The sequence below is a fragment of the Impatiens glandulifera genome, chromosome 1, assembly GCF_907164915.1.
Source record: "Impatiens glandulifera chromosome 1, dImpGla2.1, whole genome shotgun sequence".
Classification (NCBI taxonomy): domain Eukaryota; kingdom Viridiplantae; phylum Streptophyta; class Magnoliopsida; order Ericales; family Balsaminaceae; genus Impatiens; species Impatiens glandulifera.
The window spans coordinates 160,471,250-160,543,338 of NC_061862.1; the positions used below are offsets into that span (position 1 = coordinate 160,471,250).

Below are 72,089 nucleotides of genomic sequence, written 5' to 3' on the forward strand. Positions count from 1 at the left end.
TTAAGGAGGTTTGTACATTCGAGATTTTGTTTCCTTTAATAAGTCTCTTATATCAAAATCATGTAGTAGATTTACAACATAGTCAAATAGTCTTTGGGTATCGATGATCAAATGTAAGTATGGTCATGATTTGTCTGATTGGTTCATCAAAATGTTTAATTATCCAACATAGTGTAGCATTTGGAGGGGAATTTATTATATATATATAATTTTTTTTGTGAACAGTCTAGATTCAATGTGGGGGACGATTATTCGATCAATTTTTGGGACGACATTTGGTGTAGTGTCAAAAATCAAGTTACAATGTATTTTGAGATTACTTCTATTGCTATATGTAAAAATGCCACAATTAAGAACATATTTGATCATCGGTCTAGTGGTTTCGCTAGCTGAATTAGATATAGAAAGATATTAAACATTAGAGAGAGTTTGTCTCATAATAGATTACTTTTGATATGACGCAAATAAGTATCCCTGTTTGAACAAAACGTTATGCATTGACAATATATGAATTGTTTTCATGTGATACATTGCTATAATTTGTTCGCTAAAATGATTGAATATATTTTTGTTGGGAGAAATTTTGAAAGTCAAATTTTTTATTCAAGATCACGTTTTTTGGATGAAGATTTATTCACAGTGAAATTCTTACAAATAATATGTGCATTAAATGTAAATTAGTCATTGTCGTATGTGTCACGAGTAAGTTGAATCAACACTCACTTACTTTTGCATTATCAATGTGTGACTAGTATTTAGATTTTTTGCGGCGTATTAATGGAATTAATTGGGTGATACTCAAGTCTTTGTATAGTTGTTGAGAAATTTGAATTGATGCGACTAATATGAGAGACCTACATATTTTGGTTACCATTCCAATTATTTTTTGATGCACTATCTTATTGGAGAGAAATTATTGAACTTTCAATGAATATAGTCGTCCGATGCGTATTATTTATAATGGTATTATTATGACATTTTTTAATATTCGTTCCAAAAAGCCGACAGAGACGCGGAGAGTTAATCGTTCATGATTTTTTGATGCAATATGTTTTTTAATATTACTTTCAATGAATTACGAGCTCAACAATCTATTGAGTAACATTTTTCTTTACATGTCATAATTTTTCGTCGTGTTTAAACTATTATTATCTTTTATAATATACATTGACCATTTAAAAAAATAATAATAAATTGACCATGATGGCCAAATTATGAAATTTTAATAATGTATTTTTGAGTTAACATGTATTTAGTTCCTTTTTTATTCTTTTGAATATGTTTAATTCATAGTAAGACATACTATTATTTGTATTAACTTTTTTTTTTAATAATCATTTGATCTATGAAAATATGTGTTTTAAAATTAATTTAAAAGAAATTATTACTTTCAAAGTCCAAGAAAAAGTGGAAAAGAAAAGAAAAGAAAAGAAAAGAAGGGTGGGAGACTTTTATTCAACACTAACTGTCTGTTTAGTTATTATTATATATATATATATAGTTAATCTATTAGCAAAATATTTATATATTTTTGTTAATCTATTTTTCTAAAATAAATGTATATTTTGTTTTTATAAAAATAAAACAATAAATATATAATTAATTAACTTGATTATGCAACCAAGAAAATGTAAAGTAGTTAGAATAATCTCTCTCTGCACTTGTCATTAATTAATGTATCTTGCTGTTTTTATTTTCATCTTCTAAACAAATGGATTTCACTGGTTATGTATTTGTCCTTTTCTCCCATATATTTATATATCAATTGGATTTTACTGGTTATGAATTTGTCCTTTTCTCCCATATAAATACATACCAAACAAGTAACATGGCCTAGTTTGATTATATTATTATTTATGATTATGTTAAACATCACTCAAATAAATATAAAACTTTATTCTGATCAAATTAACTGATTAATTAAGCGGATGAAGACATTAAATCAGTTTGACTTCTTTTGTGTGATTTGTAAATTTGTAATTAAATCCTACGTATGAACCAAAAAAATGGACTCGTTAATTTGATCAATATCGTATTCTTTGCGAGGCCAATTGATTGCTGGTTTGGATGAGGTAAATTCGATTTTAATTTTTTTTCTAGCTTAAAATCGATTATCCAACATTAATATTTAGTTTATATAAAATATTTAATACTTTATTTATTTAATTTTATAAATACTTATCTCACACGTCTCTCTTACTCACTACCATGTACATCTAGATCTAAACTAAAACAAAGTCAATTTATTGATTTTATATAATATAACGAGTAATACATCAACATTAATGTAAGTACATACTTTCACATATTTGATTAAACAATGAGCTTGGGCCGGAGGAAGTCAAGTACCATATATATAAATATTTTTAAAAAAAGGAATATTAGAAGACAAAAACCAATTAATTTATATTATAGTTAAATGTAATAGTTATCCCAAATGTAAGAGGCGAAGAATGTATGAAACTAGAAGAATTAGCCAACGGTTTTCGCTTGGCCGGGTCTGATGAGGGGTTAGCCAACGGTTTTCGCTTGGCCGGGTCTAATATGGGGTTAGCCAACGGTTTTCGCTTGGCTGGGTCTGAAAAAGATAATTTGGTTGCAAAAAAATTGGGTCTAACAAGGGTGGATAACATGAATATTCAAGTCATTGATCCTGAACACGCCGGTCCTGGATACACTAAAACTACTCATGGCATTGGTCATATCTCTTCAAATGCCGGTCCTAGGTCTTCAAACGTCGGTCATAGCTCTTCAAATGCTGGTCCTAGCTCTTCTAATGCCAGTCCTAGATCTTCTAATGTCAGTCCTAACTCTTCTAATGCCGGTCCTATCTCTTTAAATGCCGGTCCTGACATCACATATCCACCTTCTACCGGTCCTAATCGCCAAGATAATAAATCTACTAACAAAGCTATGAGCCACCGGTCGAATCAAAAGAACCAAAGCATAGATGTTGATTTGGAATCAGACGATAGCACTGACTATGATGAAACAATAATATGCGACCTCGAATATCATAAATCCATGAAGAAGATATCGGCAACAAAGATCAAACCAAAAGCAAAGAGGCATAATTCTTCCAAAACAAGTGCTGAAATTGAAAAGATCGATCAAGAAACTAGATCGAATAATTCTAAAACAGCTAAGAAGGGTAAGAATGAATCGAAAATCAAAGAAAGGAAAAACATGAAGGCAAATAACTCAAGTTCTAAGAAGAATGCTGAAATAAATCTCAAGGAAACTGTGACACCCGAGGCTAACCCTGAGATATTGAACTTGGGTGCGTTTTCTCCACTTGTTAATCTAGATCCTGAAATGCCAATTGATAGTATTCAAAAGAGGAAAACTGATACACAAGAGAAGAGCATTAAAGGGGATATTCTAAAGAAGATCGGAACAATTGAAGGCAACGGTTTTGTGGGAAATATAAGGGTTAGATGGGCCGAAAAGAACAAACAAGTCAGAAAAGATAGCATCCCTGAAACAGTCACCTCCTCAGCTCCTCCTACTGCTGCAATTCCTGGCAAAGAAAATACTCAGGCTGATAACAAGGATCTTACTGCTGGTCCAACGTGGTCAATGAGGAAAAACGAAATAGCAAATTTGGCAGGACTGAGAAACCAGATGAAGAAGCTATTTTTCCAAATTAATAAACAAGAGATTACGATGCCCCAAGAAAGAAATGATGAGTTGAATGCTCAGTTCAAAACTCACTATCTAAAGAATTGGAATCTCTTCAACAAAGACCAATATGATGAAGTGATCAAGTGGACGGTTGACGCCATGAAGGAAATTTCGAAATGTAATAAAACAAAGGTGTACACTATTATGAGCAACCCAAATAAAACTTGGCAAGAAGGAAAGGTGTGGAATGGAAATGTCATGAGCGATCCAGAAAAGGGAAAATTCCAGATAGACACCTTATTCCCAAAGGTAATTACACTTGATCATCCTCACCGATTTGAGCTCCCACCCGAAATTGAAGAAAAATGTGTCAAGGCATGGGAGTTTGTCATAGTTGGTCATTTTATGGGCAACATGAAAGCACCATTTGCTGAGGTTAAAAGAACGTTGATGGGTCAGTGGGAATCCTCTGGTCTAGAGAGGATCACAATCAATGATCACGGATTCTACTTTCTATCCTTCAGGAATGGAAGCGAAATAAAGTCGATCATAGAGAGCGAATATACTTTTATCAGGGGAAAAAGATTCAAGTTGTACAAGTGGAGCGAGGAACTTAATACTAATCATAGACCGCCTGAACTTGAACAAATCTGGGTAAATCTCAAGAATGTTCCACCACACATGTGCAACCCGATGGGCCTGGCCTATATTTCAAGCATTATAGGCAAACCACTTATGTTTGACCCAGCAATGGAAGGTTATGAGCGTGCATCTGTGGCCAGAGTTAGTGTCGAAATCCATCCAAGTAGCTCTCTTCCAATCAAGCTTGAACTTAAAGATAGACTGGGAAATTTATTTAACATTGGAGTACAATACGAATGGAAACCAAATCGATGTATATGGTGTAGCACTTTCACACACGCTACGAATAAATGTCCAGTCAATAATAATCTAAAATCGAAGGCCAATAACAACACTCAAGTAAGCGATAGCAATGACTCTAACCAGGCTCAGGTTGAGAGAAATGTGAACAGGTCTGAACTTAACAGCAATGAACGCACTAAGGATGATAAGATGGGCAACCAAAAGCAAGAACAAATAAGGGTAAGGAAGAAGATAGGAAAAAGAATGAAGTGGGTAAGGGTACAAGCTGGCCCTACTAACGTTGATCATATTGGTCATGTTCAGGGCACCGGTCCTAGGGATTCTGTTTTCTCAAGAATATGTCCTATTCAAAATGTCAGTCCTGGTCAGGATATCGGTCTTGATAAAGCTGGACATAGACACACCGGTCCTAGAGTTTTTCATAAAGCTACTATTCCTAGCCATATTGACCATATTAAGTCTGGTCTTGGACTTGTTGATCATGAAACTACTCAAGCTACCGGACTTGCTACTACAGGTCCTGATGAAAAATGTGCAACCATTGCTGATCCCAGCTATATTGGTCCTAATACTGGCACAAGTCCTATTATTGTGGATGATACTATTGTTGGTCCTAACTCCACCGATCCCAATACTGATCAAAGAACTGGTCTTGATGTAACTACATGTCCTAGTTCCAAAGTTTCTGAAATTCAAAGATCTATGGGACGGGGAATACTTGGCCCATATGAAACAAGCAAAATTGGATCTGAAGGCACTCCAATAGGTCGTGAGTCTACTCTTCACAGTTCTAGGAATGCAAGCAAGAACCTAAAAAACAATGTCATCAAAGTTCGAAATGACCTGACCCTTGGGCTTAGAGCCAACTTCGAGATGATGAACAGGAGAATCTTGGAATAAGTAATAAAGAAGCTCTTGAAAATGGACTGGGAAATCTTGGCTTTTGTGAAATCAAAAGATCAAGTGCAGAAGAAGACAATTTGGTCTTGAATAAGGCAGTGAGCCTTAATTCTGAAGTAGGGCGAATAAAAACCGATAACAAACATGAATCTAGTAGTGAAGAGGTTCAAAGTCAGAAAAGATCTACTAAAGCAGAACAAGATGAAAATCGAAGACAAAGCAGAAAGATCCTGGATCTAGAAGCTACTAAATCTATCACGGGAGAAGATGAGATCTACATGAGGCAACCCTCAGTCAATGGCAATAGTATTCCATGTAATCAAACTGTAGCCATTGAGGATAGTGAGGCAAGTGATGCTTATGATTTCTCTGATGAAGAGGTCTAGGACAGTCTGGAAAGTCAGGAACCCAACACTTATATTCATTCATGAATATAGTGACATGGAACATAAGGGGACTCAATGACCCTCTAAAATGTAAAGAAATCAGGAGGATCATTGAGAATCAGAAGATCACTATTATGGGTATTCTTGAGACAAAAGTCAAAAGTCGGAACGTTGAGAAGGTTAGCAAACTGTGTATTGATAGTAGCTGGGAAATCATTCATAACTCAAATGACAAAACGGGCAGAATCTGAGTTATTTGGGATAACAAAGTTGTTGAGGTGATGACTCTTTTTTCGAATGATCAAGCAATCCTGGTGGAGGTCAAAGACAGAATCACAAGAATCGTGTTTAATCTTGCTATTATCTATGATAGCAACTCAAGCACGGAAAGAAGACTTCTCTGGAATTGTCTCAGAAACTGGATCGGTATTGATAAATCTTGGGCTGTCCTCGGTGATTACAACGTAACTAGAAACGAATCTGATCGTAGCCCAGAATCTGAAATTACTCGGGATATGATTGAATTTAATGACTGCATCAGAGATATGGGTTGTATCGAGCCTACCAATTTTGGGAACTTCTTCACTTGGTCTTCTACGAGAGGGAATGAACAAATTAGAAAAAGTAGAATTGACAGATGTCTGGTAAATGAGAACTGGATTAACCAATTTCCGAGAAGTCAACTTCATGTTTTGAATCCGGGTATATCTGATCACTGCCCGATTAAATTGTTTTGGGAAAAGGAAGAAAGGTTCAAAAGGCCCTTTAAATTTTTCAATTTTTGGATGGATAACGATAAATTCAAGGGTTTCCTCGAAAGTGTATGGTCAACAGATGTCAGAGGTTCCAACATGTACAGGGTTTCTGAGAAGCTTAAGCTCCTGAAGAATCATCTCCAAAGCTTTGACAAGAAGAAGTTCAGTAATATCTCCAATAGAGTTCTGGCTGCTAGAGAAGAACTGGAAGAGGTTCAGAAAAAGTTATTAAGGGATGATAGTGATGAACAACTCAATGAAACAGAAAGATATGCGCTTGAAAACTTCAGGAAGCTGAGTCTGCTTGAAGAGAATTTTGTTAGACAGAAATCAAGACAGAGCTGGCTTTCGTTGGGTGACAAAAACACAGCTTTCTTATACAGAAAATGCAAGGTTAGAAACATGAGAAACAATGTGTACAGGCTGAAGAATGATGATGGTGAATATGTTCAGGGTCAAAAGGGTGTCCAAGATCTGGCTATTGATTTCTATAAGCAGCTTATGGGTACAAGAAAGCAGCATCAAAGTCACCTGAATACCTTGTATCAAATTATTGATAGGAAAATCTCTTCAGAAGATAGTCGCGAGTTGATAAGGGTGGTCACGAAGGTTGAGGTTAAAGAAGCTCTGTTTAGTATTGATGGGAATAAAAGTCCGGGTCCTGATGGGTTTAATGCACAGTTCTTCAAAGATAATTGGTCGGTTGTGGGTAAAGATGTTACTGATGGGGTTCTGGAGTTTTTCAAAAACAGGAAGATGTTAAAGCAATGGAATACAGCGGTCCTAACCTTGATCCCCAAAACTGCGGTACCTGAGAAAGTACAAGATTTCAGACCAATTTCCTGCTGCAATGTGATTTATAAAATAATTTCCAAAATCATTTCTAAACGTTTTAAAAATGTTATAGGAAAAATAATAAATCTTAATCAATCTGCATTCATCCCCGGTAGGACAATCTCTCATAATATTCTTCTCATGCAGAGCCTATTAAAAGGCTACGGGAAAAAGAAAATATCCCCGAGAGTGGCTTTCAAAATAGATATCAAGAAAGCTTTTGACTCTGTTAGATGGGAAGCCATTCGAGACTTTCTGGTTATTTCTGCTTTTCCTATGATTTTTATCGATTGGATTATGCAATGCGTTTCATCATCCTGCTTTGTTGTTAGCGTCAATGGAGTCCACAGAGGCTATTTCAAGGGTGAAAACGGGGTAAGGCAAGGGGACCCCCTCTCTTCTTACCTTTTCGTAGCTATCATGGCGATCTTTGAGAGCATCTTCGCGTTGTTCCGAAAGAATCGTCCATACATCTTTCACCCATTCTGTGAGGTAGAGGAGGTAACACATTTATGCTTTGCTGACGATTTGTTCATTCTAGCGCACGCGGACGTTGATTCCATTAAAACTATTAGGGCTGCACTAACGTTCTTTTCTGAGGTAACAGGTTTAACTATTAATGAAAGCAAAAGTGTGGCATTTTATGGAGGCATAAAGGACGAAACAAAACAGGACATCTTCAACATCATGGGCATCAAGGAAGGAAGATTTCTCATAAGGTACTTAGGAATTCCGTTAACTGCAAAGCAGATCGAGATCTCACACTACAAGCCGCTGATTGAAAAGGTAAAAAACACGATATCTGGCTGGGCAGCGAAAAAACTTTCTTATGCAGGGAGGATCGAACTTATCAAAACCGTGGTTATGGGCATAGTTGGCTATTGGGCGCAGCAAATGGTCATTCCGAAGAAGGTAATGAAGGAACTCGACACACTAATGAGAAACTTTATCTGGGGTAATAGTGGAAGAGGAGGAAAGAAAGTCAAATGAACCGCTCTATGCAAACCGAAGGACGAGGGAGGCATCGACTTGAAGAACTGTATCGAGTGGAACAAGGCTCTAACCTTCAAGCATCTGTGGGCTTTGGAGCGCAATCAGGAGTCACTATGGATCAAATGGGTGCATACGAGATTTATGAAACACGAAACCAGCATCTGGACCTGCAAAATTCACGAAGGTATGAGCTGGTCTCTAAAAAAGATTCTTAAACTAAGAAGCGATATTGCAGATCTTTATGACATCCGACTAGGGGACGGGAAAGGCACTCTATTCTGGCACGACCCTTGGTTTGAAAACCAGCCCATCATCGACAAGAAGCAGTTTCAAAATACTCGTATCAGAAGGGACTGCGCAAAAGCGAAAATCAGAGACATCAAATACGGGAATTGGAACTTGCTCTTGAGAAGAATTCCAGAAGGAAAGAGGATACTTGATCATATAAGTAACATACAACTACACGACAGACCGAATATTCATGAATGGAAAGCTGAGGACAATGGGAAGCTGGTATTGAAGAAAATATGGGAGGTAATCCGAGAAAAAGCGCAGAAAGTAGAATGGGCTCCTCTTGTATGGTCAACGAAGATTATCCCTCGACACCAGTTCATCCTATGGCTCGCCTTCTGGGAAAGACTCAACACACGTGATCGTATCAGTAAGTATATGAGCATCCCGGACGCGAGCTGTCTTCTATGCATAGGAAATGAAGAAACCATAGATCACATATTCGGGAGCTGTTGTATTGCTTCGGAGCTTTAGGACAGATTCTATAAAAGCCTGGAGCTGATCAGTTTCCCGAGCGAATGGAATGAAATCAAAGAAGCGGCACTACTAAAAAATCCAAGGGAAATAGATTTGCAACAAGCGTGTTCAAGTGCGGCTTTGGAGCAGTGGTGTATAACATTTGGCAAGAACGGAATGCAAGGGTATATGACAGAACCCGCAGGAGCATTGATGAGTTATGGAAAGATATTGTATCGGATTGCAGCGCCCTCGCGGGAACGTGGAGAGGAATTCCAAGCACGAAGCAGAACTGGAATATCTGCAGGAACTGGAATTTACCGTTTTTTAAACTCACTAGAATTGAAAACATTGTAAACAGATAATTCATTTACGTTTTTAGCTTTTATTCAGAATGTTACGACTTCAAAATCATTCTAGGCCTGTCTAGAATGATCTCTTAAACTCGTGGTTTTTTTTCCCGTTTTTGGGAATTTTTAATGAAATGACGCTAAGTCGTTTTCCCAAAAAAAATAGTTAAATGCAATCTCTTACTTATATGAGAGTTTTTATTTATTTCTTAAATATTTTAAGGAAAAATTCGAATCCATGATCCTAAATTCATACCTAAAATTTTATTGATTTTTAAATTTTAAATTACTAGGGTGAGAAAATAGAATTTTAGTGAAATAAATTGTGAGGCATAAACTTTGTATTCCTTCTTCTTCATTGTGAAATTTGGTAGCGACTGAAGTGTACGTAGCTCATTTGAGTGAACCACTATAAATTTGTGTTTTCTTGTGTTTTTCTATCTTGCGTTATTATAGATCGTTTTAAGCAGATCAGATTTGAGGGATTCAAATCCTAACACTAATTATTACGCTTCTAAGCGTACTAATTTAAAACATGTATAGGCTAATCTCAAAATTATGTGATATAGAACTCCACTTTGGTTCTTCATCTTAAAAAGTTAGGACAACATCATACATGTATAGTCTTCTTATATACTTTTTGTGAGATTCGATAGTAAGGTAAGTCAAGGGGTTCTAAAACATAACTTCTGTAGAAAAAATCTTTTAAAAAATAAGTGCACGAGTTGTGTTTACCATTGAAATTCTTCGTTGTGTCCCACTCCATAAGAGGAGCACACAAACGGATAAGTAATGCATGAGACCAATCAATTTTGAATCGCACAGATCGTCCTTAAAGACATGACATTTGAATGGACAAATAAACATAGTCATGGGAAACAAATTTTACATCTTTCCGAAAAATGAATACACGCGAATAAGCGAAAAGAAAAATATTTTTTCTCCCAAGAATAAAAAGAGGTTATGCATGACCGAAAACAGCGTACAAGAATGATTTCAGGTTTTGGTCACATTTAGTTCTCTCACTAACATGTTTGCTCTTATACAATTTTCTATCATACTTTTTAGTCTTTTTAGTCATATACTATAAAATATAGAAAAATAATTAGGAATAGAATTAGAAATGACCCTTAGAACTAGACTAGGAATGTATTTTATTTCAAAGCATATTTAAGATAGGTTTTTTTAATAAAATGGTGTAAAAGGTGGTCATGTCTAAAACTAATAATTTCGTAATAGAGACCCTCCATTAGGAGACGTGTGGGTCACCATGTCGAGTCCCTTTCCTGCATGTAGTAGACACTCGTTTTACCCCGATTTATAATTATAAAATAATTTCGAGCCATTAAATTTAACTTTAAAAATCTTTATACGGGCTGGCTCATTGTACGAGATTAAAAATAAATAATTGAATTTAAAACAATGTTTGTATCTATAAGGTTTTAATTTAATTAAATTTTGGATATTTTAAATGAAGCCTAAAAGAATAAATAAATAAATATATTGTAATAAATAAATAAATAAAAACATAATAAAAAATAATATGTTTTGTGTTTGATGATTTCTTTTACTTTCAAAATTAAAATTTTAAATTTATTTAATTTCACTTCAAGTTATTATTTTCTAGGTATTTTTATTTACTAATATTAATGACTTGTACAACCTCTTCTTCATTTTATGCCTGTAACATTTTTTAAATAAATAAAACTATCAACTTGTTTCTTACACACATATATATAGGCCCACCCTAGGTAAGTAGGTAAGTCTATAACTAGTGCAGCTCACTTGTTAAAAAAATATTATGTTGTGTTTGGTAACCCTGAAATTGACATTGGAATTAGAATTGAAATTGGAGGGTTCAATTCCAATTTTTATGTTTGTTAGACACTTTAATATTAAGAATTGAAATTAAAATTCTAATGAAATTCAATATAGTGTAATTTTATAGTTCTCAATTCCAATCTTTTTAGGTCGGAATTATAATTTCATTTTTTTTACTTATTCAACACATTTTAAACTCATTTAACAAATATTTTATTCATTTAACATGTTTTGACTCGCTTAAACGTTTTTAGTTATAATAAATATGTAACTCGTTTTAATTTATTTTACTCGTTTTAACACGCTTAACACGTTTATGCACGTTTATGCACGTTTTGACATGTTTTAACACGTTTTAACATGCTTAACACGTTTTAAGCACATTTAACACGTTTTAAGCACGTTTAACACGTTTTTGACATGTTTAACACGTTTATGGCACGTTTAATACGTTTTTCACACGTTTAATATATTTTTGGTAAATTTAACATGTTTCACGTTTTACACATTTTCACACGTTTTTCACGTTTTTATCACATTTAACACGTTTTTGGTATGTTTTGACACATTAAACATGTTTTTCACATTCTGACACGTTTAACCTGTTTTTCACGTTTTTAGCATATTTAACACGTTTTCACATTTTGGCACGTTTTTCACGTTTTTTACATGTTTAACACGTTTTTCACACATTAAACACGTTTATGTCACGTTTAACATGTTTTAACACGCTTAACACGTTTTCACGTTTTTGGCACGTTTAACATATTTTTTACACTTTTAGAACATTTAACACGTGTAATACGTTTTCTATGTTTTTGATACACTTAACACGTTTAACACATTTTCATGTTTTTGACACGTTTAACACGTTTTTGACACGCTTAACACATTTTTCACGTTTTGGTACGTTTTTCACGTTTTTGACATGTTTCACATGTTTTTCACGTTTTGACATATTTTTGGCATGTTTAACACGTTTTCCACATATTTGGCATTTTAACACGTTTTTAACACTTTTAACACGTTTTCATGTTTTCGACACGTTTAACACATTTTTCACACATTAAATACGTTTATCATGTTTTTAGCATGTTTAACACGTTTAATATTTTTCACGTTTTTTGCACATTTAATACGTTTTTACATATTTAACACGTATTGACATATTTAACATGTTTTTCACATTTTTAGCAAGTTTAACACATTTTGGCATGTTTAACACGTTTTTGGCACGTTTAACACATTTGTGACACATTTAATATTTTCGGTCCATATAATGAATTCATTTATTTTGAAAAATTAACAGGATTTACCATATTCAAGACTTTATTTAGTATGAATGATTTAAATATTATTTAAATAATTCATATTAATCTCACATATTATTTTTTCAACTAATTTAGTAATTAAAATAATATCAAAAAATCAAAATTATGTTAAACGATTCAAAAAAGCGTATAATAATGTCAAAGAAAAATTAGACGGAGCAAAAAATAAATTAAACGGACCGAAAATTTTAAATGTTTCACAAGTATGTTAAACGAGCCAAAACGTGTTATAAATGTCAAAAGGGTATAAAACGTGTTATAAATGTCAAAAAGGTATAAAACGTGCTGAAATGTGTCAAAAGTGCTAAGACGTGTTAAATATGCCATTAAACATGTCAAATGTGCCAAAACGTGTTAAATGTTCCCAAAATGTGTTAAACGTACCAAAAACATGTTAAAACTTGTCAAATGTGTTAAACGTGCCAAAAACGTATTAAATGTGCCAAAACGTGTTAAACGTGTTAAAATGTCAAAAACATGAAAAATGTGTTAAACGTGTCAAAAACGTGGAAAACGTATTAAACTTGCCAAAAACGTAAAAAAATCGTGTTAAATGTACCAAAATGTGTTTAATATGCTAAAAATATGTTAAACGTGCCAAAAATATGTTGAACTTGTCAAAAACGTGTTATATATCTTAAAAACGTGTTAAACGTGCCAAAAATATGTAAAACTTATGAAAAACATGTTAAACATGCCAAAACGAGTTAAACGTACCAAAAACGTGAAAACAATGTTAAACGTGTAAAAAACATGTTAAACGTGTTACACTTGTCAAAACGTGTGAAAAACATGTTAAACGTATTAAAAATGTCAAAAACATGTTAGACGTGTCAAAATGTGTTAAACGTGGCAAAACGTGAAATACATGTTAAACGTGTAAAATGTGTTTTAAATTTGAAAACGTGTTAAACATGTCAAAAACGTGTAAAAAAATATGTTAAACGTGTTAAACATGTCAAAAATATGTTAAACGTGCCAAAAACAGAAAAACATATTTAAGAAGTTAACATTTTGAATTTATATTTTGTTTTTAAATTTAGGAAATTAAAATGTCGATAAGTTAACATATTGAACTGATATATTTTTAATAAAATTGAAACTTAAAAAAATATTTTGTGATTGAGCTATCTTAATTAATTTTGTCAAACTAATATTTTAATAAAATATATAATATATATTAAAATTATTTGTATTATATTCTATTTTACAAATATAAAAATTAGGATTGAATTATAATTTTATAATTTTCTCAAGCACAGTAATTGTGATTGAATTACAATTCTATAATTTTTCCAAACATAAGAATTGAATTGAATTGTAATTCAATGTCAATTCTCATAGAATTGGAATTGGAACGAAGATTTCAATTCCAATTCCACTAATCCAAACATACCTTAAAGTATTTAGTTAAATTTATTGTAATTTTAAATATAAAATAATGTAGTTTAGTGGTTCAAGATAAAAAATATAAAGATTTTATATGATTATGGATTCAAATCTAATCAAAATAATTATTTTCTTATCAATTTATTAAACTAGACTTAAAAAAACAAACATATATATATATATATATATATATATATATATATATATATATATATATATATATATATATATATATATATATATATTTTAAAGAGAATGGGCTGGCCTGTATATACTAGAGTTGTTATGAATTCTCTAAAGTATTGTTTTTTTAACTTAATAATTTAAAAAATAATAATTAGTAATGACTTTTAAGATGCGAAGATTTTATAATAAAATAATTTAAAAGGTATTAATTAATATATAATTATAAAATAAAAAATAATAATTTAAATTAAAAAATTATAATTTAATTTATAAATTAAGTGATACGATGAAAGAACAAGAAAATTATATATTATATTTTGAATTAAGTTATTTAAATAATTTAAATCAAATTAATTCTTGAGATAATATGTCTTAAAATAAAAGTAAAAATATATGTTTGAGGTGTTAATTAAATAATTAAAAAGAAAAACAGTTTTATTAAAAATAAATCCAGTACCAATACATATATAGCTTATAACAAAAGGAAAAACAATACGTTTTTATTAGAAACAAATTATATTATAACACAAATGCAACAATGACACTTGTTAATTTATTACACAAAATCAAATAGACTGGAAAGCACAATTGCACTAATAATATATATTAGTGTTATTTATTGTTGGGTCAGCGATTTCTCCAACATTTATTGAAGTTGAAACTTAATTCATTCGGTAATTCCATAATAACGATATCTCCTTTACGTCCACCATCCACGCATGCAGTGTTTTCCTTTAATAATAATTATAGGATTAATTAATGCATATCATCTTGAAATTGTATTATACAAATTAATTAATGGATCTTGATCACTAACAATATATATTTAATTTAAGTGATGAAAATAATTACCTGCTGCTATGTTGTGGGTCAATGAAATATTCCTTGCAAAATAAGATCCAAGATAATGATCGACAAGGGTAATTGCGGTCTCTGTCTTTAGTAACTAGTTATAACGAAATCTTTAACCAAAACACATACAAAATGTCTAAACATAATACAAACAGAAAAAAATCTAAACAAGTAGCCGCGCTTTAACTTATCAGAAAAGTGGATTTCATCTCAAAGTTCTAAGCAAAGGATAACAACCGATTTCCTAGCATTTCTTTTTGCTTTTTTTAGCACCACCAGACTTTGATGGGTTCACAATCAGATATACAAATAAACCGAAAAAATAGATCAACGAAATCAAAGACCCATACTTAACCAACAATCTCTGCAAGATTAGCCAAGTGAAACAATGTTAAGAAAGTTAAATGACCTCACAGTGCGAAATTGCATTTTTCGCAGGCGATAAAATATATATATATATATATATATATTTTTTTTTTTCGCAGACAAAAAATACATTTACGCCTGCGAAAATTGCATTTGTCGCATGCTTAAAATGCATTTACGCCTGCGAAAATGCATATGTCGTCTACGGAAAATGTATCATCGCATGCGAAAATGCATCATCCACCGTAAAACTCTTTCAGCCACCCTAAACCCTAAACCTAAACTCTAAAACGCTAAAACCCTAAACGCTATAACACATTTAAGAGGAAAACGACAGAAAAACAGGAGAAACTCACCTGAAATGATGAAGGCGTTCCGGCGTTGCCTCGGGGAGTTGATCGACCTGCTTTGCGCTTCGTTGGTTCGTTTGGTTATCGGGAAGAAGAGAGAAAGGGGAAGGGACAGTCGTCGAGGGAAGAAAGAAGAGAAATGGTGAAATGAGGAGAGAGAGAAAAAAGGGGAAATAATATCATATTTTATTGGGGGGTATAATTGTCTTTTGCCAATGACAAAATGTTATGTTTGCAAAACTTACTTCCCCTATGTTATTTTTGGAAATATCATACTATCAGGGTTATTTCGTCAATTTTCTCATTTGTGAGAGAAAATAGGGAAGGATATGACGTGTCACCACATCACTATTTAAAAAAAAGGAGAAAAGGTGAGGATAGAAAAGAAAAAAAAATTGTTATTTTTTCAGTAAATGAGATTGCATTCTCTCAAATTTTTTGCCCCAATCATTTATAAAAAAATATATATTCTATTATTTTCGTCTAATAAGGAAAATTAAAATTGTTTGAGTGACAAAAACTTATTTTTTTTAATTTTTTTTAAATTTATTACTTGTTTCTTTAATTCTAAAAAAGAGGTATATTATTTAAATTGTTTCATTAATAATTTTTTTCCTTATTTTCTTTTAAGTTCATTTTCGTAAATCTACCCTATCTCTATTTTTTTTATCTGTTTTTGATGAAGTGAATATTCGAAGTAATCTGAGCTTACAATTGCTATAAAGTTGGATTGGATCAATTCTCACAGGATTTTTTATTTATTTATTAGTCATTATTATTTCATCTTGGATTTTACTTTTAAATTAGTATTAAACTAAATTTAATTAGACATCATGATCATATAATATTTTTTTTTTCTTTTTGGAAAAAAGACATCATATTTAATTATTAGCTAATTGAGACCACTTGATTGATTAGCTACTAAAAAAAATGATAACTTTTTGGCCTAATCTAAACCCTACTTACCATTTTTAAAATGAGAAATTGTTATTATATATTGTTTTGAAGAGGACATTTTTTTTTTCTTCTTCTTCATTATTTCACAATTTTAAGCTAATGTCACATGACCCATGTTAAAATATTAAGATTTTGTTTTGTAACCGTCAATATGTCGTGTGATGATACGAGTTAATAATAATAATAATAATAATAATAATAATAATAATGATACCCGGGCTGCCCGGAGGTACTCATCATCTTTATAATAATATATTATATAATATATAATTACATAATTCCTAATCTATTCATTTCTATACATTCAGCCCGGAGGCCCCCACCTGCTATATTAATTAATATATGCTATACTAAACTATTTTATATAATATATTTATTCATTACTAAGCTAAGTTAGATTAATTTATTAATTTTTATTATTTCTAACATTAATAGCACTATACTATATTTATTCATAATTAAATAACATCTTAATTTATTAATTTCTAATAAATAATCATACTCAATAATATATAATATACCTTTTCCTAATTAAAGAGACTCTAATTTATTCATTCCTAATTAAATTCAATTACTTAACATTAAATTATATATAATTTATTCAACTTAATTAAAAATTTATGTCCCTAACAATAATAGTCACAGTCATAATTTGAAAAATCTATTTTTTTTTCTCAATAGACATTAGGCTCTATAATTTTGTAAGATTAGAACGGAGGATCGCATTCTGACGGCTTAAATTGAAATTAATTCAATCACTAGGTTTGTATAATTTAAATTTTATAGTAATTTATGTCTATGTGAATCGTTTTTACATTTTCATGTTCCGATGATAATTTCCTTATCTAATGTATTTACATGTTGAGAATCTTAAAATTCAACAACTTTTTTATTGTTTAATTTAGAGAAAGAGAAAAATAACATTTTATCTTTTTTTAAGCCAAAAGTTGATAATCCTTCATTATCGGAGTCAATTCAACCAAATACAGTAATTTCCGATTGAGAATCTAGAATTTCCTTCTAAATCTCAAAGAGTGAAACTACCCTTTAACGACATCCTAGATTACGTAATTTTATGTGGCGACATTCTGTAAATCATTGATTATTTAAAAAAAACGATGTCATGATTTGTTTCGTTGTGTTTAAATGATTTATATTTTATAATATATGATGGACTATTTTAAAAAAAAATGTGTTATATTAGTTTTTGTAAAAATATTTTTAACCCGGTTAGATTTGAAATCCTGGCTCCGCCCTTGTATATAGCAGACATACATATTTGTGTGAAAATATCATTTTTTGGTGGACTATCTGATTGGAGAGAAATTGTCGAACTTTAATGATTGTACTCCTCCGATGCATATCAATTATAATACTATTATTATTATGTTTTCCGAGTTTCGTTCAGGAAAACTAGTAGAGTCTGTCGGAGAATTAATTGTTCTTTTAAAAAATTTACGAGTTCAATAACTTTTAAAGTATTATTTTTTTTTATTTGTTATTTAATGTCATTCTTTGTCGTTGTGCTTAAAAGATTTTTTTTTTATTATTTTTAATATAAATAAACCTTTTAAAAAAAATATGTATTAATTTTCTGTTTAGGTTAATATAGTCGCATGTGAATTTGTCATTATGTTTGTCTTGTTGAGAAATGACATTTTGTGGGATCCAACATGTTGCCAAGTGAAGAGAGCTGGGAAATATTGATTGTGCGCCTTAAATTGTTATGCAGGGAGACCATCTTTCTCTTTTAATTTTTATTTATTAATTTTATTATATTTAAAATCTTATTAAATATATATATTATAATTATTTTTTTTTATTAAAATATTAAAATTATTTTTTTTATAAATTAGATTTTAATGTACATATTTACATGATTATTTAAAATTTAATATATATATATTTATATTTAAAATATTATTTCTATAATATAATAAATATTCACTTCATCGTACTCATAAATAATTGATAAATATTAATAAATTTAAAATATTTTAACCATAATAATATATAATAATTTATAAAAATAATATAATCATTTTTCTCTAAATTATTAATGATTTAATTAATACATTTTTGACTACGTTATAACCTTCCTGACACACTTCACATAAAATTATGATATTTCGTGAGTTATCCATCTCAAATAGTTAATCTCGTTATTTTCCACTTTATTTGGTGACACTTTGAACGATCGTGTTTTAAAAAAAATATATTTTTGTTATTAAATTAAACAATTCTTATTTATATAATATTGGATTAAACTTTTTAAAATAAAAATAAAAAATTATGTAAAATAATAATTAAAATATAAATAATCAAATTTATAAAATAATAATTTACAATATTAATTTAAATATATATATTAAAATATAAATAATTAAATTTATAAAAAAAATAATAATTTAAATTTTTGAATAAAAATAATAATTTAATAATAAGATTAAATATAAATAATTTAAAAAAAAAATTGTGTTTAAATAATAAATAAATTTGATTAAAAATAAATGAAATAGGTTAGTTTGAGAGATTGAACCACAATCAAAAATTAGTTTGAGAATTGAGGAAAGATAAAAGAGGTTTAACTATTTGATTTTGGAAACTGCGCGGTAAAGAAACTAGAAACTGAATAGTGTATTATTATAATTTTTCTTTATTTGTGTTACTCAAGATACTCATCAATATGTGTCTTATTGTAGGTAGACACGCACAGAGTCACTCATGGGGTACAGCCCGGGGCCCGGAGGACTCATCTCCCTATTATTAATAGTTATATAATATATATTATATAACTTCATAATTTATTAATTTTTATATATTAATCCCCGGAGGCCCCTCATACTCCTAGATCTAATTAATTAGATTATATAACTAATATATATTTATTCTATCTAATATATTTATTCTATTAAAATATCTTACTCCTACTCTACTCCTACTCTATTAAAATACCTAAATTTAATATATCTAGATCTAATTAATTAGATTATATAACTAATATATATTTATTCTATCTAATATATTTATTCTATTAAAATACCTAGATTTAATATATTTATATAACTAATATATAATTCTAATTAACATATTTATATAACTAGTATAAAGTTCTAATTAATATATTATATAATATATTTATTTTATTAAATCACCTAGATTTAATTTTCTTAAATTAATAGAAAAAAAAAAATCTAACCACACAATACTAATATATTATATATTATTTTTTATCATAAATAATCTCTTAACTTATTCATTCCTAAATAAATAACTTACTCAATAATATATAATTTATTATTTTCTAATTAAAAAACTTATAACTTATTCATTCTTAATTAAATCTAGTTACATACCATTAAACTATATAATTTATTCAGTTTAATTAAAAAAAAAATATATCCCTAAAAATAATAGTCACAGTCATAATATGAAAATTAAAATCTTTTCTCACTATCCCTTAGGTCTCTATAATTTGTAATGCTAAAATGGAAGAATACATTATGCCGACTTAAATTGAAATTCATTCTTTTATTATGTTGGTATAATTTCAATTTTATAGTAATTTGTGTTTATGTGAATCGTTTTTACATTATTCATATTTCGATGATAACTTTCTTAGTATCTAATATATTATATTTTAAAATATCGTAAATCCCAACTTCGATAGTAAATATCATGTTTTTTTTTTTTTGTATTTTTGGTATAAGATATTTTTTTTTCTTTGTTTTATTTTTTTAATATCATGATTTGTTTCGTTGTACTAACTAATTGATTCATATTTTTTTAATATATTAAAGACTATTTAAAAAAATATTGTGTTATATTAATTTTTGTGAAAATATTTTTAATCCGGGTAGATTTGAAATTCTAACCCGCCCTTGCAGGTAGATGAAGTGATTTTTGAAACTGCTGTATTGGTCAGTTTTGTGTATTTTTGCAAAGTATATATTGTAAGCATCTATATATATCTAATAACGCTTAATTTGAAATGTTGAGGGTGTACTTCACGCTCTCTCCAAAATAATTCTCATATCACAAGGTATTTTTTCATATTTCTCTCTCTTCATTTATGAATTGTTTTTGCTGTAAGTATATTAATTAATTTTAATTTGTATATATATATATTAATGTTATAATTATTATTAAAATATATTAAAATTTAATATTTTACATATACACATTAAACCTAGGGGTGTTCAATATTTGGTCTGAACCGAATATCCGACCGAATTCGAATTCACCGAATTCGAATAAACCGAATTCGAATTTCATTTTCGGTTTTCGAATCGAATTTCAAACCAATTCGAATTCAAATACGGTTTTCGAATTGGTTTTCGAGTTTGGGTTTCAACTCGAAAACCAAACCGAAAACCGAATTCATTTTTTATTATTTATTTTTCCAAACTTAACTTAAGAATAAGTTCAAAATAATCAAACTAAAATATTTTGAATTAAGATTTATAATAAAAGAAAAAATGAAACAAAAACACTAGTGTTCTAGTGGTAGAGTAGTACCCTACCATGGTATAGATCTCGGGTTCAATTCTTGGTTGGTACATTTTATTTTGAGTTTAAAATATAAAAAAATTGAATTCGGTTTGAATTCGAATTATTCGAAGTTCAAACCGAATATAAAATTCGAATTCGGTTCGGTTTAATTAGAATTTATTCGAATTCGGTTCGGTTTTCGAATTGACAAAAAAAAACAAAAAATTCGAAGAAACCGAATTGAGGAACTCGAATAACCCGAAACCGAACCGATGAACACTCCTAATTAAACCAAATATTTATCTATATTAATTGAGTTTAGCATTAAATACTAATTATAAAACATTAAAATCTGCAATAAAATCAAGAATTTCAAATATATATTATATTAATTATAAAATGTAACTTTCAGTTATTCCATTATATTAATTATAAAATAGAAAAAAAAGTTATCATGTTTAACATTAAATACTAACTACAAAATATTAAAACCTACAATAAAATTAATAATTTCAATTATATATTATATTAATTATAAAATTTAACTTTCAGTTATCATATTATATTAATTATAATATAAAACTTAACCTACAATAAAATCAAGAATTTCAAATATATATTATATTAATTATAAAATGTAACTTTCCGTTATCCCATTATATTAATTATAAAAAAAAAAAAAAATGTAGTTATCATGTTTAGCATTAAATACTAATTATAACATTAAAACCTACAATAAAATTAAAAATTTCAATTATATATTATATTAATTATAAAATTTAACTTTCAGCTATTATATTATATTAATTATAATATAAAACTTAACTTTCAGTTATCATATTATAATAATTATAAAATTTAACACAAAAACAATAATTATGAAAAACATAAACAGTGTAATTGCAATTAAATCAATATAATAAATCAACCTAACTTTTCATCTTCTTTTCCATCTAAATATTTGTTTTCCTATAAATAATTTTACATCAACAAGGTTCAATTTAAGAGAGAAGAGTGATATTCTACCTATTCGGTCTCCTTTTGCGGCTTTCACTGTTTTGCTTTTTTTTTCTCAGGAATTTTATCATTTTAGGCAACTACAACAACATTCTATCTTTTGAATTCAATCTTGGTTAAAGTGAGTAATAATTAAATTATATTAACATCAATTTCTCTATCAACACCATTATTTCATTTCAATAATTAAATTGGTAATATGTTATGTTTCACCAATCTATTGTTCATTGTTTTTTTTTCCAGGAATTTGATCATTTCAGGCCGCTGCAACAACGTCCTATCTTTTGAATTCCATCTTAGTTAAAGTGAGTAATAATTAAATTATATTAACATCAATTTCTCTATCAACATCATTATTTCATTCAATAATTAAATTTGTAATATGTTATGTTTCACCAATCTATTGTTCATTGTTTTTTTTCCAGGATTTTGATCATTTCAGGCTGCAACAACGTCCTATCTTTTGAATTCCATATTGGTTAAAGTGAGTAATAATTAAATTATATTAACATAAATTTCTCTATCAACATCATTATTTCATTCAATAATTAAATTGGTAATATGTTATGTTTCACCAATCTATTGTTCATTGTTTTTTTTCCAGGAATTTGATCATTTCAGACCGCAGCAACAACGTCCTATCTTTTGATTAAATTTTATGACTAATTAATAAAATAAAAAATTTAAATACATATAATCTCTTTATTCTTAGTATAATATTTTTTTTCTATTCTCCAATTTTTTTTTAAAATATTATTATTACTTATTATAACGTTTAATTAATTAATTTATTATTCATATTATTTTATAATATTTGTCATATTTAATATATTTATATTATATTAATAATCTTTTTATTATTATTCAATCTAAATATTTTTAAAATTACTTTAGTTGAAGTTATCCAATATAATATTCATCCTTCTATTGAGTCAAAGTAGAAGTAATGACTATATTTTATGATTTAATAAAATAAAAATAATTTTTTAGGTTAAATATATTTAATTTTTTTAAATACATATAGTTTTATTAGTTGAAAAAAGATGATCTCTATCTTTTGAGTATATGATTTTTTTTCTATTCCAAACAATTTCACATGATAAAGTTTAATGTATTTAACAAAATTTATTTTTAATCACAAAAGAAATAAATATTTATTTTTTGAAATATTATTATAACATTCAATTAATTATTTATTATTTCTTATTATTTTTCAATATTTATCTTTATTCTCATTTTTAATATATTCATATTATATTAATAATTTATTATTATTATTAACATATGATATATAAATACTTTTTTTTACAATAAATGTGTTTGTTATGTCCATAACATCTAATTTTTAAATATTTGGTCATTTTTTCACAAATTTTATCATTTTAGGCAAATACAACAACATTCTATCTTTTGAATTCCATCTTGGTTAAAGTAAGTAATAATTAAATTATATTAACATCAATTTCTCTATCAACATCATTATTTCATTCAATAATTAAATTGGTAATATGTTATGTTTCACCAATCTATTGTTCATTGTTTTTTTCCAGGAATTTGATCATTTCAGGCCGCTGCAACAACGTTCTATCTTTTGATTAAACTTTATGACTAATTAATAAAATAAAAAATTTAAATACATATAATCTCTTTATTCTTAGAATAATATTTTTTTTTCTATTCTCCAATTTTTTTTTAAATATTATTATTACTTATTATAACGTTTAATTAATTAATTTATTATTCATATTATTTTATAATATTTGTCATATTTAATATATTTATATTATATTAATAATCTTTTTATTATTATTCAATCTAAATATTTTTAAAATTACTTTAGTTAAAGTTATCCAATATAATATTCATCCTTCTTTTGAGTCAAAGTAGGAGTAATGACTATATTTTATGATTTAATAAAATAAAAATAATTTTTTAGGTTAAATATATTTAATTTTTTTAAATACATATAGTTTTATTAGTTGAAAAAAGATGATCTCTATCTTTTGAGTATAAGATTTTTTTTCTATTCCAAACAATTTCACATGATAAAGTTTAATGTATTTAATAATATTTATTTTTAATCACAAAAGAAATAAATAATTGTTTTTGAAATATTATTATAACATTCAATTAATTATTTATTATTTCCCATTATTTTTCAATATTTATCTTTATTCTCATTTTTAATATATTCATATTATATTAATAATTTATTATTATTATTAACATATGATATATAAATACTTTTTTTTATAATAAATGTGTTTGTTATGTCCATAACATCTAATTTTTAAATATTTGATCATTTTTTCACATATATTTTCGTTAATTATAACAATCCAATTATTCACTTAAATATTCTTAATGTTTTTATATAAAAAATGTTTTGCATAATATATTAAATTTTCATAAAAATAAATAACTATTTTTATAGAAGATGGTGAATCTATTAAAAGCTAATACACGATATTTATTTTTAATCATAAAACAATTTTTTTAAATATATTATATTTATTATTTATCATTATTTTATAATATTTGTCTTTATTCTCATATTTAATATATTATATTATTTAATTTTTTATTATTATTCAATCTATATTTACATATAAATATTTTTAAAGTTTTTTTATTTTTACTTTTTTTATTTTAAATTTTATTTTTATGTTTATATTTTATACTAACTATTATAATGTCAATTCATATCAAAATATCAGAAAATGGACACACAAGCCTCCATTGGATTGGAATTCTAGATTTGACTACGGATGGCAACTACAAACATTTAGTTGCAAGAGTTATGTACATGTGGGATGCAATAAATACTAAAAAAAAATAATGAATTGCTAAGTGTTGATTTCTTATTAATAGACAAGGAGGTAAGTGTGTTTAATATTTTGTTATATATTAATGTATGTTAGTGCAAACTAACATGTAATTTATAGGGTGCGGTTATTCACGTCAGCATCGATCGTCAATTTGTTCCAAGACATTGAAACTTATTAAAGGAGGGTAACATGTACATATTTCAAAATTTTCGAGTTGTCAAGTCAAACGCTCAGTACAAACCAGTTCCAAACTCTTTGAAAATTTTGTGTAGCTACTTTATGAGATTCTAAATATTCCGAGATATAAATTTAATTTTTCTGATTACAAGGAGGTTATTTCTAGAAGTGACAATTGCTCACAACTAACAGGTAGTGTTTTGATTAACTATTGTCTTTCATTTAATTTTTAACATACATTTTCCTTTTTTATGTTATAGTTATTATAGCTCGTCTTATAAGTTTGGGCTCTAAGACTTTTAGCAAAACTGGATATAATACAGTTGCAAAACGTGGTTTAAACCTTCAATTTGATAGGTTGGTCATTTATAAATCTATAAGTTAAATGAGTTCTTTTGTTTTTTTACTCTATGAAATATTTTAATTTATTAAATATTTTAATTTTTACCTTTTCTATGTGTTATTTTATAGTGGAGAAGATATTAATCTAACTTTATGGGGAAACATAGCCGAAAAATTTGAATTTGTTGAAGGATCTAACAACCAAGATCCTATCGTAATAGTTGTGACCGACTTTCTTGTCAAGTTATACCAAGGTATGAATTGTAAAAAAAATATGTTTATGTCTTAATATGTTTGTGTTAACCATTTTTATGTGCTTTCAATAGGTCATCATGTCCTTTCTTCAACAACGGCCACACAAGTTTTTCAAAATCTAATGATTCCAGAGGTGGTGACTATGCGAGAAAGGTTGATATTGTCTTTCTTTAAACAATACTCTTTGTTTAAATATTTGTTGTTTTAATGACTATTATTTTTGTGCCACCTTTACTCAACTAATTATAGATTTGCTGTTCATCCATCTCAAGTATGTTTGTTGGATGATACTGTTGAAAGTTCGATGTCTTTACAAGATGAGATGATGAAAGATCGACACACAATTGAGGAATTATACAACCTATTGTCAAATGAGGAAAGCAAGGTTGGTAAATTGGTATTTCAATATTTTTATAGTTATCTTACTGGTTTATTGGTTAACAGGAATGTATACGTACCGTTGAAACGACAATCAATAATGTATGCAACTACAATGGTTGGTTTTCCTACTCTTGTGATGATTTTCACAGAAAAGTAACGCTCGAGGGCGATGTTTTTTTTTGCAACTCATGTGTTAAAGTTACAAAAAAATCCTACTCCAAGGTGTTTATTTTTGTCTCTTTAATCATAAACAAACTATATTCATATATTTAATTATAACTATTTTGTTTTTTCATTGATTATTTTGTATCTATTTTAGATATAAATTAGAGATTGAGGTTGGTGACGAGTCAAGAGCTGCACTATTTGTGCTTTTTGATAGAGTTGTAAATAAGTTAGTTAATCTAACTGTTTCAGATTTGTTACAATTACATCCGAGTTGTGACAAAGATTTACCATTGCCGTTATCATCAATGTCATCGCGAAAATTTGTGTTCCAAGTTAAAATTACTGATTACAACCTCAAGAAAAAATCACACAATTTTACAATTATAAAAGTGTTTGATCCAAGTCAATCACTCATTACTCAACAGGTAAACATATTTTGGATATCTTTATGCTCAACTTTGAAACGTGTTTTATATATTAAATTAAATTTTGTTAAGGGAGGAGCATCAATTTCAGACAAAATTGTTAAAGAGGTACTTTTTCAATTTTTTTATCAAATAAATTGTTTTTTTAATATATTTTAATGTCTTATTTAGATATTTGAAAAGTTTATATATATTTGATTAAATTTTATTAGGGAGGATCATCAATTTCAAACAAAGCTGTTAAAGAGGTACTTTTTCAATTTTTTGTGATCAAATAAATTGTTTTTTTATTATCTATTTTAATGTCTTATTTAAGTTTTTGAAATGTGTTTTATATGTTAATTAAATTTTATTAGTGAGGAGCAACAGACAAAGTTGTTGAAGAGATAGGACAAAAAAGACAAAAAATTTAGTTTTTATTTTTTATTTTAGAATTTTTTAATTTCATTTTATGGAAGTTGTTTTTTTATTAGTATACATTATTAACTATTATTATAATATAGGATATCTTAAATTATACTAGAGTTATACATTTATTTTTTTTGATGAATTTTGTTTAATATTGTGTTAACTTAAATTTTTATTTTGCTTTCAATAGTTTAAATTAAATCAACCCTTTTGTTTGTATATTATTATTATTATTATTTTCAGTTTTAATCAATCATTCTTTTTTCTCACATCATGTATATATTTCATAATTAATTTTATATAAATATATTTTTCCTTACATAATTTTTCCACAATTATTTATATATTATTTGTTTATTATTTATTTTTATACAATTTACTTATATTATGAAACAAATAATAATAATTATTTTTTCTATTTTTTTCTCTAATTATATATATATATATATTATATTTTCTCTTCATATAAATATATTCTCTTTTATTAAATTAAATATTTTTATAAAAATTTCGTTTATATTTTTCCCGTACAACGTAGGGTTTCATACTAGTTATACTATATAACTCTAGTTCAGCCTTTTGCATAAGTCTAGGGTTGGGCTCCACGACCAACAATGTCCAAGCTCCATTAATGTGTTGAATTATACTTAAAATTAGATATATATTTTTTCAGATTAGTTTATATTAATCTCACTTATTTATACTTAATTTTCTGTGTTCAAATTTTAGCAATTAATTTTCAATTTCAATAAAGAATCTTGTTTCTTGCTGTGCATAAGGAAATGTATTTCTGAAACACTTTTTAGTAGTATCATGATATTTGTAAGGTATTAGATTCAACTAGGGATGACAATGGAGTGGTTCAGAATGAGGAATGCATTTACCTTTCCCGTTCCGTTTTTAATTTGGGGATTTTTTTAATACTATCTTCGCCCCGTTCGGTTTTGTTCAGTTTTGGGGAATCCCCGCGGGGAACCGTTAATAAAATATTTTTTAAAAAATTAAAAAAAAGTATAAAATAATATTATATAAACGAATTTTTAAATATAATATATATTGTAATATATTAAAATTTTATATTATTATAAAAAAATAAAATTAAACTCCTAGAAAATACAGTGAACAAATAAATATATTAATGATTTAATATATTTAATTATGTTTTATAGTATTCGGGGCATAATTGGGATGAGATTAGGGCGGGTCGGAGGACACAAATATCATTCCCACCTTATTCCCGTTTGGTTTTGAAAAAAAAAGTCATAAACGGAATAATTCGATTCGATTTTCGCGGAACGATTTCAGATTGTCATCCTTAGCTTCAACATTCAAATTTACTTTCTATACTTCTAACTATTTTCTTTGATCTAAGAATCTGTTCAAAGAGTACACGATGACACAGTTGGTTGCGCTTTTCCAGGGATGTTCCCAAATTGTCGTGGATATCTGGCATATGGTCAATTGGAAGTTGAAAAAAATTGTATTTAGGTAATTTATTGTTTCTGGTTCATATATACTAACTACATTGAATCAAGGCAAACATACGAGATTGCTCTACATCTCTTAATGCTTTAACATGCATGATGCTTTGTGTTAGAGGTAATTTTTTGTTCTTCTTATTTAACAACATTGAATAAGGGCAACAAACATAAGATCGAGGTTGCTTTTCCTATTTCAACATTGATGAAATTATCAATGTTCAAGTGCTGACCATTTGGCTAACAAATTTAGAAGCATAAATTCAATTCCATATCGACAAAAAACAGCACTATTGCGTGTCACCACACAAGACACAAGTATAACCTAGTTGGTGTAACAATGCATCTAGAAGGTAGGAAAGTTGATGTTGCAAAAAATGTGATCCAAAATGTTCGAAATTAATTTTGTTTTTCTCTGACATGAATTATATTTCATACAAAACATAAAAATTTGAATTCAGAATGTTAACAATGTCTCTAATAAGTAACAAGACTACTCGCCCAACAATGAGAAAGTGTTTTGGTGATAGATTTGTTTGCGATGGAATTGGCCAACATATGAGCACAATGTTTGTCTTCATTATAAGCATCCTTGAATTCTAAATTGGTCCTACAAGGTCTGTTGCACGGTCTAAGTTGGATTATGTTTTCATAGACTTTGTTAATTTGCCTCCTCTCCTGATCCTAATAAGATTGGTCTAAAGGGAGAAGAATTGAGTCTCCATTCTTTAAGTGGAAGTTCCTCTTCCGCTGAGTGGGTGATGGGCTCTATGGTGACACAACGTCGAAGCCCCTAACCTGGTATAAGGTAAGTAGGTGACCGAGGAGCTTCAATTGCATGATGTTTACTTTATGGGATGGGATTTCATGAGTAGCTGAAAGTGTGATCCGACTACTTTTCAGGTTACTTTCAGTGCTCCAGATGGTGAGGAGCCTTTGACATTGGACATGAGTACAATGGGCAAAGGTCAAGTATGGATAAATGGGGAAAGCATTGGACGATACTGGCCTGCATACAAAGCATCAAGAAATTATTTCTTTCTTTGGTAACAGAAGATGTACGTGGGGATTTTGATTCTGATCAGGTACCATGTTCCTCAATCTTGGTTGAAGCCAAGTGGGAATCTGTTGGTTGTGTTTGAGGAATGGGGTGGAGATCTGTTTGGTATTTGTTTGGTGAAAAGAGAGGTAGGTAGTGTATGTGCAAATATATTTGAGCGGCAACCCACTCTAGTGAACTAGCAGCTTCTGGCCTCTGAAAAAATGGAGAAACCTTTGAGACCGAAAGCTCACCTATCATGTGCCCCCCCGGTCAGCACATTTCCTCAATCAAATTTGCTAGCTTTGGAACTCCGCAAGGCTCTTGTGGAACCTTCACTCAGGGTGTCTGTCATGATGTTCATTCCTACTATGCCTTTGAAAGGGTAACAAACAACCAACAAATCTTCTTATTTTTCTTCTAAGTTTTATTATAATTGTAAAGACTCGATGGTGGGTTTTTGCTTAGAAAGTGAAGTGTATTGCAATTTGCAGGTTTGCATTAGGGTGGCACCTGAGATGTTTGGAGGAGATCCATGTCCATCTGTCATGATCGAAAAGGGTCTCAGTTGAAACCATTTGCAGCTAAAAGGCGCTAAAGCTTTTCCACTAAATAGAGAAAGAAAGCAAACGATTTCGTCTTAGAGGTTGGTTGGACACTTACAAATTCTTGATAACACTTACAAATGTTTTGGCTCTCTGCCCGGATTAACTTGTCCAAAACACATACATGATATGATGGCCACTCTTAATAATTAAAAGTTAAGAAACTGATGTATGTCTTAATTATTTCTAAGCTTTCAATTATTTTTGTTTCGTTCATATTGATCATGTATTCTTTCTTTCGCGGGAAGATGTTGTTTATAGAAAGTGAAGTAAAAATATATGTTTGGGGGTGTTAATTAAATAATCAAAAAGAAAAAACAGTTTTATTAAAAATAAATCCAATACCAATAAATATATTGCTTATAACAAAAGGAAAAATAGTTTGTTTTTATTAGAAACAAATTATATTGTAAAACCATCCTTTGGCTATTTAAACATCTCTAATTCTATCTCAAAATACTATTCATCAAAAACACTTAAACAAAATGCATGGCAATCTCTCTAAAAAAACCTTCTAGCCGATTTTGAATGCGAGGATAATGAAGTCCAATGCATCTTTCGATCTATCGAACACTCCGGCTTAAGGAAATTCCTTGAAAACCGGTACGCCATTGACTACGAGGTAGTCAATGAATTCTTTCAAACAACAAGGGTGATACATAAAGACATCATCTTTGCTCAAATCCACGGTAAGTCATTTCTCTTCAGTGAGACAGACTTCGCAACAGCTTGCGGGTTGCCCACTGAAAGGTTCACCGATCTCACCTACTCTCCAGTGTTCATCGATGAGATGAGACACCACTTTTCCGGCTCTATGACTCCAGTTAACACCTGGGGACCCAAGAGCCTGCTGGCAAATGAATACCAGGTATTGTGCGAGATCTTGGGAAAGGCCATCCTGGCCAGGGAAAAGGTTCAATCATACACCCAATAGATCTTTGAGACGATGGTTTCCATCTTCTAAGGTACTCTAGTGAACTGGTCTCGGATTATCTTCGATAATCAGAAGGAGATGATCATCTCCGAAAAAGGGCAAACCGGTTACGCTCCGCAGCTAAGTGGCTTGTTCAATCACTTTACCAATTATCACGGCTCAGGTATCGCTCTCCATCCAAACCAGCTGTTAACAAAGGAGAGGAAACAAGAACAGATCGACAGATGGGATAAAGCCAAGGCCAAAAAGACTCCAGCCGTCGACCCCTCTCATTATTAATCTTAGGATATATCTATCTTTATCCACATAACCAATTAATCTTGTCTTTCTATCAGTTATTTTCTAATCAACCGTTGAACCGATAATTTTGGTGTACTATCGGTTCAACATCATACTTCAATGATAATCATCTCTTCTTTCGGCTTGAGCCTAAAAAGATTTAAAACTTAAAAAAATTTATGTAGAAACCAACATCCTGTCAGGGAGAAGCTACCGCTTCTCACAAAATCAAGCCAAAAATTGTCTAAAACCGAATATTTTGAAATCAACATTGGGAACATGCATGCTCATTCCTCAAAAGGCGTGACTAGTCCGAATAAGCGTGACTAGTCTATGCTGTACCGTTTCAAAAATATTCCCTTTAAAAGGTAACAAGCATTTAATGTGAAAATATGGACAATACGTAACGGTTGGATCTTTTTGAAACATTCTCATTAAATGCCTTGTAACCGCTCTCCTATATAAAGCACCTACTCACTCACAAATCAACTCACAACATCTTGCCCACTCTCTCTCTAAACCCAACAATTGTATCTCGCTCAAATCTTCAAAGATGAATGCTCAAATCAAAAACTCCCTGATGGTCCACTTTGATCATATTCAAGATCCAAGAACGAAAATGATGATCTGCAGTCTGCTAACTCAAACCGGGCTGAAGAACTTTCTCAAAAGAACATATTACATTCTCGATGAGGAGGTTACCGAGTTCTTTAACAATGCGGAAGTAAGAAACGATGGAAGTATAACAACTTACATCGATTCCGACTTCTATCGAATCACTGAGGACTCATTCGCAGACTTCTTTGAACTTCTATCCGAAAGGTTTTCGGATTTTCCATCCCTTTCCAACCAAATAATCGGGAGTTTCGGCTACATCTTTTTTAGGTCTTCCTCCTATTCGGTCGATAGTCACGGCCTAAAGGATAATCTGGATCCCCATATCCAAATCCTCCAAGACATCATTTAACGGTTCGTCCTGGGACACATGCCGAACCAGAACTACACTTGGCAAGTGTTCGAAATCATGGCCGCAATATTCCAACCCATGCCCATCAATTGGGCATCTATTATCTTCAGTCATCTGAAGGCATGCATTTCAACCGGCAGAAGAAGAATCAGATTCGCTCCTCAGATCAGCCGATATCTTCGTTCTGTCCTTCCGGAATACGAACCTAGAACCCCGATCAGCTCGGCTAACATTCTGACAGATGAAACACTGGGAAGATGGATTCAACAGATCGAAGCAAGGATGGCACAACAATAACTGAGATTGGAAAATCTAGACTAGTTTTTCTTTGTCTCTAAATGAATAAATCATCTTTTCTTATTTAAAAAAACCGATCAATTTAAATAAAATGCATGTCTTTAACCTAAGTTATCTGCTTATCCTAATGATTCCGGCTTAAAATCAGAATTTCGGTATCCTCTAAAAATCGGTCAAACATTTCGGTTAAAGCCCAAATTTCGGCTTCACATCAAATTTTGGCTAAACAAAATTCAGCAAAACAAAATCCGGCTCAATTAATAGTTTATCGCCCATAGTTTACTTCCCCTAGTTTACCGCTCTATTTTACCGCCCACCATTTACTGCCAACAGTTACCGTAGTAACTTTTGGAGAGAAATTTGGCGCCTCTTTCTAGGACGCCGTGACGGTTCAGTTACATATAAAGAAATCGGATCACTCATAATCCCCACGCTTACTCTCTCTCTTAAAAACTGCCCTTGTTCTTAAGAATTTTTAAAGATCTCTCAATATGCAAAACTCTCTTCACTCATAATGGGACGTGATAATGCACTTTTCGTCTACATCTTGCAGGTCGATTTCGAAGACATTATGGAGAAAGAAATTGAAGATATCAAACTGATGATAGCATCCTTGAAGGACTCTGGGCTGGAAAAGTTTATGGGCGGTTCGTTCACTCTCCATCAAGATGAAGTTACGGCGTTCTTCTAAAATGCAAGTCTGAAGAAGAAGGTGATCTCTTCCACGGTGGAAGGACAAACCTTCGATCTGACGGAGGAAACGTTCGCGACGGCTCTTCAACTGCCCTCAGAAGGGCGAGATTTCTCAACCGAACTAGCCGAAGCCGGAGCGGTGGAGGTGAAAAAGATCATATTTAATTCGGATAAACTGATTAAGCACACCAGGAAAAAGAGCGAATTGGAATTCCAATTCCGGTGGCTTCTTGACATTATTTCCAAATCCCTTCAAGGAAAAGGAGGTAACTTCGAAAATCTAACTCGGTCAAAGTTTGAGATGATGGCCAACATCGTTCGAGGAGATAAAGTAGACTGGACCGACGTGCTGTTTGAAAACTTATGTTCAATGGTAGCCAGAACGAAGAACTAATCCCTAGGATACGCCATGCAAATCGACATGATTTTGCAGCATCTTGGGATCCAAACCGGACCAGGTACCCCTCTTTCCATGTCCAAAATTGTCAACTCAGAAAATATCGATAAAAGTTATCACCGAGCCGAAAAACCTCCACGTGAGAAAGCGCCAAAGGAAACCGAACCAAAAGCGAAAAAGGCGAAAGCAACTGAAGCTGAACCAAAGGCTAAGAAACCTTCGATCAAGAAGATGGCCAAGAAGGGAAAAAAACCGGTAGTTGAAAAATTGGAGAGTCCATCAACCGACTCTAAGAAAACTATGTCTCCCAAACCAGCCGACTCGGAGAACCGCACAGCTTCCTCTACTCCTATTCCACTCAATGTGGAGTTCCCCACGGCTACACTAGGCGCTGAGCAAAGCGAAGCCGAACAAATCCCTCCACCAAATCCGGCAGAATCATCGGCAAGCAAAGCCAGAAACTCTACATCACAAAGGGCCTCGATGCATGAGGTAAGTACCCTTGTCCGATCTCACCACTAAAATCCCCAAAAATCCCACATTCAGCCTGCGGGGGTTGCGGTTGACGAAGTTCCTCTGGAAACTTCGGATCAAATCAATAAAGTCGTGGAAACTGTCACTCAGACTATGGAAGCTGAGGTGACGAGCAAGATTATCGAAACCGGTCAGACAAATAAAGATGACCGGATAAATGACGCAGATAAGGCCAAAGAAACGGCCGAAAATGAAGAAGAAATGGTAATGGAAGACCCTCTGGTGCAAGGAGGTAATCCCTCTGAAAAGAGTCCCACCGATTCGGCTGATGAGGAATTTCCATCAACTGGACATGATGAAAATACGCCTCATGAGGAGGCGGACAATCACGACATTACACCGGATTCTAATAATCCGGTTTCTCAACAAGAAGTCGAAAACTGGTGTAGAATTAGAAATGAAGTTAAATTCATGCATATGCTCCCCAACTACACCGACAATGAGCACTGGCCGAAACTGGTGGCCTTGGAGGACGAAGTATTTGATCTTGCGAAAAAAAAAATCATCTCGCTAGTCTTGGATAGAGGGAAACTAGTCGACGCTCACGCAAAATTAAAAGCGCTGACCAGAATGGTGGAGGACGCTCAAAAGGAACCAACCGAGGTAGAAAAAAGAGGGCACAGGAAACTGACCTCACAATCATAGAAGGCCTTAAATCTGAGATTGCAAGGTTGGAAGAAAAATCGGTGGAAGATTTTAAAGACTATTATCTGGATAACGGAGAGTCTACAAATTGCAATGCCTACCCCGGTTGGTCAATTTTTGATGTCGGTCAGTCATCCAGACCGACGGGGCACCAGCAAGAAGACAACCATCCGAAATCCATTAAGGACAAAGACGGTCGCTCTGCTTCTCCATCGGCCAAATCTGCAAGTAAGTCCTTTATTAATGTTAACTCTGCAGAAACAAATCTAGCTGATAAAGGAGGACCGAAAATGGCTCTATCGGTTCACTCCCCCCTCCTTGTACAAAGTCACGAAGTTGCCCATCTTTCGGACGATATGAGGGGACTCATTCACGAAGCTGTCCAAAGCTCAATGGACAAGTGGCAGGCTGCCGCGGAAGCTAGAGCCTCCACGATCAATTCGAAACTGATTGAGACAGTTAAATCGACAGTTCAGTCGACCACCTCTCAACTCCTTGAGATGATGCAAGCCATGTCCGCTTAAATTGAGGAGCTTGTAAGAGTTAAGGTTGTGGATACCGAAGAGCAGATCCGAGCCAATGCGAAAAGAAAGAAATGGAACAAGAACAAGAACGGAAAAGAAAGGAACTTGAAACAACTGATGAACGGTTAGCCCGAAAAATTCATGAAGAAGAAATGGCTGTTGGCCCAGGAAGAGAATCACTCACAAAACTTTGAGAAATTTCTATAAAATCTTAAAAAAACGATTACAAGAGTTGTTATCTCTCTCTTATTTTTTCTTGCTCTAATAAGAATAACATACACTTTATTTATACTAAAATAAAAAAAAACTCTTAATTTTCTAATTTAATGAAATTTGTTGAAAATATTCTATTTTCCTCATTATTGCAAATATTTTGTTTTCTTCATCATTGCAAATCTGCTGTTTTCCTCATTAATGCAGATCTTCCATTTATTTGTAAACGTTGTAACATCCAGGAGTAATACAACATTCTCCCCCTTAGTCCTGGCGTGGTTCGAGATCACGAACACCAATCAGGTGTCGCATCATCACCCGTTTTGATGCTGGCAAAGCTTTCGTAAGTATGTCGGCCTTCTGTTCATCCGTTCGAACAAATTCTACTTTGATTTGACTTCCTTTAACACACTCTCGAATGAAATGATATTTCGTGTCGATGTGTTTGCTACGACCATGAAAAACTGGGTTTTTCATGAGTGCAAGTGCAGACTTGTTGTCAACGTAGAGCTTCACTGCCTTAGGTTTCGAACCACTTAGTTCAAACAACAATGATTTCAACCAAAGTGCTTGACACGCTGCCGCTGCTGCAGCCATGAACTCTGCTTCACATGAGAATAATGCCACTGTTTTCTGTTTCTGAGAGTTCCACGAAACAAGACTATCGTTAATGTAGAACGCCATGCCCCCCGTACTTTTCCGGTCATCTAGATCACCTGCGAGATCACTATCAGAGTAACCCACTATTTCCTCGTCACCGCCTCCTTTTTGAAACACTAGACCTAAGTGTATAGTGCCTTGAAGGTATCGAAGCACCTGCTTCACTGCCTTGTGATGTATCTCAGTTGGCCTCTCCATAAATCTACTGACAACACCAACAGCATAAGAAAGATCTGGCCTTGTATGAAGGAGATATCGCAGACAACCAATGACTCTTCGATATTCAGTTGCATCAATTGGTTGTCCTTCGGGATCCTTATAGAGTTGAGCCTTATGCTCCATTGGTGCCTTTGTTGAGTTACAATCAAGCATTCCAAATTGGTTCAGCACCTTTTTGGCATATGTTGTCTGCTTGATCGATACACCTCCTTCGAACTGATCTACCTCGATTCCAAGGTAGTATGAAAGCAATCCGAGATCACTCATCTCGAACTCCCCCATTATCTGCTTTTTGAAAAGTTTGACACCCTTTGGATCTCCACCTGTTAAAATAAGATCATCCACGTAAATACCAACAATAATTCGGGTATTACCGTTGCCTCTTGTGTACACCGCTTGCTCTTGTGTACACTTTTCGAAGCCCATTTTCTTCAAACTTTTGTCCAACTTTAGATTCCACGCACGAGGAGCTTGCCTTAGGCCATACAATGCCTTTTTTAATTTAAGCACCATATTCTCCTTCCCTGTTGCCTTGAATCCTTCCAGTTGAGTTACGTACACTTCCTCTTCCAGTTCTCCATTGAGAAAAGCTGACTTTACATCGAGATGATAAATTTTCTAACCACAATTGGCTGCCAAGGCAAGAATGACTCTAATTGTGTCCATTCGAGCAACTGGAGCGAAGGTTTCTTCGAAGTCAATACCTTGTCGTTGCACATATTCCTTTGCAACTAAACGAGCTTTGTGTTGGATCACCTCACTATCTGAGTTTTTCTTGAGCTTAAATACCCATTTGAGTCCAATTACCTTGTGTCCGACTGGCAATGGGACGAGAGACCACGTCTCATTCTTCTCGATGGCTTCAATTTCTTTAGTCATTGCTTCTTCCCATTGTGGTTGTCCAACCGCTTCATTGTAGCAAGAAGGTTCCTCCGTCCGTGCTAACATCAAGTCTTCAAAATCAAGTGTCACTCGAGGTGTTTCTTCTAAGATATCGGTCATGTTCTTGTATCGAACAGGTCCTTCATCACTCCCAATGTGTCCACCTGACCATGGAGTGGGTAAACCATCGCCTTGGTCTATTTGTTCAAACACTTGCTCGAGCTGTGGAGGATTCGAGACAGTCTCTTGGAACATTTCTGAAGTATAATGTCCTCTTGTCGATCCACTCTCAAATGGGATCGTTCGAACTCCAACATGCTCGTGATTAACCTCTTCGTAAACTTTGAAGGGTTGATCACTCTTTTCATTTTCCCAATCCCATGCTGCACTTTCTTCGAACACAACGTCACGACTCACATGGATCTTGTCATTTTGTGGTTCGAGCAACCTGTGTGCCTTACTTCTCTCTTCGACACATAAATAGACAAACGTCTGACTTCTGTCGTCTAACTTTTTTAGATGGGGAGTGGTCACCTTGGCATGCGCAGTACACCCAAAAACACGAAGGTGTGCTAGGTGTGGCTTCATTCCAGTCCACATCTCAAATGGAGTTTTGTCTCGAACAGCTTTGGTTGGAACCCGATTTAGAAGATAGACTGCATGACGAACTGCCTCCCCCCAATACTTGCTCGGGACTGCCATGCTTTTGAGCAACGACCTAGCCATGGCCATCACTGTTCGATTACGCCTCTCCACCACACCATTTTGTTGAGGAGAGTATGGTGCTATGAATTGTCGCTCTATCCCTGCTTCTTCACACATCTCTCTAAATTCCCTCGAGAAGAATTCACCTCCTCTATCTGAACGAAGGACTTTGATTCGAAGTCCGGTCACATTCTCGACCAATTGCTTCGTCTTCTTAAATGAAGAGCATGCTTCGTCCTTTGTTTTCAACATATGGAGCCACGTCCACCTGGAATTATAATCAACAATCAGCATGAAGTATCAATTTCCTCCTTGGGTTGATGGCGTGATTGGCCCACATAAGTCAATGTGCAACAATTCGAGTGGCTTTTTCGCTCGAAACTTGGCTTCTAACGCAAACGGCTGTCTCGTTTGTTTTGCAACTAGGCATGTTCGACAAAGTTGTTTTGGAGGAGAAATTTTTAGAACACCAGCAGCCATTCCCTTATTTATGAGGGACTTTAGTGCTTGGAAGTTAACATGACCGAGACGAGCGTGCCATAACCATGCTGGATCTTCAAGATTAGCTAAAAGACAAACCGTTTTTGCTAATTTCAAGCAAATTTGATATAGTCGATTATGCGTTGGTCTCACTTTCATGATAAGGCATGAAGGGTTCTTAACGAAGACTTTAAGCTCTTCTCCATCCCTCACCACCCTGTGACCTGTCTCGGTAAGTTGCCCGAGACTCACTAGATTACTTTTTAAAGAAGGAATGAAAAAAACTCCCTCGAGAAGCCACTGGTCGCCATTTTTGCATTCGAACATGATAGAACCTTTACCACAAATTTGTACCGTGGAACCATCTCCGAACTTCACCTTTTTAGTGACTGCCTCGTCTAGTTCAAAGAACTTCTCTTTATCGCCAGTCATGTGATTGCTAGCGCCATTGTCCAAGAACCAAGCATCTCTTGATGTCTCATCGTTCTTAGCTTCTAGAATTTCTGGAGTCAGCTTCATTTCATTCAGCATGACAACATTGATTGGAGGAATCTCCTCCGAGATTGCCATAAGTAATGCTAGTTCGACGTTGTCTGCGTGGGTAAGGTGTGATACCTCGTTCTTCTTTGTTCGACATTGTGTTGAGTAATGTCCCATCTCGTTGAAATTAAAACAACGAATGTGACTCTTGTCTCGAGGAGATCCTCGACCACCTGAACCACCTTCTTTGTCTTTCCGAGATGGTGCTCCTCGGCCTCCTCTCCCTTGGCCTCTACCTCGGGTTCTACCTCCTTGACCACGGGTCCCACTATCTGTGGAATCCTTTTTCCACTGGTTCAATGAGTCTTCCTCGTCCTTTTTCAACCGTGCCTTCCACTCCTCCTGAGTGAGTAACACTTGTCCTTCGTTTCCTCCAAAGTTTGTGTTTTTCTTGCGCGTACGCTCCTCGAAGACCTTCAGCCTTCCAACAACTTCCTCAAATGTTAACGTCTCGAGGTTGTAAAACTACCGATGCCGGCTACCACACTAATGAACCTTTCTGGCACGGTGTCGAAGAGCTTCTTTACTATCGCAATATCATTTAGTGTTTCTCCAAGGCTTGAGTACCTGACTGATATGGATGTGAGTCGACCAACATATTGATCGAGCGATTAACTGTCGTTCATATGCATCCTATCAAACTCACTCTTCAATGTCTGCAATCGTGCATTCTTCACTCCGTCTGCGCCGACGAACCTCGTCTTGAGACAATCCCACACTTCCTTCGCCGTCTTCTTATTTGCCACCTGCATTAGAAGATCCTCCGGAAGTGCTTGTAGAAGATGTGATCTTGCCTTCTTCTCAAGTCGGACATCAATCTCTGTGCCTTCTACTGACTCGACTGCCTCCCATACTCCTTGGTCCTCCATCATAGCCTGTACACGAATCACCCAACTGATGTAGTTCGTGTGTGTTAGCTGCGGATAGTGGAATATGCCATTGTTTTGCTGCGCTCCTGATGATCCTGCACCCTTCGACATTTGATCCCACCGGATGATTTTGGGCATTCACCTGATGCTCTGATACCAAATGTTGGCCCAGGAAGAGAATCACTCACAAAACTTTGAGAAATTTCTATAAAATCTTAAAAAAACGATTACAAGAGTTGTTATCTCTCTCTTATTTTTTCTTGCTCTAATAAGAGTAACATACACTTTATTTATACTAAAATAAAATAAAAACTCTTAATTTTCTAATTTAATGAAATTTATTAAAAATATTCTATTTTCCTCATTATTGCAAATATTTTGTTCTCTTCATCATTGCAAATCTGCCGTTTTCCTCATTAATGCAGATCTTCCATTCATTTGTAAACGTTGTAACAGCCAGGAGTAATACAACAATGGCGAAACAGAAAGCAGCTGAAACGGGAGATGTCGAAATGGCTAAAGATCCTCAACAAACTGAGCAGCCGATTAGTATGATAACAAGGGCACAGACAAATAAAAGAAAAAGGAAAGAAATAACCGAACTGCTATCTCGGGTGGAACAAAGTGATACTCAAACGGCTGTAAATCCTAATGTTTCACTCGCCGATAAAAAAGAAGAGGATGATACTCCTCTAAACACAAGGAAACACAAAGCCGCATCGACCCCTTATGTTCCTCCAACCATTCAGCCTAATCAGGGTACGAACAATGAAATAATTGCCAACTACATACGAGGTGGAACATCTCCATCAACCATAACTTAGACTCGACCAACCAGATCGGAAGGCGATTTCTTCAATTTCAACCGCAACCCTTCCTCAAGACCAAATTTCATAACCGTTTGGAGCTTCAACGCGGATAGGAGGACGAGAGAATGAAATGAGGAGCAAAAGGTAAAGACAAAGGAAAAAGAACAAAGGGATAACCGAATCCTTGAACTTACAGTCTATTATCTTTTCTTGCTTTCTTATTACAACTTATTATATATATAATATCTTTGAAATTTCGGTTTAAATACTTTATTTTACAAATATTTTTCCACCACGGTTGGGCCGATATACTGGTTTTGATACTTTTCGGCTAAAAACATCAAAAAGGGAGAAATTGATGAGAAATTTCTAAAAACAAAACTTCCTACAAATCTCTTTAAATTTTTCAAAAACTCTTTGAAAACCGACCAACAATCACAAATTTTGAATATTTATTCTAAATAATCAAAAAGAGAGAAATTGTTAGAAAAATTAAGATAGTTAATTTATTGATTATCCAAAGAATCTAATCCATCCTTAATCTTATGTGCAGGAACACCTTCAATCGAGTCGGGTAAACCAGATCAAACTGGCCAAAACAAAAAGTCCAACCCGACTTAACCCCAGTTAAACTAAATCGGCTACAAAGTTGAACCGATTTGGCTCAGCTTCAGGCCCGGCCAGAACGGCTAAATCGAAAATGTTCGGTTGCTGCAATGCGTTGAAGATCTTAAAAGAAACGGGAAGATTATTACAAATAATGAATAATCTGAAGATGACGTATTGAATATATCTTGGGAACATGCAGAAGAAGGATCTAAAAGAAGGCATGCGGAAATCTAATGATTGCAGATTTTATCTAAGATCACAAGCAACCTTCACGGTGCAGACGACCGCCTCATGCATGACTGCCATGTGTACAAAAAGTAAAGCTACCTACTCTGACCGGCTCGGCTACTTGTGACCAATCAGCTCAAGAAAGAGAAATATGACCGTTGGCATATTTCCCATATAAAAGGAAGCCAAAACACTACTGAAGAAGGAACTTTTTCACAAGATTCTCAGAAGTTTTTCACGATCAAAAGAATCACAGCATCTACTTTGAAAAAGCAATCTGAATAAAACTAAACTCATACAGTTCTTTTGATCAAAGTGAAACAGTTGTAAAAGTGTATTACATCACTGTGTAAGTGATTGTAAAGTGAACGACGAGCAGTAAATAAGACTCGATCGTAGTGTATTGATTGAATATTCCTTAGTGAATATCTTTCTCACTATTTGAGAAGAAGGGGTGACGTAAGAGAGTTTACTCCGAACATCCATAACAAATATGTCTTGTGTTCTTCATTTTTTGTCTATCTAATCGAACCAGCTTTACCCTCATTCCAACCAAACCAAACTTACCTTACCTAAAACCGATTTCTCTATTTCACCTTCCTTGACCGAATTGTGCGTAGTTGCTTCAGGTTGAAACAGACATTTCCGCCCTTGAACCTGGTTCAAAAGTATGTGACAACCTGCGTAGTGTTAAGAACGTTCTAATCTCTAACCGGATTAGTGCCAATTTGCGTGTGTGTTGTAAGCGATTACCTTTAGCCGGACCCCGGTCCTATATCGGCTATCCCGATCCTAACAAGTATATTGAAATAAATAAAAAATAATGTATAATTATTTTATAAATATAGTTTTAAAATAAATAATATTATTATATGATTTACATTATTTTATATATAATTTTTTATACTTTATTTATATAAATAAATCTTATTTATATATTAATTAATATTTATGTATTATTATAAATATTTGTATATTAGAAAATATTGTTAGTATAAAATAAAATATTTTAATAAAATTATATTTTAAATTAAAATAATATAATTATAAATTAGTTTATAGATAAATTATATAGATATAAATTATATTAGTTTTTATTATATTTTAATATATAATAAATAAATTAAAGGTGAGGCCAGAGTTTGATCACACCTACTTTTCACCGTTCAGTTACAAAGCCAAATGGACTAAAAGTTACATGTCAAACATATATATATAATTATTTTTTATTTTAAGGTTGGGGGAGGCCCGGGCCCCCAAGGCCCCCTAGTAGGTCCGCCACTGCCGCTGTAACCCCTGAAAAACCCTTGTCCCAGAATAGATCGAGATTCGAGAAATTTTAACCTTAGTTTGTGTGTCAAGAATTCTTTTTAGAATAAAATACTATTTTAATAAATTTTATAAGATTATCTTGAATTTTTGAAATTAATTACAAACAATTAACTTCTTATTAAATTTCAAATAATCTTTTAAATTTGAAATAATTAAATAACAATTTGATTAAGGAAATTTATATTTTTAATTAATTAAAAATAATTAATTTAAAAGGTCATTTATTTGATAAAGAGTCGGCAATTGATTTTTAGTTTAAAATAAAAAAGGCATATGCATACAAACTTATCTTTAATTAGAGTTTTGTTTTGGTTAGTAGTTTGATGATACTCTGAAAATGGCTTTCGCGCTTCATCATTCTTACCCTTTTTTGAAAAACGGTCTCTATCCCAAAAAATCTTGGTTTTTAGAAAATTGGTTATATAATATATCTTATTTTAACCAATTATTCTTTCAGTTCTAGAGATGCAAATATTTTTTTTGAGTATTTAAAATTGTAACAACAATATTTAAATGCTGGTACATATAGCTGATCATGATGACTATATAGGAATGTACCCGAAAATATCAATTTTTAAAGGCATTAGGGTTAATTTTTTTTTTTCCAAACGAGCCCTTATAAAAATATTTTTGTGAAAATATTTCAAAAATATTTTGAAATAATTTTCTAGTTTTTCTAGATTTTTAGAAAATAGTTTGAGTTCCCAAAATTACAAAAAATAATTTTGGAATTTTAAAATGCAACCAAACAGACCCTAGGACCGGTGCCATCGGTTATAGGTGTGATTTTATTGGTCGGTGCTAAAAGCCCTTGGTCCTAGTTTGGAACCTCCTCGGTTGAGGTTCCTTGGTCGGATGTGAGAATCCTCGGTCAAGTGTGGTAATTCTCGGTCGGGCATGATAAATGTCAGTCGGACCTTTTCGGTCCTAGGTTCGAAAGTTCTCAGTCGGATGTTGAAGATCCTCGGTCGGATCTCTCGGTTGAAGCTCAAAGATCTTCGGTCGGATGTTGAAATCCTCGGTCAAACTCACTTAGTCGCAACCGAACACAGGCTAAGTTCCTCGGTCCTTAAGAACATCAAAACAACAAGGTTTGTAGTTTTGTTTAAGGCTCAAATCCTTTGATCTAAGGGCATGAGATTCTTCACAAAGCTCTTATGATCATTTTGAACATTATCCCGATGCATCATTCGATCGGTAATAGGTTCCATCCAACCAAAACACTTTTGGTACAAAAAATGGGTTTTTGATTTCCGTACTTTAATGAAGCGTAATGAGATTATCAATAGGTTCATTATGCTTCATATGATTGATTTGAACTAAAATATGAACAATGACTATTCGTTTTAATCAATTCAAGAACTTGAAATGTTCATTTTTATATGAAAATTTTGATTTTGATCAAACATGATCGGAATGGATTGGAATTGATTCAAATAGGTTCTCAACATCATTAAAAACGTGTTAGAAAACCTTTTTAGTTACTGTTCTTGAGCAAGAACAGAAAACCCGATTTTAAAATTTTCCAAATTCAAATTTGGGGCCTTTTGATTTAGATTGATTGATTGAGTTTGACTTCAATAAAAAGCTTGTAAATAATCTAGGGATCGTTTATCAATCAAGAAATCCAACAACCAGACAGTATATAAAACTATGAAAACTGAAATATAAAATTTAAATTTCAAACTAGAAGATTGAATTAGAGGGTGATTAGAAACTTACGAAGAGTTGGAGAACACTCTTTAACTCTTGTGGAAACTTTGGGCATACCTGGATTCAAGCTTTAAGGCCTTACACAAAATTTTCAAAAATTTAAAAGCTTGAAGCTTTAATGGCGGATTTTAGAACAAATTTGATTGAGGGCTTGAGAGTTGATCTCCTCCCTTCGGATTGATCGAGGCTATTAATAGCCTCCCAAGGTCGGTTGATCGACCAAGTGAGCTTCATTTAGTCAAAAGACCATTGATGGTCTTTTGATTGTTTTCTGTCCAGTTATCGGCATAGGCTATACTAATGATCGTAGGCCTAGGGGAAATGATCACCAGAGTAGAGTGATCATTTCACCTTTTGAACGAAGTTAAAAGGTGGAGAAATGGATGAGTTCCATATTTGAAAAATCAAAGATGACTATTGTTCTTATATGCCCGTGATCGTGAGGAAGATGACAAACTAGGCCTGAAACGATGTCGTTTCGGGCGAGAAATCGAACGCACAACGCTTTGTTAACGTTTCGTCTACGGATGGGCATTCTGTCGTGTTTCAGCTAAAGGCGATGGGGCACGCATTAGTTAATCCTTTGCTTCACGAGCGCGCCTTTGCTTTGTTGTAGCGGGCGACACAGACAACTCTTAGGCGTTGGATGAAAATCTAGCGCTCATCTGATGGCCGTGGTTTCTACTGCAACAATTCATCCTAATTTCGGGCACACAGGATTACAGATGATTAAAATCATAAGAATTTGTTTGAAATTGATTTTTCTTTTACCCATTTTGGCTTTGTTTTAAATCTTAAAAATATACAAAATAATTTTAATAAATATGACATATATTTTATTTTGTCAATTATTATTATTATTTATATTTTGGGTTTAATAAATAATTTATTTGAGATAAAATGGATACAACATTTATTATAAATTATTTATTTAAATTTTTTTTTATTTTTCTAAAATTAATTTGAGATAACATGAGTACAACAATAATCCCAAATTACTTTATTTATTTTTTTTGGCCATTATCCTTAATTAATTAGGATTTAATTATCACAATAATTAATTCAATTAATTATTTAATCATGGTTTTAATTATTTTGATTTTATTTATTTTAAAAAATAATTATTTTTAAATTTATAAATTGAGTATGAAAGTTTAATGTTTACCACTGCATGCACTAGTCATCTTAAGGTTCCTTTTAAGCTATGTTCCACTAGCAGATAACCTGGATACTCATTTTGTACCCTTCAAATTTTTAAATTTTATAAATCTTGAACCTATTTTAAAAATGTTTTTCTAAAATTCATGAACATGCTAATTGTACATGAGTTAAATTAAAAATAATTGGTTCGGAACGTGTCATATCAGATCTTGAATTAGTTAAATGTCGTATAAAATAAATAAATAAAATATTATGGGTGAATAAATAAATAAAATAAATGATATAAAATAGAAATATATTTTGTGTTTGATTGATTGTAGGAAAATAAATAGAAAATAAAGCCAACTGAACATAAGAGGACAAAAAAGCAAAGAAGACTCTAGCTGTTTTCGGACTAGGATCTAGTGTGGTCGGATACATGTAATGAGGATTAATTAAGGATAGGTAAAGGTATTAATTAATTTATAATAATAAAATAAAAAATAATAATTTAAAATAAAAGATTAATATTTTAATTAATAAATTAAGTGATATAATGGAAAAAATAAAAAATAATATTTTATTTTTAAAATTAAGTTATTTAAATAATTCAAATTAACTAGTTCTTAGTAATATATGTTAGGTGTTAATTAAATAATCAAAAAGAAAGAAAAAACATTTTTTTTAAAAATAAATCCAATACAAATAAATATATAACTTATAATAAAAGGAAAAAACAATACGTTTTTATTAGAAACAAATTATATTGTAACACAAAGGCAACAATGACACTTGTTAATTTATTACACAAAATCAAATAAACTGAAAAGCACAATTTGCATTAATAATATATTATATTAGTGTTATTTATTGAAGTTGAAGCTTAATTCATTCGGTAATTCCATATTAACGATATCTCCTTTACGTCCACCATCCACGCCTGCAGTGTTTTCCTTTAATAATTATAGGATTAGTGCATATCATCTTGAAATTGTATTATTCAAATTAATTAATAGATCTTGATCACTAACATATATATATATTTAATTTTATTGATGAAAATAATTAAACTCTAAAATACTTTATATACCTGCTGCTATGTTGTGTGTCCTCCTCAAAAAGGACTTTCCAGCCAAAAATTTTGCTGTTTTTTTAGAAAATAATATTTACAATTATGTTATATATATTTATTAAAAACTAAATTGTATAATTGTATAGTATTATTAGTACTATGATTTATGAACTTGAGAAACTAACCTGATTATTATCAGCATCAATCTGTAAAATAACAAATAAATAATTTTATAGTTTATTTCCATGCAATATACACCTTATTATAAGTAAAGAGATAAAAAAAGAAAAAGGAGAAATAAAATACCCACCCTTGCTTGAATAGCTTGATTGACAGAAGCAATGATAATGCCTGAAGATTTTAGAAATTGATCCCAAATAGTTGCACAAGCAGCTGGGCTCATCAAGGTCTTCGATGCTTCCACCTGATTAATTTATTTAATTAATTTCATATACAATAATTCATCTTCAGCTACCTTTTTATATATCATTAAAATTATTAGAAAATGTTTTTACAATATAATTACCCCATTCCAATTACTAGATGTTAGACTACCCTCTCCACCTCCTTCCAGTAAAGCATTATGGAGAATTTGTTGAACGTCGTCACTTTCTTTATTAATGTCCAAACGCATTATTGCCATAACAGACATAATATTTATACACTGAAAATATATAATATTATATTGATTTAGTTATTATAACAATAATAATAATAAAATAAGGATATACATAAATACCTCAACTCGAGCTCTCTTAACAATGACCTGGATCTTGTCACTTCCTTTCCAAGATCGTGGAATATCCGAGTCCGGTTCATTCAAGAGGATATAACAAAACCTAATTATTAATTGTGCACATTATAATCATTAAATCAAGCATGAACTAGCTTAATTAGAAAGATAAATTTTTATTTAATTAATTATTTACTTTTGATGCATGACCCGTAGAAGGTTATCAGATTCTTTTCTCACACTTTTCTCAATTATCTCTCTTCCATATTCCTTCAGCATTTCACCTGCTTCTGCTTCTACCTTAGCAGTGTCAATATTTGTGCCCAAGTCCTCGAGGCCAACCCTAAACTCAGAGCAAGCTGACTCTGTCTTGCGTCGAAAGAGATCTCTAAACGTTGTTTTAGTTTTTCTCTAAGAGATATGTTAATTACTTGCAACAACCGTTGTTTTAGTTTTTCTCTATGGTCCGCCTTAACAACTTCATCATAAAATTCGGCTTCTTCGTCGTATCTGAATGATTAATTAACTTAATTAATGCATATACAATAGGTATAAGGATAATAATAAGAGCATTATATTTTATATAAAACAAATATACTAGCTAGAAAAGGTTATGCATAATATTGACTTACTCGGCTAAACATTTGTCAACCATCGAAGTAATTTTTATGCCAAAACATGACACTCGAGGAATATTAACTGATGTTACTTTCAGTTGAGACCATTCCTTCAAATTATAAATTGATCAGAATAATATATTTACTAGCATTTCTATCTAATATATTAGAAAATATTTTAACATTAATTAACTTTTATTATATATATTCATACCTCATTAGTAACGAACGCATTAAATTTATCATTATTAATTTGTTCACATCTAACTTTAGCAATCATCATCTGCAAATAACCATAATCATGAAAACATATATAACTTTTCAATAATCCATATACGGCATGGAACATTTTGTTGAATTGATTCATACAATTGTTCTTTAACTATATCATAAAATCAATATAATCATAAATTAATTAAAACAAACACCTTCAATCAATAATTAATACTACCTGCTATATATATATATATATATATATATATATGGATAATAAATAAATGAATTGATTACACAATTATTGACAAAATGGCTTTATATATGATTAATAAAATAATAGCTTGTTAATGAATTAAATTGACCTTGTGAGAAGGAATGTCGAGAGCTTTATCGTTAACAACTCTATCCCATATCTCGGATGTGCTCCTAACAAAGTCGACGGCGGGAACTAAAGGTTTAATCTGTAAGGATACCTCGGACGGAGAAGAGAATCGTTTCCTTAATTCGTTCACCTTAAATATCATTCATCATCAATAGTGGTGTAAATTATTCAATATTAGGATATTAAATGTATTTTTTACAAAGAATGAATAATTACTCACATCTTCTATGAATTTAATTTTGGCGTACTGATAGTGAGATAACCCCACCACGTCAAGCTGTTGTTAATTATTGTTAATTAGTTATATAAATGGTAGGATGGATGTATCAATAAAATTAGAGGATGAGTAGTTATTTATAATAATTAATTAAGCTTACAACGAAGTAATCGTGAAATGAAGCGTCCTGTTTATCTTTTGGCTTGGGAATATTATTCCATATCTGCAATCATATTTTTAATATTTAAAACAAAAAATCTAAGTAATTTATCCACCTTTTCAAATTTATTATATACATATATATAAATATATTAATAATCTAGCTTGCCCAAATTAATATTATACCTCCAAAGTGTCTTTCAATAGGCTAGCCGAAAGCAATACGAGAGGGGTCTACATGCATATGTGCACAAAAATATACAAATGATTATTATCTTTGAAAATATTTTAGGCATTAATCAAAATATCCTCGTTTACAGAATTTTTTTTTTGACTTATTACCATTCCCATGTCACGAATAACAAATAATAATGTTGTCTTCCGTGGGGTAAATAATCGCAACATCGCCTGAAGATATATATGCATTTAATTATAAAATATTTATTAAATAATAATGAAAATGAGCTTTTATATATATATATATATATATATATATATATATATATAATGTAAATAAAATGATGAATAATTAATTAAGATACCTGAAATATAATTCTTAATAATGGTTTGTTAGCAGATTTATCACGTCCAACATCTTGAAACCACCTATTTAACATAATAAATAAACAAATTAATAAAAAGAAAAAGAAATCATACATATATATTTAATGAAAAATGTGATAGATAACTAGTTAAGCTTACGTATTAATCAAAACTATGTCGGAGAGACATAGGGAAAATAGTGTAATCTTCATTTGGAAGTTATGGTCCTGAAATTAATTAATTAAATAGAATCAATTAACTAATTAAAGCTTATTATAATTAATATACATTTATTTATAAGACATGAGATTTTGTATTGTACATCTCCCTGCTCTCTTCCGTCGCTACCCTCCAAATCCATGATAATAGTGCATCGATCAAGTATAGGAGATTTTGCGAGCCAAATTCCATGTGTTGTTTGAGTTCTATCGTGAAGGATATATGTACACCATTAATTAATTAATTATTAAAAGTTTAATTAATATTATTAATTATAATAAAGAATTAAAGAGATATATAATCTATCTAGCTACCTGCCCATCTCGGCATCCATCATTCTAAAATTGGATTTAAATAGATGATTAAGTAGAGTACTTTTTCCTGAAACCATTTTTTTAAGTGTAAAATTAAAATGATTATATTTGTTAAATAAAAAAATAAAAAAGTGTACTAACCGCTACTTTGTGGGCCCATAATAGCAACAGTGGTATAATTGAGTCCAGATTTACTAAGACTGGTTAACTCGGAGAACTCAATCAAGCCTTTCTCGTCGATATTACCATCTCCATCAATAAGGTGGGCCGACACACACTTGATTTCCCCCTCACCTAAAATGTATATTAATTAATATTAACCCTCAAATAATTAACAATATTAAATTAAATAGAGAGAAATGAATACCCATATGTCTCAGCTGACTGCAAATGGAGAGAAAAATTTCGGATTAATGGTAATGAAAGAATGAGAATGGTGTGAATTCCAACTCTTACCAATCCTCTCCCTTATATAGAGACTCCAACATGTGCATTTTAAGGTCTTGTTTGGTACATTAATTGTACTCAATTAGTCTATTTTTTTTTAATGATTAATACAATGATATTATGGAATGGATAATTGTTTTAACACAACGACAAAAACATACCGATGGTTTTCGACATCAATCTAGCCACTTCAATCCACGTTTTTCAACACACCAATAGTTCACAACATAACCCAATGAGTACCTGTAATGCTCCAAATAAGACTCAAAATACCATCTGACACCTTATAATTTAAAAGAAGATAAGAGGTCATCTTCATCTCCTTGTGACACAAATAACGTTGACTAACTAAGATAAGATCCTTGCGTATACATCTATCATCTGTTATAATACCACCGTAGATCACACTCCACCCGAAAAAAATAGTGATCGGTGATTATTTTGAGAAGATAGAGATTTTTTTTGATAAAAATATTTAAAAGATATTAATATATAATGATAAAAATAAAAAATTTAAATTTAAAATAAATAATATTTTAGTTAATGAATTAAGTGATTTAATTAATAAGATAGTAGTTTGATGATATTTTTTGAATTTAAATTATTTATGGTCAATTCAATTTTACCGGGTCCCATACCTAGATATTAATATCAAAAGGAAAGTATGAGACATATACCTTACCTTCATTCCTTTGTCTAACAATGTTTAACATACCTTATCTTAAAGTATGTTAATTAGCTAGCATAGTTACATAGTTACATATATTGTTTCCTAAATAGTCTTTTCTAGTTAGTTTTTCTGTGTTTTCCTAATTATGAAATTTGATGTTAGTTATAAGTAGTAACCATGTGTATATGAGAAAATAGTCTGAAAGACTTGATGCATTAATATAGCGCCAAGATAAATTTGAAGAGAATTCAGGAGAAGAAATAATATAATAAGCGATAAATTTTTAAAATGCGCGAAGAAAGATCCCCAATTTCTTTTTTATTGTTATGTCTACCAAGTTTAGAACTTGTTTTGAAACAATACTGAAATTTAGTAAGTAATGCTAAAGATAATTGGAGACTAATTCAGATAAAAATCAAGGATAAATAATGAAGCCTTCAAGTAAATATGGATGAAAATAGATAATTAAATTTATATTTTTTAAAAATGACTTACATTCTAACGTTTTAATTGAATTGCTAATACACTTCATAAATTGATAATGAAAACGACATTAAACTTAATTTTACTTAGAATATGTTGCTAATCTGTAATTCCACACATGTTACTTATTTATAATGCTACATATCCTACGTTTTATTAGTCTTAAACGATGCTATGATGTTTATCGTTGTCTTTAAAAGTCGTTAATTAAAGACTGTCCATTTATCATAACTTTCAATAATGATAAATAAATCAAGGAGTTTTGTATATTCGAGATTTTATTTTCTTTAATAAGACTCTTATATCAAAATAATGTATTAGATTTGGGCATCGATGATTAAATGTAAGTATGGTAAAGATTGGTTTAGTTGTTTCACCAAAATGTCTAATTATCCAGCGGAGTGTAGTATTTGGAGGGAAATTTATTCTATATGGATTTTTTTTTGCAAATAGTCTAGATTCATTGAGGGGATGATTCTTCGATCTACTTTTGGGACGACATTTGATATAGTGTAATAAGTCTAACTACAATGTATTTTGAGATTACTTCCATTTCTATATGTAAAATTTCCACAATTAATGATATGTTTGATCATCGGTCTAGTGGTTTCGCTAGCCGAATTAGATATAGAAAGATATTAAACATTATGGAAAGTTCGTCTCATAATATAGTTTATTTTTGATAGGAAGCAAGCAAGTGTCCCCGTCTGAACAAGACGTTATGCATTGACGATACATGAATTGTTTTTATGTGGTACATTGCTATAATTTGTTCGCTAAGATGATTTCACATATTTTTGTTTGGAGAAACTTTGAGAGTCAAAAATTTTATCCAAGATCACGTTATTTGGATGTAGCGTTATTCATGGTGGAATTCTTATGAATGATATGTGCATTAAAAATGTAGTATTATGGTTGGTTAGTCATTGTCGTATGTGTCACGAGGATATTGAATCAACAACTCACTCACTTTTACATTGTCAATGGATGACTAATATCTTGAGTCTTTAGTGGAGTATTATTGAGATTCATTGGGTGATACTCAAAATTTTGTATAATTGCTGAGAAATTTAGATTGACCTATATATTTGAGTTACCATTGTAATTATGTTTTGATGGACTACCAGATTTGCGAGAAATCATTGAACTTTCAATGATTGTAGTAGTCCGATTCATATCATTAATATTGATATTATTATGACGATTTCTAATATTCCTTCTGGAAAAGCGGTAAAAAATGTCAAAGAGTTAATCGTTCTCCTCGGAGAATTACGAACTCAACAATCTATTGAGTAGCTCATTATTTGCCGTTGTGCTTAAACGACTTTTATCTTTTATAATATACATCGATCATTTAAAAAAAATAATAAAAAATGGAAAATGATGGCCAAATTGTGAAATTTTAATAATATACTTTTGAGTTAACATGTATTTATTTCTTTTTTTTTATTCATTCGAATATGTTTAATTCATAGTAAGACATGCTATTATTTGTATTAACTTGTTTTTAATAATAATTTAATCAATGAAAATATGTCTTTTAAAATTACTTTAAAAGAAATTATTAGTTTCAAAATCCAAGAAAAAGTGGAAAAGAAAAGAAAGATGGTGGGAGACTTTTATTTAATACTAACTGTCCGTTTAGTTATTATTATATATATATTGTTAATCCATTAACAAAATATTTATATATTTTGTTAATCTATTTTTCTAAAATAAATGTATATTTTGATTTTATAAAAATGAAATAAATAAATAATTAATTAATTAACTTGACTATGCAACCTGATAAAATGTAAGGTAGTTAGAATAATGTCTCTCTGCACTTGTCAATATTAATTTATCTTGCTATTTTTCTTTTCAACTTTTAAACAAATGGATTTCACTGGTTATGTATTTGTCCTTTTCTCCCATTTATTTATTTATATTGGATTTTACTGGTTATGTATTTGTCCTTTTCTCCCATAAAAATACATACCAAACAAAGTAACATGGCCTAGTTTGATAATATTATTATTTATGATTATGTAAAACATCACTCAAATAAATAGAAAACTTTTTGATTAATTAATCGGATGGAGACATTAAATCAGTTTGACTTCTTCTGTGTGATTTGTAATCAAATCCTACTTATGAACCAAAAAAATCGACTTGTATCAATCTTGTATTTTTTGCGAGGCCAATTAGTTGCGTGTTTAGATTAGATAAATTCGATTTAAATTTTTTTTAGCTTAAACTCGATTTTCAAACATTATTATTTAGTTAATATAAAATATTTAATACTTTATTTATTTATTTTATAAATACTCATCTCACATCTCTCTTACTCATGACCATGTACATCTAGATCTAAACTAAAACAAAGTCAATTGATTGATTTTATATTAATATAATGAGTAATACATCAACATTAATGTAAGTACGTACTTTCACATATTAATTTGATTAAGCAATGAGTTTGGCCGGAGGAAGTCAAGTACCATATATATATTTAAAAAATGATTAGAATTAGAAGACATAAACTAACTAATATATGTTATAGTTAAATCCAATCTTTTGGTTAAAGGTTATATGAGAGTTTTTATTTATATTTTTAAATAGTTCAAGTTGAAATTCGAACTCATGATATCCTAAATTCATATCTAAAATTTTATTTAAAGAAAGAAATAGGTTGTAAGGATTTTTAAATTTTAAATTACTATAATGTTATTCAAACAATTCTATAAGGTGATAATCCAAGTGTTTGATAGGATGTTTGTTTGATTTCATTTGAGCTTGCAAGACGTAGAAGTTATTTTAGGATATCCCGACTCAACCGAAGATATACACTTTGTTCAGTGTCGGCCCACAACATTAGGCTGCCCTAAACCCACCATTATTTTAACTCATATAAATAAAAATTATTAGTTTTAAATAATATACATAATATATAGATATTTTAGATATTGTCAGAGAAAAATAATAGATAATTTCTTTTGATATGATAAACACTTTCATACTTATTTTATTTGTCACATTGATCTCTAAATTATCATTGGTAGGTTATTCAAAAATCTTGTATTGAAGAGTATCACATTCATTTTTAATGACATAAATTTTTTCAACACTTGTTTTTTAATTTCTAATAGTATCATTTTTTTCCATATTCAAACAAAAAAAAAGAAGTGGGATCATCGTACTCGTGCATAAGCGTGAGGGTGACGATGTAGGGATATTCTTACATGATTTAGAATCAATTAGAAGTAGAATTGACCTATTGTAATTACGTTTAGGTGGATTTCTGAAACGGAAGAAAAAAATCACAAAAATAATTTTCTAAAAAACAGAGGGATGACCTTGATGAATGAGGGGTTAGGTATTCTAAATGATATAAGGAAGATGTGTGTGGTCTTAGAACTGAATTTAAAGTTTTGAACCATTAATTCACTTCCTTCGACCAAAATCTCATTTTGTTACCAACCTCTGACCATGGTCCTTGACATTGAATTGTGACTTCTGGTCATCGTCGACTAGTTAATTCTAAATATCTTAAGGAACTTCCGTTCACATACGTAGAATTTGAGATTTTTGGTCTTCCTTTGGTTTGACTACAGGAAGGTAAGAACGGGTATGACGCTTGCTCATGAAGAGCAACCGAAGAAATAAACTACAAGTAAAATGCCAACCGAGAACTTGAGTACACACGTTGATGAGAGACCGAAGGACACATCTCCTTAACGTGCACAAGAAATCCAAAGGAAGAAAAAAAGAAATCGGCGAGGTCGGGGTTTCAAGCCCACACCCTCTACCTTCTTCGCTTGGAATCAACTTGGGATCATATCAAACCCTTAGTGCCATGCCAAGGCTATTCTACGTACCACCGTTGATCTTTCATCTAGACCTAATCCTAAACTTAGCTTAGGTTCCATTTGCCATGTTATTCAATTTTCTTAACCATTTTCTTTATTAAATGTCTTGAACAATTTTAGAAAATTCTAAAAAACAGAAAAGGATTATAATTTTTTAATTTTTTTTTGCTAGTTCTACAAATTATTTCGATTTTATGACTCGTTTCTCTATTTCACTAAACTTCTTGTGGGTATAACTTAAGTTCTATAGCTTCAAAAAATATGAGAAAAATTCTTATATTATCATCGAACTAAATCGAAATTTTCTGTGCACTTACTTTAATTTTCAGAATTGTAGACACCCCATTTTTAAATCTCAAAATTAAAATAAGTCTGCTCGGTCAATTATGATGATGATATTTGATTATTGGACCGGGAGAACAAAAATCAGGAACACTTTTAGAAATGGCTTATAAATGACCCTTGAATAGCGGTCTAAATGCCAATTTTTAAAAATACTCATACTTTAGATGATCCAACACCTTCAGATTGACCGGTTCGGAAAATTACAAACTTTGAGTATAATATTGCAATTGGGCAAAATGTGTTCAATTGGGCAAAATATGCAGAACACCTATTTTTAGGCTTGTTCTTACACACTCAAACGTCCATTTTCATAATTCGGGAGACTTGATATGTTCAGATCAATCGGTTCGAAAAATTGTAAATTTTGAATATAATATTAATGTTTGTAATTTTGTGTAGATGACTTTCAAAATGGAAAAATAATCAAAACTAAGTCAAACCAAACGGGTCAAGGATGGGTCAACGAAAGTCAACACAAGAGCTCCCACACTTTCAAGGTTATTCAAATGACTGGGTTACACCATGTTAATGCCATGAGCGTGCCTTATTAGAAAAAAAAAGTCCAATTACCTTGATTTTGGCATTGTTTGGCTGAAGGAAGACCAGTAAGGACCTTCAACTTAAAAAATTCACCCAAATTACTACACTCGATAGTTTTGGATAATCTTGGATGATTTGGAAAGCTTGAAGAGTCTTCTACAAGGCCTCTTTGAATATTAATTCGAGTCAAAGCTCTTAATTCCAAAATCTACTGTCACAGTCTAAAGATAGTAAAAGCCTTGATTCTTTCCACCAACCAGTGACAAAGATTTTAGGAAATAAGTAGAGGCAATAGTTTAGAGCTGCTTTTTTAATCTAATAGTGATTTATCTCTCAAATATGACCCCGAGTTTCCAGAAAATTTCAATAAATGGATATCCTTAATAAACTCATTTTCTTCCTACCTGATTATCCAAGAAATTGACCTTATATGGAAAGCTTTTAAAAAAAGAACTGGAATAAACCCCAAAACCAAGCCAAAGCCGCAATCTGAGAAATTACGTCTCATTCCCCTTTATATAAGAGAACATGGAGAACTAGACTTAAGACTTCAATAAAAAAAACTATACATATATGTATAATAAACTTCCCATATATGTTGAGATGAAATTATCATTTATGCTCACTCGGGCGGATGTCCCGATAACTATCACAAGAGAAAAACATATTGATTCCTCCAAGTATACCCCGGGAACCGGAAAATATATAAAAACACTCCCGTGTAGGTTGAGGTGTTGAAATCATCGTTTATGTTTACTCACGCGACTGTCCCGATGACTATCACAAGAGAAAAACATATTGATTCCTCCAAATACACCCCGGAAGCCAAACCAAAGGAAAAAAAAGAAGAGAAAATTCCCGAAGCTAGAAAGTTGAAGCTCTCTCTGTAACTATACCATGAATAATCGAACTTTCGAAGGATTGAGGCCCACATCAAAAGCAATAAAAAATATAGCTGAACGAGACCCCCATATCTCAGTCACCTTCCTCACGAGTTAAGATTTCGGATAATCGTCTATACGAGATTGAATTTATCATTTATATCTTAACATAGGAGAAAAATGAACTCGGGCTCTTTAAGCGAGATAATCTTTCCTGATTGTAGAAATGCTCGTATTTCTTAAAATATTGTATTTATTTTACCAAAATTAAACCCAAGAAGGGTTGGAATGATATAATTATGATTTTAAACATAAATTATCTATAATTTATGGCTTAAAACAATTAAAAAATACCCAAAAATAAAAATAATTAACATAATTTTTATTATGTTTTCAAAAATATTTCTTGTAGAATTTTTTTTGAGGAATGAGAGAAAGGGTTATAATTGATTTCAAATAACCCTTTTATTAAAAAATGGTAATCATGTGTAGTCGAAATTATTTTAAATTGTTGCAGTAGGATTCTAGGCCATTAGATCAGTGCTGGATTTTCATCCAGCGCCTAGGAAGACGCCACGCACACCGCTGTAGCGGAAGCATGTGCACGCCCGGTCCACACAGAATCAACTAATGGGACATCAACCCCGTTATCTAAAAATGCCCAGACACGAAAGGAATGCCAAAACGCCACGTTTTGGTTAAACGAAACATCGTCGTTTTATCCATCTTCTTCGTCGATGTAGGGGATCGCCGGAAACGCGATCGACGTCGACATTTCTTCTAGAAACTCTATCTCCGCCTACAGTCGATCTTGTCCTTCCATCTTTTCACCATCGTGCACATCTTATCCTCGCTTTCAATTCTCATATACTTTGAATTCAATTCCTACATCCTAGCTAGCTTGTCGAAGACAAAATTAAATTGAAAGGATAGAACTTCGATGGCGAAATTGAAGTTAAATTAGGCTATGAAAACCGACCTAGCTGAGTATAAATACTCTCTAGGCATTCTTCTTCCAAACCATCAAACAATAATCACATATTACAGTCTAATTCGAAGAATCAAGAATTTCGGCGAAACTGGATTTTTGTAAAAATATCCTCCGACAATCAAAGATTTGATACTGGCTTTGGGAAAGCTTCCCACACACTATTGGAGTGTTCTCCAATTGTTGGTAAGCTTCCAGATCCACTGTAATTCAAATTGAGATTTAAAATTGATTTTTTTTCAAGTTTGATCGGGTTAATCATTTCCAAGGCTCAATTTTGTGTTTTCTTTGTTTAGAATCACTCCCTAGATGATTTATGAACTTCTTGTTGAAAGAGATTTGATCAAATCAACCTAAAACAAAATCAAAATCAAAAGTTGTTTTGAAATCATGATTTTTTGAATTTGATGTTCTTGAGCTTTTAACCTGGAATTTTGGTTCAATTAGTTGTCTAACATGTTTTTAAACATGTTAAGATGATTTCCAAATCATAATATCCACAACCCTATCATGTTTGATCCAACTGAAATTTTGAAAAAAATGGATTTGAATTTTAGTTTTAAAAATTGTTACAGAGCTTGAATGATATTCTTGTTTTGGTTGTGTTCGACTATGTTTATCATTTCAAAAGATTCAAATTTTCCCTTAAAACGGTTTTAGGAAATTGATCCTTGTAATGATTGATTGATCGAGATTAGGGTTAAGGGTTTTAATCCCCACAATCATATGAGTCATTTGCAACTTACAAATCATATTTTCATGATATGTATAAAAAAGATATGGCACCTGAAAATTTTGACCAATGCAAGAACTCTCGGTCCTCTTGGACCAAGGCAAAGGACCGAGGATCTTAGCTTGGGACTAAGAACGAGGATCGGTGATCTTAGCCGAGACCAAGAAAACCAACCGATAAAACTAATATGGGTCCGAGACAAATGACTGATGTTCTTGAGTTAGGACCGAGAGCAATAATCGATGTTCTTGAGTTAGGACCGAACCCGAGGACCGATGATCTTATCCTAGGACCGAGAAGTCCGATCAAGTTTTATAACCTAGGAACGAGCACTCCCTTTAGCCTAGGGCCGACTTTTCTAACTTAGGACCGAGTTCCCTTTTAGCCTAGGATTGAGGACCCCTTAACTACCGGTAAACTTAATTTGAGACCGAGCCTCCCAAAATTAGGACCGAGTTGTCCGAGTTCAAGATCGAGCCTCCCGAATCCAAGACTGAGCCCTCCGGATCCATGGACCCACACTCCTAAGACCTGATCAAGACCACCCCATTCTAGATCGAGCCCGTCCGAGCCTAGATCGGTATAATCAGACCCAAACCCTAGGACTCTGGTCTTAGTCTATTTTGTTTCACTTTTCAAAATCTAAAACTAGGTTAGAAAATGATATTTAAATATTTTAAGTATATTTTCCAAACAAATATTTTGGCTAAAGCCCCGTTTGAAATTTATTTTTAACTTCTAAACACTTTTCTAATATTTTCAGGTGTTAATACTTAATCTTATATCAACGCAATTGTAGATACGTCCTTTTAAATAATTTTTTTGCAATTATTTACGTAATTTAAATATATCCTTGTTTAGGACCCTCAAACTACTAATTAAAGGAAATAAATGTTAAAAATAAATTTTGTAATAGCTAGACTTTTACTTAAAAAATAAAACCGTCATTTGATGGGCGTAGAGGGTATAGCGCGAAATACCTTTATCGAGCGTAACCAAAAATTAAACCCTTATAGAAACTCTAGTATAAAGTACGTTTATACACGTACCTTTTATTAATTTTTCTAAAATCATTTGTCGACTCTGTTTTCAAATAGATGATGTTTTAAATTTATTATGTTTGATTAATTTAAACTGAGTTTTAATCAAATTATTACTTGATCCACAGATTATTAAAATTTGAATAAAATTAATTATTTTTATATGATTAATTTCTAAATGTCCAAGGTATTTTCAAAAATATTTTAAAATAATTTTTTCTATTAAAAAGATGTTTGGCACGCAATCTAAGGTTGAAACGCATAAAACGAGAGCCACCTCGGGTCTTCCCCCGTATTACCACGTATCATCCAAACGCGTGTTAAGCTACAAGGGGACCACGACAGGGGTTACAGTAGTGCAAGGCGATGTGACTAGAATATGATCAAACCGAACATGCTTACGGTTAGAAATTCTTAACTTGAGCTACATGTCCTCAAAATTGGATTTCTATTTATGGTTGGAAAACTAAGACATAGTCCGATAGAATCGCACCAGTCCCGAGTCTCTTTTTGATAGCTAAGGTGATTTATGCAACCCAACAACTTAATGCAAGTACATCAACTTCAATCATGGAGCGAATTAAAACTTGGTGTGACTTTGAAAATTCATATATTTTGACGCACTTGACCATGTGGTGCAAGTGAGCTACCATTGGAAATATCTCTGATTTGATTTTTTATTGATAACAAGTAGCAATCATGGCTCGACCTACAGCCCGCGTAAGGCCGCTCGTACGCCAAATAATTCATTTTGAGGTCAGTGATATTCCATCATGAATTGCATGAACCTGTGGCATGTCTAAAACTTTATGGGTAAGATTAAACCTTTATTCAACCTCAATGATGATATGAGTCAAAAGTTATAATCATTTGAAATCTCGGTTTGAACAAGGTAGCTTAAAATTAGGACAAAAAATGCTTAACTTCTAAAATTTGTAATACGCTTGACCATTTGACTTGTTTTAAAGCTTAATGTGTAGCATGACTGGTTACCTACAAGTAAAAACTTAACCAAGACTTGGCTGAGTGGAAGAATAAGGCAGTTCAACTCATTTACTGAGTTATCGATTTTCTAAAGAATTAAGTGGAGGAATACTCTCACTTGAGGTATTTAAACACATTCCTTCAAGAATTGAAGATACGGTAGAGCAACTTTTGCCATTTTTCTAAATTCATAAGAGACTTAAAGATAAAAAAAACTTGAGAGCTAAGATAGTAATTCAAGAACACCTGCAAGGCGATTCCGACGAGAATTCTATTTCTTCGGCGAACTCCAATCCAACGGCTGCGTCTTCTTCCGCTCTTCAAGTATGTTTCTTTTATCATTTAATCACTTATATTCTTCACATGAATTGTTGAATACGTACATTGACGATAAATTGATTTATAGTTTGTTCAATTCCAATTAATTAAGTTATAAATTGTTGATTTCTGAATTGTCTGATGAATTGGTACAACCTAGCTTCCAGAGTCATGTTAGTTGACTGAGTCTAGATTATGAAGATGATAGGTCAAAGACTATCCTTGACTCTAACATTTATTTACGTCGCCAGAATCTTCAAGAGTTAGTCACCGGAGAAGAACTTACCGAGTCGTACTCTAGGAGAATTTCGAAACAATTCCAAGTTGTAGCGAAGTCTCTTCTAAAGCTCGATGTTGCGAGGAAGACACCATCGAAGGCTATAGAGAAGATGCCGCAACGGAAAGAAAATACGTAGATGGAAAATCGCAAGTTGGAATCCTGATCCACAAGGAACTATTGGTTATTTTAAAGTAGAAAATAGATGGAAAGAAAACTTAATAGTTTTCATTAAACTGAAATCATTTAAATACTAACAAATGACTAGATATTGGAACTAAAAAATAGGGAAATACATGGACATGATCTACTAAAAACTTTCCTAGAAACCACCCACTAAACCACTAACTAAAACTAAATTACTAAAAATAAGGGAAAATAATAGAATTCAAGCAAACTTCAACACTCCTCCTTTGCTTGAGTTGCTATAGATGCCAAGTTTCTCCCTTAGGAACTCGAACTTGTTTCTCGGTAAGACCTTGGTGAATATGTCTGCTATATGTCTGCTAACTAAAGTTCAGTCTTGCAGTACTTCAGCTTAACAAATCCCTCTTTTTGCACTTCCCTAAGAAAGAACAATTTGATGTTGAAATGTTTGGTCTTCCCATGAAAAACAGGATTGTTTGAGATAGAGATTACAGTTTAGTAATCAACAAACACCTCTGTACAATCTTCTTGTCTCAAGCTCAAATCAATTAGCACTTTCATCAGCCATAAAGCTTGATTTGCAGCAACAGTAGCAGTAATGAACTCTGTTTTTGTTTTGGATTGTGCAATTATCTCCTACTTCTTACAACACCATGAGAACACTCTTGAACTAAAACTAAAACAATAGTCCGAAGTACTTCTCATATCATCAATAGATCCAGCCCAATCATTGTCTAAATAACCATGCAAAGAACACTTCAGATCTTTACTAAACTTAATGCCAAAGTCTGGTGTTCCTCTAACATATCTAAGAACCCTCTTAACAGCTCCAAAATGAGTTTCAATTGCACAGTTAGTAAATCTTGACAAAAGACTTACAACATGTAGTATATCAAGTCTGGTTGCTGTCAAGTACATGAGACAACCAATCAACCTTCTATAGAGAGCCTCATCAACTTTATCAATTTCATCATTCTTGCTCAGTTTCTCCTTATAACACATAGGAGTAGGCATACTTTTGCAATCCTTCATTTTGAACTTCTTTAAGATCTCATTGGCATACTTTTTCTGGTAAATGAAGATCTCATCAATTTTCTGCATAATTTCCATCCCAAGGAAATATGCCATCTCTCATAAATCTTTCATCTCAAAAGAACTTTGCATATCCCTTTTAAACTCTTCAACAAGCTTAGCATTACTTCTTGTTACTAACATGTCATCAACATATAAAGAGATGACAACAAAATTGATTTCTTTACCTTTAACATAAAGAGTTGCTTCACTTAGGCTTTTTTCTGAAGCCCAACTCCATCAAATACTTATCAATTCTATTGTACCAGGCCCTTGGAGCCTGTTTCATTCCATACAAGGCTTTCTTGAGGAAGTAGAATTCATCTTCATGCCCTTTCACAACAAACCCTTCAGGTTGCTCAACATAAATCTTCTCTTCAAGAACTTCATTCAAAAATGCAGATTTAACATCCAACTGATACACTTTCCAACCCTTTTGAGCAGCCAAAGCAAGTAGCAATCTAATGGTATCTAATCTAGCTATAGGAGCAAATGTTTCAGAAAAATCAACACCAAAAATCTGAGCATACCCTTTAACAACAAGCATTGCTTTGTGTTTGTTAATGGAGCCATTTGCATTCCGTTTGGTTCAAAACACCCACTTCATTCCTATCACATTTCTGTCCATTGGCCTCTTTACAAGCTTCCAAGTATGATTCTTCTCAATCATAGTGATCTTCTCTTTCATTACAGCTCTCTATTTTGGATCCCTTTCATCTTCTCAATAATCTGCAGGCTCAAGGACTGCAACATTGCAACTTTGGTAGATATCAGAGATCAATCTTGTGCCCCTCATTAGTTCATCATCAACCAACTTTTCTTCATTCAGTTGAGGATATGGAGTTCGTTCTACTTCTTCCCAATTCCAATTGTCATTCTCCATAAAGTGCACATCTCGACGTATCATAATCTTTCTAGTTTCAGGCTAAAAATTTTGATAAGCCTTTGAAATTGTGTTGTACCCCACAAAGATTCCAACTTTAGCTTTTTTATCTAGCTTATCCCTCTTGATCTGTGGTATATAAGAATAACACAAACACCCAAATATTTTAAGTTTTTTCATAGAAGGCTTGTAACCATACCATGCCTCAAATGGTGTCCTTCTTCCACACTGTGGAATATAAGAATAACACAAACACCCAAATATTTTAAGTTTTTTCATAGAAGGCTTGTAACCATACCATGCCTCAAATGGTGTCCTCCTTCCACAGCCTTAGTTGGTAGCCTGTTGAGTAGAAAGACTACAGTGTTTGCAGCCTTTGCCTAGTACTCCTTTGGCAAGTCTCTCTCACGAAGCATACACCTTGCCATCTCCATGATAGTGCGATTCTTCCTCTCACTCACTCCATTCTGTTGAGGAGTGTATGGGGCTGTCAGTTGGTGTTGAATCATAATTTCTTTATAGAACTGATTTGTGAACTGATTGAATTGTTCTGAGGTGTACTCCTTGCCATTATCAGACCTTAAGGCCTGAATCTTGCAGCAACTTTGAGCTTCTATCCACTATTTGAATCTCAAAAACACACCAGCAACTTCAGACTTGAACTTGAGAAAATAGATCCAACACATCCTTGTATAGTCATCAATGAAAACTATGTAATACTTACTCCCATTCAGTGAAGGAGTTCTGTGAGGCCTAGCAAGGTCTGTGTGGATCAATTTTAGCCTCTTAGTTGCTCTCTAGGTTACTGGCTTGAAAGGAAGTCTTAATTGCTTCCCTAATTGACAAGCCTTGCATTCTGGCAAGTTAGCTTCTAATTGAGGCAGCCCCTTTACAAACTCTTTCTTCTGTAAATTCGGTATTTCATTATGATGGAAATGACCCAGTCTTTTATGCCAAATCTCAGCTTGAGATATTGTAGCTGAATAGGCTGATTTCTCATCCTTTAGTGGATCTAGTTCAAAGCTTTTCCCTTTCATGCTCACTTTGAACACTTTCACCCCATCTGCATCTTTGGTTAGGCACTCCTTGCCCTCAAAGATCACCTTTAAACCTCTTTCGAGTAGCTGACCAACTCTTAATAAATTTTGATTAATGTTGGGCACAAATAACATATCTTTAATCAACTTAGTATTTGAGGAACTGCCTACTACCACAGTCCCTTTTCCCTTGACTGCAATGTACTCTCCATTGCCAATTTTGACTTTGGAGTTGAATGATGTGTCCAGTTCTTTGAAGAGGCCTCGATCAAATGTCATGTGGTTGGTGCAGCTATTGTCCACAAGCCAGTTATTACTTGAGCTATTTGCTGCAAAACCAGTTGCCACAAAGAGTTGCTCCTCCTGGTTTGCAACTTGAGCCACATTTCTTTGTTGAAGGTTCACTTGAGTCACATCCTTCTACTGCAGATTACTTTTGCAAATTTTCTGGTGATGCCCCATCATATGACACTTCTCACACTACACATCTGGCCTCCTTCAGCATCTAAAAGGTGCATGACCTTTCTTCTCATAGTACTTACAAGGAGGAAAGTCTGGTTTAGAACTTCTACTTGTGCTTGGAGAATTTGAACCTGCACTTTCCTTCTTGCTTTTCTAGTTATTCTTCCATTTTTCACTTTGGCTTGACTGCACTTTTGCTGGAAATGCTCCTTCTACAAACCCTTCATTCCTCATTAATATTCTTTATTCTTGTGCCTGAAAGGCACTCAAGATTTCTACAAGACTGACTTTTAATAGGTCTTTAGTGTTCTCTAATGAGGAAATGGTAGCCTCAAACCTTTTAGGAACAGTTACCAACACCTTTTGAACCAATCTGGAATCAGGAAATTTAGTGCCAAGCAATTTTACCTTGTTGAAAATTGTGAGTAATCTGTTAGAGTACTCTTTGATGGTCTTTGAATCCTTCATCTTCACCATCTCGAATTCCCTAATTAAATTAAGGACTTGCATCCCCTTAATCTTTTCATTTCCTTCATACTCTTCTTTGAGAAAATTCCAGACCTTAAATGTTGACTTTATGGTCATTATCTTTGTGAAAATCTCAAATGACACAGCAGCAAATAGAGTAGCCCTTGCCTTTGACTTCCTTGCCTTCTTCTCCTTGTGATTCTTCATTTGTGCCAGTGTTGGGTTAGATTGTAATTCCTGCACTACATACTACTCTTCAACAGCTTCCCAAAGATCATTTGCATCCATATGAGCCTCCATTCAAGCAGCCCAGACATGGTAATTACCATTGAACATAAGTGGTGCTAATGATGTAAAGGGTACATCTGAATCCAAAGAAATAGGTAGATGTCGTGGTAGGTATCTCTCACTCACAGGTCCCTCAAAAAGATAACTTTGATACCAATTTGTTGGTTATTTTAAAGTAGAAAAGAGATGGAAGGAAAACTTAATAATTTTCATTAAACTGAAATCATTTAAATACTACTAAACTAAAAAGTAGAGAAATACATGGACATGATCTACTAAAAACTCTCCTAAAAACCACCCACTAAACCACTAACTGAATTACTAAAAATAAGGAAAAATAACAGAATTCAAGCAAACTTCAACAGGGATTTTTTATTCTGCTTCTCATTTCCTACCTTTCTTGTGAACCTAGACTCGTATTGACTATGTTCAATACTACAATGAGCTCTTGTAGCAATGAGCTCCAGCGTTAGAGGCGAAGACAATGTGAGGTTAAGTGGTTATCAAAAAATTGAATTCTAGATTGGAAAACAAAAGAAGTCTATGTTCTTCAATGAAGATTCTTCCGCATCCAAGACGACGACAATGAAGAGATTAGAAGAGGCGTCTCAGAAGTCAGTGATGGCAGAAGGATTCAGAAGGAGACGCCAAGCCGGAAAACGACGAACGTCCGTTAGAGGTTTTTCCCAAATTTTTGCCTTTCCAAATTCCTAAATTTCCAAGACAGGTTTACTTCAGCCCTCAAACTTCTAATTCTTTTAAATCCCACCTAAAACTTAATTGCTAAATTAATTTATTTAATTTGTAATTAATTTAGCCCTGGACCTTTCTGTCAATATAAAATTTGAATTCTAGACTCTTTCAATGTACAATTTCAACCCAAACTTCTAATTTCAAATTATTTTCAGTAATTGTAAAATATTTCGACCCTTGAACTATTTGTTCACGTCAAATTCGACTCTCCAACTTTATATTTGTCCAATTTAGTTATAAAGTTTCAATTTCAACATTTTTGAAATTCCTCCAGGGTTGTTTGTTTCTTTTTACACATCAAACAACTTTATTCCATCAATTAAAGCCTCTAAATCATTTTAAAAAAAATCCTAAAATCCATGAATGGTCAAAAATATTATATTTTACAAGAATAATATTTTTTCCACAATTTTTAAGGCTATTTTTAAAATGACCTAATTTAAAACGCTAATATATTGAGTTTTACAACTCGGAAAATTACAAAATTTTTACAATGGGTTCACAAAATTAATTTGACTTCCATGAAATATTACAGAATTTTTGGTGCAGTTTTAGAAAAACACTCATTTAAGTAGTGTCGTATCGAGAGTATTGTACCTCCAAAAATTCCAAACTCGAGTGGAGAGTGCTCTTAAAAATATGTTTGACATTCACAAAGACTTTCAAAATATTTCAATATTTTTGAAAAATTATTGATTTCGATTGTGTCATAAAGGGGCTATGATCCCTCTTGAATCCTTAATCCACATCTTCCGACAATCATGAACTCCTTTAATACAAAGATTCACATTTTGAACTCGGAAAGCAAACTCCCACTAAACATGCAGTGAATTCAAATTGATATTGATGTAGTCTTTTCTGTTTGTAATCTCTATTTTTTTAGAATGTATGAATGCTAGCTACTAATCAGTTTTTTTAGTCTTTTGATTGTCATCCTTAATCATAGGTAGAGTTTGTCTAATTTTAATTTCTGACCCTCCCATTTTTAGGATTTTAATGAAATGGTTGTAACCGTTTTCCAAAAAAACTAATGAGAGTTTATAGTCATCTCTAAACTAAGAATAATGTTGTATTTTTAAATAGACTTAAAGACACGACAATAATAACCAAGAGAATTCTAGTGACTTAATATCATCCTTTGTCTAAATCTAATTGAAGTTTAAAGTCATCTTCGAGGAAGGAATATGGTCAATGCCTTAGATTAGACACAAGGTTAGGATATACACAAAAAAAAAAAAGAATTATGAACTCATATAATGGAACGTGTAAAGAATCTTCACAAACAAATGGATAACTATATTCGAGTAGAGACTATCATTTGGGATAGGAACATATGACATAGCGCTATGTGTAAACACTCATTTTTGTTCCCCAAATATATTATTTTTAATAATTCCGAGCCAATAAAAATATTTTTTTTAAAAATTATTTAGAAACAATGTTGTATAGATTGGATTCTAAAATAATTAATTTTAGATTAATAAAATTAGTATTACAAATAAATAATTAGGATGAATAATATATTAAGGGAATTATTATTATTATTTATTTATTTATTTAGTAGGTATTTTAGAAAACTCTTTTATGAAGTAGCCCCAGATGAATCGGGAAATCTTAGTTCCCGACAGATACGGAGACTTCCTTTCAAGCCACAATGCCACAATCTATCCAAGTCTTTGTCCGGATCCAGTCTCCCTGATGCTTGTCGAGAAGACAGCGTCGAAGAAGAATCTCGACTATCCAATAAAAGAAGTGAAGGGACCGAAGACAAAAAAAAAGGACGGAGAATACAGAAAGAGCAAAAAAATACACCCCTTAGCTATTCGAGACTTTTTTTTATAAGCTGTCAAAATCGACCCAGCCTCACTATAAGAATCTATTTGGGATATTAATATTTTTTCAATTTAAAGTTTATGTTCTTATTTTCAATTAATTTTTTCATCATTTTTTAGTTTGATTAATAGATTTAGGACTCTTATTGGATTTTGTATTTTAGTTCTGAAACTGGTACATATTGGAGTTTGTTTTCTCTGAAAATGGTTGTTTATAGGTCTGTCAGTTCTGGGCTTAAGCTCAAGAACGACAACCCAAGGAGCACGGGTTGCGTCTACCATCGAAATCTAAGTACTTCTTTTATAAAACAAGTGCACGGGTTGCGTCTACCATCGAAATCCTTCGTTGCGTCCCACTCCATAGGCGGAGCACACAAACGAATAGGTATTGCATAAAACAAACTAATTTCGGATCGCACATATCGTCCTTAAAGACGAGATATTCAAATGTGAAACACATTTTCCATCTTCTGAAAAACGAAAACACACGAACCAGCGAAAAGAAAAACATTTGTTCTCCCAAGAATAAAAAAGAGGAGATTATGCATGACCCAAAAAATAGCTTACAAGGATGATTTTAAATTTTGGCCACATTTAGATCTCTCACTAACATGTATGCTCTGTACAATTTTCTATCATACTTTTTAGGCATGTACAATAAAATGTAAGAAAATGATTAGGAATGGAATTAGCCATAAGGCTAGGAATGTATTTTATTTTGAAGCATATTCAAGATAGATTTCTTTAATAAAATAATGTAAAAGTGGTCATGTCTAAAATGAGTAGTTTTGTAGTAGAAAACGGGTGTGTGAGTCACAACGTTGAGACCTTTTTCGCATGGAATAGAAACTCGTTTTTTATCCCGATAATTAATTATAAAATAATTTTGACCCATTAAATTCACACTTTAAACAAAATTATACGAGATATTGCACGAAATTAAAAATAAATAATTGAATTTAAAACAATGTCGTATCTATCGGGTTTTAATTTAATTAAAATTTTGATATTTTAAATAAACCCTAAAAGGGATAATTAAATAAATAAATAATAGATAATAAAAAATAATATTTTTGTGTTTGATGATTTCTTTTACTTTCAAAATTAAAAATTTTAATTTATTTTAATTTCACTTCAAGTTATTATTTTTTAAGTATTTTTATTTCCTAATTTTAATGACTTGTGCAACCACTTTTTCATTTTATGCATGAAACATTTTTTTTTTAAATAAATAAAACTATCAACTTATTTTCTTCATATATATATATATATATCCTAGTTGTTATGAATTTTTTAAAGTATTGTTTTTTTAACTTCGAATATTTAAAAAGTAATGATTTTAAAGATGTGAAGATTTTTTGATAAATTAATTTAAAGGGTATTAATTAATATATAATAATAAAATATAAAATAATAATTTAAAATAAAAAATTATTATTTTAATTAAAAAATTAGGTGATATGATTGAAGAAATAGAAGATGATATATTATTTTTTAGAATTGAATTATTTAAATAATTCAAACCAAACTAGTTTAATATGTATTCAAAAATAAAAGTAAAAATATATGTTTGGGTGTTAATTAAATAATTAAAAAGAAAAAACAATTTTATTAAAAGTAGATCTAATACCAATAAATATATAACTTATAACAAAATGAATACAATACGATTTTTATTAGAAACAAATTATATCGTAACACAAGGCAACAATGACACTTGTTAATTTATTACACAAAATCAAATAGACTGAAAAGCGCACAAATTGCATATATATATATATATATATATATATATATATATATATATTAGTGTTATTTATTTATTGAGGTTGAAACTTAATTAATTCCATATTCCAAAGGATATCTCCATTAATACGTCCACCATCCACGCATGCAGTGTTTTCCTTTAATAATAATTATAGGATTAATTAGTGCATATCATCTTGAAATTGTATTATACAAATTAATTAATGGATCTTGATCACTAACAATACATATTTAATTTAAGTGATGAAAATAATTAATCCAGCTCTAAAATACATACCTGCTGCTATGTTGTGTGTCAATGAAATATTCCTCGCAAAATAAGATCCAAGATAATGATCGACAAGGGTAATTGCGGTCTCTGTTTTTTTAGAATATAATATTTACAATTATGTTATTTATGCATATTATATATATATATTAAAAAATGACCGTGAAGGAACGTAAACATGTATAATTGTATAGTACTAGTATTACGATTTATGAAATTGAGAACCTAACCTGTTTATTATCGGCATCATTCTGTAAAATAACAAATAATATTATAGTTTATTTCCATGCAATATACACGTTATAAGTAAAAGAGATAAAAAAATATATAAAAAAAAAAGAGAAATTAAATGCCCACCCTTGCTTGAATAGTTTGATTGACAGAAGTAATGAGCATGCCGGAGGATTTTAGAAATTGATCCCAAATAGTTGCACAAGCAGCTGGGCTCATCAATGTCTTCGATGCTTCCACCTGATTCATTTAATTAATTAATTTTATATACAATAATTCATCTTCACCTACCTTTTATATATATATATATATATATAATCATTAAAATTATTGGAAAATAATACATATATAAATAATTACCCCATTCCAATTACTATGTGTTAGAATACCCTCATCACCTCCTTCCAGCAAAACATTTGAAAGAATTTTTTGAATGTCTTCACTTTCTTTGTTAATGTCCAAACGCATTATAGCCATAACAGATATAATATTTACACACTGAAATTATATAATATTATATCTATTTAGTTAATTATAACAATAATAATAATAAAATAAGAAGTATATATAAATATATATAAATACCTCAGCTCGAGCAGTTTTCACAATTTCTTCGATTTTGTCACTTGATTTCCAACATCGTGGAATATTCGAGTCTGGTTCATTCAAGAGTATATAACAAAACCTAAATTGTGCACATCATCATCATTAGTGCTGAGAAATCAAGCATGAACTAGCTTAATTAATTAAAAAGGTAAAATTAATCTTTAATTAATTATTTACTTTTCTTGAATGAGCCTTAGAATGTTATCAGATTCTTTTCTCACACTTTTCTCGATTAAATCTC

General features: G+C 31.6%; 1 protein-coding gene and 1 pseudogene across 1 annotated transcript; one reads left to right on the top strand and one right to left on the bottom strand.

The window, feature by feature from the left end:
* The first annotated feature begins 28,611 nt into the window (after nucleotides 1-28,611).
* Nucleotides 28,612-30,323, top strand: LOC124913703 (annotated as a pseudogene).
* An 11,291-nt stretch (nucleotides 30,324-41,614) lies between these two features.
* Nucleotides 41,615-50,501, bottom strand: LOC124913723 (protein ROOT HAIR DEFECTIVE 3-like). The gene is made up of 16 exons (XM_047454142.1): nucleotides 50,482-50,501; nucleotides 49,948-50,011; nucleotides 49,592-49,639; nucleotides 49,407-49,469; nucleotides 49,250-49,306; nucleotides 49,010-49,159; nucleotides 48,646-48,714; nucleotides 48,447-48,541; nucleotides 48,246-48,324; nucleotides 48,011-48,183; nucleotides 47,821-47,920; nucleotides 47,608-47,745; nucleotides 47,392-47,505; nucleotides 47,267-47,287; nucleotides 42,392-42,481; nucleotides 41,615-41,716 (listed from the first exon to the last, which is right to left on the bottom strand). The coding sequence occupies exons 1-16, from the start codon at nucleotides 50,499-50,501 to the stop codon at nucleotides 41,615-41,617; spliced, it is 1,383 nt and encodes a 460-aa protein (XP_047310098.1).
* Between the last annotated feature and the right edge of the window lie 21,588 nt (nucleotides 50,502-72,089).

Coding starts and splice junctions, on each gene's coding strand:
- LOC124913723 (XM_047454142.1), bottom strand. CDS start 50,501: ATGGATGCCGAGATGGGCAG. Junction 49,307..49,406: donor CATTTCACGATTACTTCGTT/GTAAGCTTAATT, acceptor AATTAACAACAG/CTTGACGTGGTGGGGTTATC. Junction 47,746..47,820: donor TTAAGAGAGCTCGAGTTGAG/GTATTTATGTAT, acceptor ATATATTTTCAG/TGTATAAATATTATGTCTGT.